Here is a 72,089-nt window from a genome sequence, read left to right as displayed (position 1 = left end):
GTTGGCAGCAGCTCCTCTGGTGGGTGCTGTTCACAGCTGTGGTGGCTCTTCTGGCTGGTGGGGCGCGGTTTCATGTACAGCTGCTGTTCCTCAGCAGAGGGTGTTGGTGCTCAGGAGGTTGCTGCTGCTTGGATCTGCTGTGTTGATTTAAAGGCACAAAATACAACACAACAAGGCACCACGTACCAGGCACTATACACAAATATATTCACGATATTAATAACCCCAAATAAAGGTGACCACCTGAATTAAGAGAATTAGGGGATAAGGAAGAAGGAAGAGAAAAAGATAAAAGAGAAAAAAGAAAAGAAATGTAGGGACCACAAAAAGGAGTGCTAAAATGATATTGGGAAAAAGGAGGGGGGAAAATAAAAGCGAGAAAAGAAAATAAAAGAAAAAAAAAAGAGCGAAAAGAGAGAATGAAGTGGAAGAGGGGAAGAGACTTTTTTATATGAGGAGAATACTCCTATAGAACAGCCATTAATCCCAACAAATTCCAGCAACAGCTCCCTGGAGATGAATGCAAACTAGAAACAACCAATAATATAACGATGAAAATAGAATGGAGAACACTAATCCCAAAATAAAATAAAGAGAAAATAAAATTGCACTTTAAAAAAAAAATGGTAAAATGGTAGCAGTAATAATACTGGTTAAAAATAAGAAGGTAGTAATTAAAAGGGTAAAATCAGGTGATGGAAAAAAGAAGAAAAGAAAAAAAAAAGAAGAAAAGAAAAAAAAAGAAAAAAAAATTGGTTTCTTAGTTAAAAGGTGAAAAAAGAAAAAAAAAATTGCAGTAGTGAAGGTCCTTCGGTTCTTCTGTTCTTCAGTGTGGCTTGCCTTAGACCTGCCAGGTATTCAGGAGAGTGTTGAGTTTCCCTGTGATACACTGTTCCTCTGTGTTGTAAACCACAGTCCTTATTTTAAAGCAAGCCGCATTTGTTTCCCAGACAGCCTTATTTTGTGTTTAGCAAAGAGTCAGTTTGTGGGTCAGCCTCTGGGTGGCAGTGTTCTGGGGTTGGCCTCTGAGGCTATAGGGCCTCTCTGTCCAGTGGAGGTTCACTGCCCAGAGCTGGCTGCGTAATAGTTAGTTACCGGCGCTGTGTTGTTGCTGGGATTGAAAACCCCTCTATAGGCCTGACCCTGTTAACTCCCAGGAACTGATCAGGTTATTTTAATCCTTGATCTCCTACAGGGTGGAATCTGGGTGTGGCTGTGCTCCTTGCCTGGGGGCTGGGGGGTGGAGTCTCACTCTCCAGAGAGAATGGCTGCCCCAGTCCTGGGCTCAGGAGTGTCTCAGCACTCAATTCGCTGCCACCTCTCCCGGCCCCCCTTCTCTCCTCAGTCTCTCCCCAGATTCCACTCCTCCGCACACTGTCCCTCTCTTCAGCACAGGTGAGTGTCTGTATCTGAAATGTCCCATGAACAGGATTCAGTAAAAACAAACAAACTGGCCGCGGAAACGGGAAAGGCTTGGTTTCTGTAAGCTTCTTCTCTTACTGGGACTGCATGGTCTGGTCAGCTCTTCAGGCTGCCCCCTTTAGGCTCAGTCCTCCGTGATCACAGAACCCAGCTCTCAATTCCCCTGGCGGCGCCAGGAATCCCGCGGTTCTCCTTTCCCCTGTCAGGGGCTGTGCCTGTCCCAAGGGACGCAGCTGTCTGCCACGCAGTCTCCCTCCGACTCTCTGGGCTCAGAGGTCTGGCAAACTTTCCTGCCCAAATCCCTGGTTTTTTTACCTTTCCAGGGGAGTTCTGCTCTTCCCGGCTGCAAACCGTCTCACCAGCTGAGCAATTTCGCCAATTCGGGGTGGATGTTACTAGTTTCAGCTGCTCACTCCATTTGCTCCGGGACACGACCTGGGACACGTCTGCCTATACCGCCGCCATCTTGCCAGATCAATACCAATTTTTAAAACCTTCATTAGCTGGAATTAATGAGTCCAAGGCCAGATGCACCAAAGCAGGGCACAAGCCCTTCCAGGAACAATGCCTTCTGCAACAGCAGCTTATGTAGCATTGAGGGCACACATCTGTTATTCTTTCTTTTCATTCACTTCAACATCACTTGTCCCACCAACCTTCAGCCCAGCTACTCCATCTGAGAGTTTTACCAGACATTCAAATAGGTTTTCCCTTTTCATATTCATTAGTTGTGATATTTAACTGGTCAATGATTTCTTGAGTATGTTTTCCCCTATTTGAGCCTTGTTACCTTTTCCTTTCAAGAGCATGGCATCACCTTTGATCACAATGACCTCTCCAACTTTTCCCAAGTCATGAAACTGAACATCTTTAAGATTTCGAGTCAATCCTTCTTCTCCAAACACTGCTCCACCAATATCAATAGACATGACTTTAAGCTGGTTCTTTCTATTGTCACCCAAACCTGGAGCTTTGACTGCTACAACGTGAAGGCCAACTCCTAGTCTATTCAAAATGAGTGTACGTAGAGCTTCTCCATCAACATCTTCAGCAATTATGACTAAGGGCTCATGGTGAGCATTGGGAGTTTCAAGAGCAGGTACAAATTGTCTGAATACTAGAAATTTTCTTTTCCCTAGATATAACATAGGCATCTTAGAATTCACTTTTTTGACTTTTTGGTGTATTAATAAAGTATGGAGAAATATAACCCACATCAAACTTCATGTCGTCAATAATTTCTAATTCATCATTCAGTGTTTTACCATCCTTTACTATGATGACACCCTTTCTTCCAACCTTTTTCATCACATCAGAAATGATGTTGCCAATTTCTTTGTCTCTGTTTGCAGAAAGTGTAGCAATCTGAGCTATTTCTTCAGGGATTGTCACAGGTTTAGACTGCTTTTTAAGTTTAGAAATCATAGCACCAACAGCTAACATCACATCTCTCCTGATCTCCACTGGATTAGCACAGTCACTGATATTCTCAGAGCCTTCCTTGGCAAGATAGTGTGCCAGTACAGTAGTAGTGGTAGTGCCATTCCCAGCATCTTCATTTGTATTATTGGCAACAGCTTGAACAAGTTTAGCACCAATATTTTTATATTTATCTCTTAAGGCAATGGACTTTGCAAATATCACACTTTCTTTTGTTACTTTGGGACTGCCCAAACTCTGTTTAATAATAACTGTTCTTCTCTTTGGCCCTATAGCAATGGTACAGCATCAGCTAAAAGGTCTATACCTTGAAACACTGAGGCTTGGGCACCTGTGCCAAAATTTACATCTTTGACATAAGCCTGAGTGAGATGAGAAGCCAGTGCCCTGGAAACTGGCCTAATCTGACAAAGGACTTTGTGTAATCAAGGCATTTATGTGGGGTAGCTGCAGTGCAGGTGAGCTGTGAGGCAGGCCATCAGTGGTGAGTGAGGGAACAGGATATTTATAATGCTGCAGTAGAGTTGAATTACTTAATTCTGCTCTCGTCTGATATATAAAATGTTTCATATTATTAACATACTAGTGGCCCGGTGCACAAAAATTTGTGCACTCGGGGGAAGGGGGAGTGTCCTTCAGCCCAGCCTGCACTCTCACCAATCTGGGACCCCTGGAAGGATGTCCTACTGCCAGTTTACAGCAATCGGGCCTAAACTGGCAGTCGGACATCCTTCTCACAATCTGGGACTGCTGGCTCCTAACCACTCACCTGCCTGTCTGCTTGCCCCTAACTTGCCCCCCCCCCCGCCAGCCTGATCACCCCCAACTGTCCCCTGTACCAGTGCGCTCACCCCAACTACCCCCCACCCCGCCGGCCTGCTTGCCCCTAACTGCCCCCCCCTGCTGGCCTGCTTGCCCCCAACTGCCCCCATGCTAGCCTGCTCACTCCAAATGGCTCCATCTTCTATTCCATTTGTGTCCTTTCCACCCCTAAGCTAATGTCGTGTCCTTAATATGTGGTTATGAGATGTCTCTGTGACTGAGCCGGGAAACCTTTCACGTTTCTCTTTCCTTTCCTTTCATCTCAGGATGACTGAACTCTGCGGTTTGTGTGGGACCAAAGGCTCTGGGAATACAATGCTGAGCCCTCTGAACTCATTTTATTCTTTATTGTATTATTTATTGAATTAAACATGAAAACAGAAGAAAATATACCCTTAGATATAGAATCTGAGTCATTACCCGGAGATTTCTGCGGGAGTTGACACTGAGGCATGAGACACATGTGTTTATTGGTCAGTTTCCTCAACTATGGAACAAAGGTTGATCCTGCCCCTCGGATCCTTTGGAGGCTGGATATGATGCATCCAGAGGGATTAACTGGCAGCTCTGAGAGTAAGATCAGAAGTCAACAGACACTTGTTTCCTTTACCCAGACAGTTAGAAAAACACAACTCCTTTTATCATCATAGCAGCAAGGGCCATGCCTGTGGGAGGAGGAGCAGGGAACCAGGGCTTCCCCCTTGCTCCTTCCCCGCCCTCCCTCCCTCCATCCCTGCACTGGTCCAGCTGCTATCACTATCGTGGAACCGCTCAACTCAGGCTCTGGCCCCGCCCATGTCACAGGGAGGAGCATGCGCAGTTTCTTGCAGACACAGAAGCAGCTGTGGAGTAGGGAGGTGGCGGTTATTCCCCTGAGCAGGCGCTGAAGTCCTTGTTGAAGTCTCCACTCCGAAGCCTGCGAGTCCGAGTCCTGGGAGGCTGCGCAGTGGAGGCGCCACATTCCTTTCAGTAGAAACTGAAGATTGATAGGAGCCTGCCGGCTGAGGGGAAGGACCAGGAGGTCTGCCTTGCGCCCATTCACCAATCCCCAGTCCTGCTTTGCTGATCGCAGCTCCTGAGCCCCGCGCCAGCCGGGGCTGCACACGGGGCTGGGCTCCCACGATTGCCGTGACCCGCCTGAGCCCTGCCTGGATGGCGGTTCCCACTGTCCTGCCCTGCCTACTGTATGCAAATTAGATTCCATCTTTGTTGGCGGTTAATTTGCATATTGCTCTGATTGGCTGGTGGGCGTAGCAAAGGTACAGTCAATTTGCATCTTTGTATTTTATTAGATAGGCTAGAAGGATTAAGGTAATATTTCCCCTTTTATATTTCTATATTTAAAATTACCTTTCCTCATCAGAAAATGACCAACTTTTTGTTGGCTTCCTACTTGTTTTCACATTCCCCCCCTTATTCTTCTTGGGTTAATGATAGTCCTTTTTCACTAGCATCATCACTACTATGTAATTCACAGCATAATTGTGCAAGCATATTTAATGCTAGGTTTGATTTAATATGTAATACAGTGGGGTAATACCACTAACAACTGAAGTTTCTTACTTGGCCAAGATATTTCATTTTCAATTGTTAGATTTCAACTTTGGTGAAATCATATCAATAGATGTCAGAAGGAGGACTTCCCTTTGATGTTTGATCTTCTACTTAGGGAATACCAATTAAATTGTCTTTGTATTTTGGAGGGTGTGGGGTTTGAATTAATTGAGATACATAGAGGGGAACCTAACTTCTGATAGAGCATGAATTATAAAATTGATGAGATACAAGGTTGTTCTTCATTGTGCAGTTGTTGTTGGCATTATGAAAGATTTATTGTTCTCTTATTCAGCTCTTAAATACTGCAACCATATTTCCAGCTCTCCTTTCTCTCCTTCCCTCTGCTCCAAGGATAAAGAAAATGATAATTTTTTCATTGTACATCCAATTCCTATATTAAATAAGACTAAGTGCAGGCACTGTACCAGGAATTTCTGATTTATACCTGTATTTCAATTAAAATGCTAGTGTTTAAAAACAAATTCAAGGAATGATATCATCTGCTTTGCTTATTTAAAGGATCAGTGGTAGAAGCAGTTAAGTAAATTCTACGGAGTACACTTTTGAAATAGCACATCTCTGAAGTCATAAATTGATTCAGATTCTAACCCTTTGCTGTACTCAAGCAGATGAAAATGCATCTATTATATAAATGAGAAATAGCTGTATGCAATTGAGCATGATTTTTAAACCCTTTAAAAAACACTCGCCATATTTTTTAAAAGATAAATTATGTAAAACCTCATTACAGTTCAACAGATGAACATATGCAATCAATTTTGATAGATATCACTAACTTTGAACCCCAATTAAGCAAAATGTTATTCTCCCAAAAGACTTACACTCTTCTTATTAATAGACCTTTATTATAAATATTGTATTCAATTAGCATTATATTTTTAGTTTCAAGAATAAAATAGTTGTGGACATTTGTTTTCTCTGTTGTTAAATGAGTATCTACATAGTGGTTTCAAATGTACCTCTGAGTTACCAAACCCAAAATTTTTACTCTCTGCCCTTTACAGCAGTGATTTTCAACCTTTTTCATCTCATGACACACATAAACTAATTATTTAAATTCTGTGGCACACCAAAAAACATATTTATTACTGATTTAAGAAAACTAGGTACAATATTGATTCATTCACAATAACAGCTAGTGTGTTGGCCAGGGGTCCTCAAACTACGGCCCGTGGGCCACATGCAAATACAAATATTGTATTTGTTCCGGTTTTGTTTTTTTACTTCAAAATAAGATATGAGCAGTGTGCATAGGAATTTGTTCATAGTTTTTTTTTAAACTATAGTTTGGCCCTACAACGGACTGAGGGACAGTGAACTGGCCCCCTGTTTAAAAAGTTTGGGGGCCCCTGGTGTTGGCTGTCATCAATTTTTTAAATATATTTTTATTGTTGATAGTATTACAGATATCTCCCATTGTCAATATTTTTATTATTTTTTAAAATGTATTTTATTGATTTTTTACAGAGAGGAAGGGAGAGAGATAGAGAGTTAGAAACATCGATGAGAGAGAAGCATCGATCAGCTGCCTCCTGCACACACCCCACTGGGGATGTGCCCGCAACCAAGGTACATGCCCTTGACCGGAACATGGGACCTTTCAGTCCGCAGGCCGACGCTCTATCCACTGAGCCAAACCGGTTACGGCTGTCAATTTTTTTTTAAATGGGAAAAGAGATCAGTGCCCCTAACTAGTCAGGTATTGCATGTTTTTAAAGTTCTTATGGCACTGTTGAAAATTGCTGCACTATAGATTTCAGACAATTGCAACATTGAAAGAACAGGACTTGTGTGGACTTGAAGGTAGCTCAGAACCCTCAGGCCTCGTAGAAAAGAGAGCTGATTGTGAGCCATCCTAGAAGCTAAGGGCCTTTGCCATTGGACACAGGGCATGTCAATCCTCGCTTCCCAGCCAATGAGCTTGGAGCTTGTAAGGCCCAGGCGCGGCCCTTTGTTGACGCTCGTGCCCCCCCCCCCCTCCCCGTGGTGTGGCGAAGCCTTGGTGGGTGGGTTGGCCGTCCGCACCTGCCCATCAGAGGCCGTTAGCCAGTGGACAGCCAGTTCCTCCTCCGCCCCGCCCCTTGTCGCGGGCCCTGTCAACGGCCTCCGCTCCCGGCCGCCATCTTGGCAGTCGACACCAGAGCCTTTCGCTGCCGGAGGAGGTACTGTTCGCTGTTATGTCCGATAGTGACGATGGGAGCCCGGCCCCAGGGGGCCGGGAGAGTCCCGTGCGAATGGCGGGGGCCTGGATAGGGGCAGATGGAGATCAAGATGCCCTGATCTTCAACTCCATGCCCCAGGGGGGCGGGGGGGACGCAGCCGCCGCCATGGTGGCAGCAGAAATCTCAGCGGCCATAGAGAGCCTGAGGGAGGAGGCCGGGGCAGTGGGAGACCCCGAGGGAGGTGCCCGTGAAGAGGATCCTGACATTGGCCCCGCTGAGGAGGAGGAGGAGGAGGAGGATAAAGAGGAGGAGGTGAAGGAGGAGGCGAAGGAGGAGGAGGACGAGGAGGATGAGGAGGACGAGGAGGACGAGGAGGACGAGGAGGAGGAGGACGAGGAGATCGTGGTGCGACCCCACAACCTACTGCTGGACCCCACCAACCTGTTACCCTTGGCGGGCTTCCACATGATGTTCCTGGACGTGGTGCGCGGAATGCTGCGCGATCTGTCCAACAACGACCACGTCCTCCTGCGCCCCAACGCCGTTCGCAGTGTCGTTCTGCCCAGACATCACCTGCCAGGTCAGGCGGCCCAGGTCCGCGTGCTCTCGGAGCCAGATGCCTCTGGGGAGGGGGCTGCAGCTGTGCTGCCCGAGGGCCTTGGCGACAGAGCCCTAGGCTCTAGAGAGGGCTTCCTGGCCCCAGAGCCCAAGGCCAAGGTGGAGGAGGAGTCTGCGGCTGGGGAGATGGCGGAGGAAGGGAAGGAGGAGCCCACGCAAGAGGCCGAAGCCCCCCAGGGTGAGAATCTGGGGAGCGGATAGGGGATAAGGTCCGGTTGGGTCGCGAGGTGGGGGGGACGGAGGGGCGGGGGGCGGGGCACGGCGGGGGCGGGGCACGGCGGGGGCGGGGCACGGCGGGGGCGGGGCACGGCGGGGGCGGGGCACGGCGGGGGCGGGGCACGGCGGGGGCGGGGCACGGCGGGGGCGGGGCACGGCGGGGGCGGGGCACGGCGGGGGCGGGGCACGGCGGGGGCGGGGCACGGCGGGGGCGGGGCACGGCGGGGGCGGGGCACGGCGGGGGCGGGGCACGGCGGGGGCGGGGCACGGCGGGGGCGGGGCACGGCGGGGGCGGGCCGCCTGTGAGCAGGTGGTGGGCACAGCTGGCGCAGCGGAGGTCATGCTCACTCGGGTGGGCCGGGCCCTCAACACACCGCAGGCCCAGGAGAAGCCCAACCCCATTATGGCCTCCCCCGCCCCCCCCCCCAAAAGTCCTTTGCTCTCTCCAGCCCTCCCTCCCTCCGCTGCGCCCTCTCCCGCCCGCCCTCCACTAAGACAGTGGAGCTCATCAGTGCAGTTCAGGCCCACAGACCCAGGTCCGACTTCCCAGGGGCAGGGGCTCAGGAGGGAGCCGGGAGGAAGGGGGGGGAGGGGAACGGAAGGAAGGGCACCAGCAAACCGCATGCCTGGTGCTGGCTCTTGGCTGCTGAAGGAGTCAACATTCTTACAGGCTTGGTCCCCACACTTTGAGAACTGATCCCTGGACTTTGTAAAAATGAAAGATTCGGGGGGGTGAGGGGCTAATGAGCTTCACACAGAATTTGTCGCGGAGGCAAAACTATTTCCCCAAGACAGTTCTGACTAGAACATACAGAATACCCTGGCTGTTCAGATCCCTTTTTCTCCGCAAGGCCAGAAGCCACCAGCAGCACAGGTTTACTCCAAAAAGGGAAGTACTGTCACCGTGCAAACAATTGAGCAGCAGAAACGTGCGGGCCACGGGGGTGTTGCCGCAACTAGCAGGAAGGTGCCCAGCTCGTCTTCTCCTAGTTACTTCCATCCTCCTGCTTCTCCTGAGGGTTTATGTGTGACCCGTTCATTATGAACTGGGATTTTCTTCTGGGAATGTCTGATCCCAAAGTCTGTCTTATTCTTCACTAAAGAAACAACCGAAGAAGGGGCTGAGGGTGCTGAAAGTAAGGAAGACAGCGAGGAGTTGAACCAAAAACAGGAAGGATCTGAAATGGTTGTGGATCCTGCAGAGAGCAGAGCCAGCAAATCCAGGTATCTGTGTGTCGCTTTGAATATCACCCAACCATTCCTGGCATTTACCTGTTACTGACAGCTTTATTTTTTTTTTAATTCTCCCAGTAAATTAATTTTAAAATGTTGTTTAAAATTAGTTTTGAAATTCAAATTTAACTACTTAGAATGTTAATAGACTACTCACACACCTAGTAATATAAAACACATTATGTACTGAACTATACTTCATGGCTACTCATTTGTTCTCGTGAGGTCTTCTGTCCTCTATGTGTAAAGACTAAGGAAATCGGTACATAAGCCCAATATTTGTTTAGAAAGCAGTTACTAGATGCAGCAGCTAAAGTAGCTGGGCTGTGTGGTTGGGCCTTCATTGCTTGGCCATAGAAATGCAGTCTGATTATTATACTAAGTGAAATAAGCCAGTTAGAGAAAGACAAATACCATATGATCTCACTTACATGTGGAATCTAATAAACAAAATAAACTGACAAAATAGAAGCAGAGGCATGGATACATGGAACAGACTGACAGCTGTCAGACAGGAGGGGGGGTGGAAAGGACTAGATGAAAGAAGGTGAAATGATTAGCCAAAGAACATATATGCCTAACCCACAGACACAGCAAACAGGTGGGGATGGCCAGAGGGAAGTGGGGGCAGGGACTGGGTGGAGGTGGGCAAAGGGGGGTGGTAAATGGTGGCATCTGTAATCATGTCAACAACAAAAATAAAGTTTAAAAAAAGAAATTCGTCTCCTTTAAGAACTAGGAGACAAGGACGACTTACAAATAGCAAAATGATAACAATTTCAAGTAGGACCACATTTAATGATTAATACCTAAACTTTTGGTTGTAGATTTTTGTATTTCATGTGACAGTCAAAAGAAAAGAAGCTTAGTCATAGTATGATTATTGTTAATCACTGAATTGGTAATTAAGTCTCAAGGTTTATCTTATCTTTGACTATATTTAAATGAATAACTTTCTCTCTTTTATGGCACTTTCATAGCTGCATGTTTTATAATAGCCTCTTACATGGGTGATATGGAAACTGAGGGTCTGGGAGTGTCACTTATAGAATGAGCACAGGCTTTTAAGGTGGAGAGATTTATTTAAATACCAGTGTGGGCTCTCAAGGGAAAGAAAAGGCATTTGGGGTGCTAGGCAAGAGGGAGACAAGTTGGCATGATCACAATTGAAGCCATGGGTTATAGAAGCATCCTATACCCAAAGGTGCAGGTAACAATTAGCAGATATGTGGTCCTGCCCAAAAGTCCACAGAGACATTTGGTCTATGTCAGAAGGTCCTTGATATTTAAATTATGCTTTTCTGCAAGATTGGAGCCCTGAGCTGTCTACCTAACCCCATGTGCCATTGCAAGCGAGGCTACTGAGGCAAGAAAGGTTACTATTGGCAATAAGGCCAGAATACAATTATTGGACCAATACAACTTTATATTTTTATGTATTAATCCTATAAATCAGAAGTGTATATAAACATTATGGGCTTTTTGAACCCAGGATGCTTCCTAAGCATGGGCGTTCTGGACAGAACCAAATATCAAGGCATTTTAGTGTGGACCAAATGTCACAATAGCTCTCTTGGACAGAATCAAATTATCTGCAAGGCAGGTTACAAGAGGGAAGCGTGGTGTTCTCTCCTCGTTGGGATATAGCGCACAAATGCAGCAGGTACACACAGGGCTATTTTCTTAGATTTAGAAAGTCATTGGAGCTGGTTAATGCCTTGTAAGTGTTACTTTTCTCTCATTTCATCTTGCAGTTTGGAGAAATAGAAGATAAAGAAGAAAGAATTTCTTGTTCACTCTTCTTAGGCTTTTCATTTTCATAAATCCATGTTAATTGTATTAAACACTCATATCATTTCAAACTTCATCACCCAAAAAGTGCTATCCAATGACATCTTTTATTTCTTATAGCTATATTTGACAGCATTTGTTTTAATTAAAATAAGTTTGTTTCAATTAATAAACTGAAATGCAGGCAGAGTTTAGTTAGATAAATAATCCCAAGTCATATCTCTTACCTCTTTGTTTTGAAAAGTATCACTCTCCACCATTTTGTACGCCTGCTTTAAATTATTTTATGGCAGTCCAAAATAAATTAAAAGGTCGAGTTGGAAACAATTTTTGATGTCAAGCCTTTAGAGCTGCTCTGTCTGATTTGAGATGTGCTTCACTATAAAAGGTGTCACCGCTCTCACTAATAAACTGTATACTGATTACCTGTTTAAATGATAACATATTGAATTAAAATATACTATTAAAATGAATTTTGCCAGTTTCTTTTTTGACGCAGCTGCTAGAAAAGTTAAAATTACACGTGACTTGCATTATATGTCTGCTAGACAGAGGGGCTCTAGAACAGTTTCGAAGGAAACCTCATAGGTGGCCCAGCATGCCTGGAGGCCAGATGGTGCTGCTGAGCCTGGGCCCAGACATTGATTTGGAACAGTGGTTCTCATAGTTCGATCCCCAAAACAGCATCATGAGCATCACCCAGGAATTCTGGGGCTCCACCCAAGACCTACTCAATCAGAAACTCTAAGGGTAGCCCAGCAGCCTGTGTTTAGCAGGCTCTGCAGGGGATTCTGATGCAGTGCAGGCTTGAGAAGCACTAGTTCAGGGGGCCAGTTCACTGTCCCTCAGACCGTTGGAGGGCCGGACTATAGTTTAAAAAAAAACTATGAACAAATTCCTATGCACACCGCACATATCTTATTTTGAAGTAAAAAAACAAAACGGGAACAAATACAATATTTGTATTTGCATGTGGCCCACGGGCTGTAGTTTGAGGACCCCTGCACTAGTTTAAAGGTATGAGAAGCACTATTAAAGCCACAGGGGAAGAGGCTGAGACTCACCCAAGGTAGGACCTGCCTTAACTCACTGGCTTGGAACTGTTGCAGGTAAACTGAACAGGATGGCAAGGGCTGGACTGCGGAGACCAGAACTCACGGGGGCTGAGAGGTAGGGGGGCTGAGAGTGGGTGATGGCAGCAGAAAAATGCATAAGGGGGGAAAGCTGGTTCCAGAAGGATACAAACATAATACCATGTACATGAAGTCTAAAACCATGCAAACTGATCACCATACATTGATTGTGGATACAAGTATCAGGAGTAAAAAGCATGCTCATGGGAGCTGTGTACCAATGTGGCAAGTGCAACAGCATGTGTGGGAAAGATAAAACACTTCATTTAGGATGATGGTTATGTCTTGGAGAAAGAAAGGGAAGGGGATCTTGCTGAGGAGGCTTCAACAGTGGGCTTCAACTTAAGAAATGTAATGTTACATATCTAAAGCTTGGCGGTACATACATAGGTGTTGATAGTATTATTCCCTATATCTTTGTGTAAGTCTGAGGTATTTCCTAATAAAAATGAGAAAAATAAAAAGAGGAAAGGGAGAGAATGTGTTTAATCTGTGGACTCTGTCTAAAGGGGGAAAAGGTGGAGTCCTATTTGACCAAAGCATCAGAGAAGGGGCAGGGCAGGGCTCTTGCAGTTGAAACTAGACAGCCTCATTTTTGCATTTAGTTAAGGTTTCCTAAGCGCTTTCTTGATTGCACTGATACCTTCTCTTATATTCTATGGTAGCACATCTCATATTCTAACTTATATTGTCATTCTTTAATTGAGGTGAAATTTACATAAAACTAACCATTTAAAAGTGAGCAATTCAGTGACAATCACAATTTTGTGCATCCATCAACTCTTTAGTTCCAAAATATTTTCATCACTCCAAAACCCTGTTCCCATTAGTCATTCTCCATCTCCCCATCTCCCCATCTCCCCATCCCCCCAGCCTCTGACAACCATCAATCTGTTTTCCACCTCTATGAATTTACCTATTATTGGACATATTATATAAATAAAATCATATAGCTGACCTTTTGTGTCTGGTTTCTTTCACTTAGCATAATGTTTTCAAGATTCATCCACATTGTAGCATATATTTGTACTTCATTCCTTTTTACAGCTTAATAATATTCTATTGTATGCATGAACCTCAATTTGTTTATCCATTCTTCTGTTAAAGCAAAGCAAACTTCACATGCCCACAATTACTTTTTGTGTGTGTCGATGTTTTAAAATGTATTATGTATTCCTTATGGCTGGAACCACATGGTGAAACAGTGAGGCACAAGCTCCTTGTCATCATTACCTAAAATGAAAGGGCAGGCCAGTAGACATTTTTTCCATATAGTGTGATTTGAGCACCTTCAAATTGTTTTTGATTTTTCAGTGCTTACATTGTATACTAGTGAGCTGATAGTATAGTCTTGCTCTTAGACCCAGGCAAGAGGCATTTCTGTCCTGAGCTCCGTGCTTTAGAGTCCCCACTTTTGTCCTCTTCCAACCATGCCCCTCCCTACAGGGCCAGGAGCCCAGCCCCTGGAACAAGGGGTGTGCCCCTGCTAGCCCATGTTTCAGGTACCTGGCACCCCTTTACCTCCCAAGTCTGCTGCCAGGGCCTGTGTACTTCTCCTGGAGCTGTCCTTGGAAGGGCTGACTACATTGCTGGGATTTGTGCTCCCAGGCCTAGGGGGTGGTAGTATATGCCCAGACCTGGGGATGGGTCTGGTCTAGGTGATTGGGAAGGGGGGCAGCTCTACCTACACCATTGGATAAGGTTCATATTATACGGAGCCTCCCCCAAACCATGCTACCAATTTCATAATGGATTTTGGAAAATCTTTATTATGGAAAAGTTCAAACATAAAAGTAGAGAGACTGTTACGGTGAATGACTGACCACATACCCATCATCCAGCTTCAACAATTATCAGTATGTTCAATCTTGTTTCAGTTATATCTCCACCCATTCTTTATCTCCCAATGAATGATTTTGAAGCAAATCCCAGATATCATTTTATCTGTAAATACTTCAATAAACATTTGTAAAAACTAAGGACTCCCTTTTATTAAAAAAACTAGAGGCCCGGTGCATGAAAATTCATGCACTGGAGGGGGGCCCAGCCTGCCCCCTCTCAGAGTTCGGGAGCCCTCAGGGGCAGGAGGTGACCTGGTGATCAGGGGAATGCAACACCTCATCGCACCTCTGCTGCTGCCACTGCCGGCAGGGCAAGCCTCAGCAGACCCTGGTTACCTGAGCCTCGGGCGGCCAGGCAGCCACCATCCGAGGTTTGTCTGTGCCTCAGGCTGGCCCTGGGTGGCTGCGGGGCTGAGGGAACTGGGAGGCTCTAGAGGCAGATGTGCAGAGTGGCCAGGCCTGGCTTTGCCGCACGCCTGACGCCCTGGCGGGGCTGAGGGGACTGGGCACCACCATCTTGTGGCTGTGGGCGCCGCCATCTTTGAGGGCATGGCAGTCAATTAGCATATTCCCACCTTATTGGCTGTGGGCACTGCCATCTTTGAGGGCAGGGCAGTCAATTAGCATATTCTCTCCTTATTGGCTCTTGCCATCTTTGCGACAGCATGAGGGTCAATTAGCATATTACCACTTTATTAGATAGGATACTAGATGTCCGGTGCATGAAGTTCGTGCACGGGTAGGGTCTCTAGGCCTGGCTGGCGATCAGGGCTGATCAGGACCTTCTGACTACTGGCCGGGGCCTTCCTTTGTTCTGCACCACCCCCTGGTGGTCAGCGCATGTCAAAGCAAGCAATTGAACTCCCTGTCTCCCAGTTGAACTCCCAGGGGCACAATTTGCATATTAAGCTTTTATATATATAGACTAGTGGCCTGGTGCACCAAATTCGTTCATGGGGGAGGGTATGTTCCTCAGCCTGGCCTGAACCCTCTCCAATTTGGGACCCCTCGAAGGATGTCCTACTGCCAGTTTACAGGGATCGGGCCTAAACCGGCAGTTGGACATCCCTCTTGCAATCCAGGACTGCTGGCTCCTAACCACTCACCTGCCTGCCTGATTGCCTCTAACCACTCTGCCTGGCGGTCTGCTCGCTCCCAACTGCCCCCCACCCGCTGCTGGCCTGCTTGCCCCCAAATGCCCCCCCACCAGCCTGACCACCCCAAACTGCCCCCCCTGCTGGCCTGCTTGCCCCTACCTTCCCTCCCCACTGGCCTGCTCATCCCCAACTGTCCCCCTGCTGGCCTGCTCACTCCAAACTGCCCCCCCCCGCTGTCCTGATCAGCTCCAACTGACCCCCACTGATGGCCTGCTTGTCCCCAACTGGCCCCCCTTCTGGTCTGCTTACCCCCAATGGCCCTGCACCCCACCAGCCTGATCACCCACAACTGCCCTCCCCTCTTGGCCTCTATCCGCCTCTACCTTGGCCCCGCCACCATGGCTTTGTCCAGAAGAACATCTGGAAGGCCTCCCAGTCTCATTAGCATATTACCCTTTTATTAGTATAGATGAATTATTTTATAGAATGGGCATTTTATTACAGATGGTTTCCCATGGCACTTTTTCTAAAGAAGTAAAAATTACTTTAAAAAATATCTCAGGAAGACTGGGAAATTTACAGTATCTGCTTTTCTTCCAAGAAAGTTGTCACTTTTATGCCAGAGTGAGAATTATTTGTATGCTTTGTATGTCAGCATTGGGCCACTGTGACTGGGGGGCACTTAGCTTGACTTGAGAGTAATTATCTTGCTCACTGGCTGGGAGGGAGGGTGTGTGGCAGAGGAGATAAATACTTGGTTCTGGATTATTCATAGATTGCTGACTTTCTGGGTTGATTGTGCAAGCCCCTCCTTTTATTGATGTCCACCTTCTGTTGACAGACATCTACCCTGGGAGAGAAATGAGATGAAACTCTCTTTCTTGTCATTGTAAAAAGCATTTGAATTCCTAAGGTGTGATAAGGCCACCCAGCCATCCACAGTCAAGGCACACATTTTCATGGAGGATGTTCCCACTCCTGAATAAATAAAAACAATTTTTTCCTTTAATTTAAACTTTCTTCTATAACCGTTTTCTTGTTACTTAAAAGCTAGTTTTCTTGGAGACACGGAATCTGCTGGTGCTCTGACCTGGACATCTCTGCCTTCAGATCGGGGAGGAACACAGGCTAATATTTATAAGCCACCAGTCCGTGGTGTATTTGTTGTAACAGCCTGAATGGACTCAACAGAAGAAAAGTCAAATGTAACTGATGTCAAGCAGATCCAAGCACAGCAACCTCCTGAGCACCACACCCTCTGCTGAGGAACAGCAGCTGTACGTGAAACCTCGCCCCACCAGCCAGAAGAGCCACCACAGCTGTGAACAGCACCCACCAGAGGAGCTGCTGCCAACTGAAGAGCAGCTGCTACCGAAACCGCCCGAAGAGCAACCACAGACCAAGGAGTCACTGCCACCAAGGGAGCAACCACTGAACGACTCAACGTCTAGATATGTCAGTGAGATCAAACATGGGTAGACAAAGAAACCCCCAAAGGAAAGAGAAGGAGGACTCTCCAGAAAAGAAGCTAAGTAATACAGAGGCATGCAATATGACAGGAAAAGAATTCAGAATAAGGGTCCTAGAGTGCATAAATCGGATGGAGGAAAAAATTGACAACCTCTGCAAGAAGCAAGAAGAAACAGATGAAAAAATCGACAACATATGGAAGAAGCTAGAAGAAACAAATGAAAAAATCAACAACTTAAGACCCAAGAAGAAATGAAGAGTGATATAGCTGCAATGAAAAACTCCATTGAAAGTATCAACAGTAGATAGGAGAAGCGGAGGACCGAGTTAGTGAATTAGAAGACAAGGAAGCAAAACACACCCAAAATGTACTGCAATTGGAGAAAAAAATTAAAAGACAGGAGGAGAGCCTAAGGGAGCTCTGGGACAACATGAAAGGAAACAACATACGAATAATAGGGGTACCAGAACAACAGAAGGATGAACAAGGATTAGAAAACCTATTAGAAGAAATAATTTCAGAAAACTTCCCTGAGGTGGGGAAGAAAAAAGTCACACAAGCCCAGAGAGTCCCAAACAAGGTGAACCCGAAAAGACCCACACCAAGACACATCATAATTACCATGGCAAATGTTCAGGACAAAGAGAGAATCTTACAGGCTGCAAGAGAGAGACGGAAAGTTACATACAAGGGATCTCCCATTAGATTGTCAAATGATTTCTCAACAGAAACACATCAGGCCAGAAAAGAATGGACAGAAATTTACAAAGTGATGCAAAGCAAAGGACTGAATCCAAGAATACTCTATCCAGCAAGGCTATCATTCAAACTTGAAGGGGAAATAAGAAGCTTCACAGACAAAAAAAGGCTAAGGGAGTTTATCACCACCAAGCCAGCAATGCAAGGAATGCTAAAGGGACTGGTATAAAAATAAGAAATAAAAAGCTCAGAAAGAAAACAGCCACACAAAAACAGAAATGGCTACAAACAAGTACCTTTCAATAATAACTTTAAACGTAAACGGACTAAATGCTGCAAACAAAAGACATCGAGTGGCTGAATGGATAAAAAAACATGACCCATACAACTGCTGTCTACAAGAAACCCACCTCATTAGAAGGGACTCACACAGACTGAAAGTGAAAGGATGGAAAAATATCTTTCAGGCAAATGGAAAGGAAAAGAAAGCTGGGGTAGCAATACTTATATCGGACAAAATAGACCTCAAAGTGAAGGCCATAACAAGAGATAAGGAAGGCCACTTCATAATACTAAAGGGATCAATACAACAAGAAGATATAACTCTGGTAAACATATATGCACCCAATGCAGGAGCACCCAAATTCATAAAAAAAACTCCTGGAAGATATCAAAGGAGAGATCAACAACAATACAATCATAGTAGGGGACTTTAATACACCACTGACAACACTGGATAAGCCCTCTAGACAAACAATCAGCAAAGATACAGCAATCCTAAATGACTCACTAGATCAGATGGACTTAATAGACATCTTCAGAACACTTCACCCCAAAGCCAGGGAATATACATTCTACTCAAATGCTCATAAGACATCTTCAAAAATAGACCATATATTGGGTCACAAGCAAAGTATCCCCAAATTCAAGAAGATTGAAATCATAAAAAGCGTCTTCGCAGACCACGATGGCATAATATTAGAAATAAACTACAATAAAAACAACCCCAAATACTCAAACACCTGGAAGCTGAATAGCATGCTATTAAATATTGATTGGGTTACCAATGAGATCAAAGAAGAAATTCAAAACATCCTGGAAACTAATGACAATGAAAACACAACAATCCAAAACCTATGGGACACAATGAAAGCAGTCCTGAGAGGGAAGTTTATAGCTCTACAGGCCTATCTCAAAAAACAAGAAAAAAATGGTAGTAAATCAGCTAACTCTACAACTCAAACAATTAGAAAGAGAGCAACAAGAAAAGCCCAGAGTGAGCAGAAGGAAGGAGATAATAAAGATTAGAGCAGAAATAAATGACATAGAGACCAAAAAAACAATACAGAAAATCAATGAAACCAAGAGCTGGTTCTTTGAAAGGATAAACAAGATTGACAAACCTCTAGCCAGACTCACCAAGAAGCAAAGAGAGAGGACCCAAATAAACAAAATCAGAAACAATAGAGGCGAAATAACAACAGACCCCACAGAAATACAAATGATTGTTAAAAAATACTATGGACAGCTCTACTCCAACAAACTAGACAACCTGGAGGAAATGGACAAATTCCTAGAAAAATACAACATTCCAAAACTCAATCAGGAAGAATCTAAAAATCTCAACAGGCCAATAACTATGGAAGAACTTGAAGCAGTCATCAAAAAGCTTCCAGCACACAAAAGCCCAGGACCAGACGGCTTCACAGGGGAGTTTTACCAAACATTCAAGGAAGAACTAAAACCTATCCTCCTCAGACTACTACAAAAAATTCAAGAGGAAGGAACACTTCCAAGCTCATTCTATGAAGCCAGCATCACCCTAATACCAAAACCAGGTAAAGACAACACAATGAAAGAGAATTACAGGCCAATATCCCTCATGAACATAGATGCCAAAATCCTCAAGAAAATCTTAGCAAATCGGATCCAGCAGTACATCAGAAAGATCATACACCATGACCAAGTAGGATTTATCCCAGGGATGCAAGGATGGTACAATATCCGCAAATCAATAAACATGATACATCACATAAACAAATTGAAAGAAAAAATCCACATGGTCATATCAATTGATGCAGAAAAAGCATTTGACAAAATTCAACACCCATTTTTGATAAAAGCTCTCAGCAAGGTGGCAGTAGAAGGATCATACCTCAACATAATAAAAGCCATATATGACAGGCCCACAGCCAACGTCATACTCAATGGACAAAAACTAACACCATTTCCCCTAAGAACAGGAACAAGACAGGGATGCCCCCTCTCACCACTCCTGTTCAACATAGTACTGGAAGTGTTAGCCATTGCAATTCGGCAAGAAGAAGAAATAAAAGGCATCCAAATTGGAAAAGAGGAAGTAAAACTGTCCTTATTTGCAGACGACATGATATTATACATACAAAACCCTAGAGACTCCATCAAAAAGCTACTAGACTTAATACATGAATTTGGCAATGTAGCAGGATACAAAATTAACCCCAAGAAATCTGAGGCATTTCTATACACCAATAGTGAACTTTCAGAAAGAGTGATTACAAAAACAATCCCTTTTACCATCGCACCAAAAAAATTAAGCTACCTAGGAATAAACTTAACTAAAGAGGTAAAAGACCTCTACTCAGAAAACTACAGGACGTTGAAAAAAGATATAGAGGAAGACATAAACAGATGGAAGAACATACCGTGTTCATGGATTGGTAGAATCAACATCATTAAAATGTCCATACTACCCAAAGCAATCTATAAATTCAACGCACTTCCCATTAAAATACCAACGGCATACTTCAGAGATCTAGAACGAACTCTCCAAAAATTCATCTGGAATAAAAAAAGACCCCGAATAGCTGCAGCAATCCTGAAAAAGACCAAAGTAGGTGGGATCTCAATACCAGATATCAAGTTGTAATACAAAGCCACTGTTCTCAAAACTGCCTGGTACTGGCACAAGAATAGGCATATAGATCAATGGAATAGAATAGAGAGCCCAGAAATCAGCCCGAACCAATATGCTCAATTAATATTTGACAAAGGAGGCAAGAACATACAATGGAGCCAAGATAGTCTCTTCAATAAATGGTGTTGGGAAAATTGGACAGATATATGCAAGAAAATGAAACTAGACCACCAGCTTACACCATACACAAAAATAAACTCAAAATGGATAAAGGACTTAAATGTACGACAGGAAACCATAAAAATTCTAGAAGAATCCAAAGGCAACAAAATCTCAGACATATGCCGAAGCAATTTCTTCACTGATACAGCTCCTAGGGCACTTGAAACTAAAGAGAAAATGAACAAATGGGACTACATCAAAATAAAAAACTTCTGCACAGCAAAAGAAACCATCAACAAAACAACAAGAAAACCCACTGTGTGGGAAAACATATTTGCCAATGTCATATCTGATAAGGGCCTAATCTCCAAAATTTATAGGGAACTCATACAACTTAACAAAAGGAAGATAAACAATCCAATCAAAAAATGGGCAAAGGACCTAAATAGACACCTTTCAAAAGAGGACATTCAGAAAGCCAACAGACATATGAAAACATGCTCAAAGTCACTAATCATCCGAGAGATGCAAATCAAACCAACAATGAGGTACCATCTCACACCTGTCAGACTGGCTATCATCAACAAATCAACAAATGACAAGTGCTGGAGAGGATGTGGAGAAAAAGGAACCCTTCTGCACTGCTGGTGGGAATGCAGACTGGTGCAGCCACTATGGAAGACAGTATGGAGTTTCCTTAAAAAACTGAAAATGGAACTCCCATTTGACCCTGTGATCCCACTTCTAGGAATATATCCCAAGAAACCAGAAACACCAATCAGAAAGGATATATGCACCCCTATGTTCATAGCAGCACAATTCACCATAGCTAAGATCTGGAATCAGCCTAAGTGCCCACCAGTAGATGAATGGATTAGAAAACAGTGGTACATCTACACGATGGAATACTATGCTGCTCTAAAAAGGAAGGAACTCTTACCATTTGCAACGTCATGGATGGAACTGGAGAGCATTATGCTAAGTGAAATAAGACAGTCAATGAAGGAAAAATACCACATGATCTCACTCATTCGTGGATAATAGAGACCATTATAAACTTTTGAACAATAATAGATACAGAGGCAGAGCTGCCTCAAACAGATTGTCAAACTGCAGCTGGGAGGCCAGGGAAGGTTGGGGGGCAGGAGGTAGGGGGGTAAGAGATCAACTAAAGGACTTGTACGCATGCATATAAGCATAACCAGTGGACATAAGACATTGGGGGATAGGGGAGGCTAGGGGACTGTCTAGGGCGGTGGGATAAAATGGACACATATGTAATACCCTTTGTAATACTGTAAGCAATAAAAAAAAAAACCTAGTTTTTTTGAAACTATTTCCAAAGCTTTTCAAGTTGTATATGTCCTTGGAATGAATTTATAAATTAGAATTGAGCCCGGCGGGTGTGACTCAGTGGTTTAGCATCGACCTATGAACCAGGAAGTCACAGTTTGATTCCAGGTCAGGCCACATGCCCGGGTTGTGGGCTTGATCCCCAGTACGGGGTGTGTAGGAGGCAGCCGATCAATGATTCTCTCTCATCATTGATGTTTCTTTCTTTTTTTAAAAAAATACATTTTATTGTTTTTTTTTCAGAGAGGAAGGGAGAGGGACAGAGAGTTAGAAACATTGATGAGAGAGAAACATCGATCAGCTGCCTCCTGCACTCCTCCTACTGGGGATGTGCCCGCAACCAAGGTACATGCCCTTGACCGGAATCGAACCTGGGACCCTTCAGTCCGCAGGCCGATGCTCCATCCACTGAGCCAAATCAGCCAGGGATCATCCTTGATGCTTCTATCTCTCTCCCTCTCCCTTCCTCTCTGAATCAATAAGAATATATTTGAGAGAGAGAGAGAGAGAGAGAGAGGAGTATATATGTTTGTAAATAGCAAAACATGTATTTGATGCTCTTAGAAAGTCTTATTTTCTTTCATTAATACTTGTGCAGTATAGGGAACTCCATAGATTCTCTTAATTTGAAGAAAGTTAGAGGGAAAGGTACTAATTCAGAGCTCCTTGGGAAAATGTGTCACTTATATATTTTTTATGTTTATTTTTTTAAATCAAAAACTGAAATATTTTCTATTCAGAAAATATATTTGGATCTAAATATCTTCTATAATTTTAACCCTAACATATCAATTTAAATATTTTAAAAATGGTTGGGATATTTGTTTTTTTTTTAAGTAAGTTAGGTTACTGAAGTTCTACATGTTACTGGATCACCTGGGGTAATTTTCTGATTGGAAAATTAAGAATTATAGTCAGAGGGGAGGACATGAGAATTTTTAAAGAACATATTCAATTTACTTTAGAAGCTGAACCTCTCTTATCATGTGACTTGTTTTGTATGTTTGTTAAACTATATTCTCACATAAGCATTGCTGCTATTGGGACAAACAGTGACAGCTGATTTGGGTCATTTGAAAGTCCGTCCACTGTCTGTTTTAATTTGTATGTTTGTTTTGACTCTGTCATATGCTCAATCTTCAGTGGAAGTCATGAGAACCTATTAATTTTTCATGCTCCCTCCTTTACATTGGAAATACTCTTTTTTACTCAGAGGGACCTTAACTTTAATGTAAGGGATTGTTTCCGTTGCCAACTGTTTTCTTCCTTGCCAAGTAAGACAGTTGTTGTGAACTCCTTAGTGATGCCTTCCCCAGGATATTTGCAGATGTTGTTGGGAAAAGTCATTTCATCCCCGACCTTTGCATGTCAGGTGCTGGGGTGCCTGGGGTGCTGCCATGCCTGCGCCCCCAGCCCTCCCTTAGTGATCGCAGATCAGGGGGCTGCAGGCATGGCTGCACCCTGGGGCTGCACCAGGTGCCCATGGTGCAGCCATGCCTGTGGCCCTCACGAAGGGAAGGGCAGGGCCACAGGCACAGCTGCACCTGGGGGACCGGGTGCGGCCGTGCCTGCACCCCTGGATCTGCAATCACGAAGGGAGGGGCCAGGCAGCACCTGGTGCCCTGGGTGCCGCCATGCCTGCGGCCCAGCCCCTCCTTTCGCGATTGCAGATCAGATGGCTGCAGGCACGGCTGCACCCGGTGCCCAGGGTGCTGCCATGCCTGCTGCTCAGCCCCTCCCTTCGAGATCGCATACCACGGGGCTCCAGGCACGGCTGCACCTGGTCCTCCCCGCCCCTCCCTTCGCCATGGCAGATCAGGGGGCCGCAGGGGGTCCTGCACCCTGGCTCTCTCGTCCTCCGATCGCCATGGCGATCACCAGCACCCCCGGCCGGGGGGTGTCGCCTGGCCTGCTGCCCCCCCCAGCTCTTGCCTGCCACCATTCTTCTGTCTTTTCCCCTTTGCCTCCCATCATTGAGCCTATGTATGCAAATTAGCCACCATCTTTGTTGGCAGTTAATTTACATATCACCCTGATTAGTCAATGGGAAGGGTAGCGAAGTTACGGTTAATTACCATGTTTGTCTATTATTAGAAAGGATAATTGCAATACCTTATCAAACTTTATTTATTTATTTATTTTTTTATGGCCCAGCCAGTGTGTCTCAGTGGTTAAGCATCAACAAATGAACCAGGAGCTTATGGTTTGATTCTTTTTTTTAAAAAATTTATTGCTTAAAGTATTACAAAGGGTATTACATATGTGTCCATTTTACCCCCCCGCCCTAGACAGTCCCCTAGCCTCCCCTATCCCCCAATGTCTTATGTCCATTGGTTATGCTGATATGCATGCATACAAGTCCTTTAGTTGATCTCTTACCCCCCTACCTCCTGCCCCCCAACCCTCCCCGGCATTCCTGCTGGAGTTTAACAATCTGTTTGAGGCAGCTCTGCCTCTGTATCTATTATTGTTCAAAAGTTTATAATGGTCTCTATTATCCATGAATGAGTGAGATCATGTGGTATTTTTCCTTCATTGACTGGCTAATTTCACTTAGCATAATGCTCTCCAGTTCCATCCATGACATTGCAAATGGTAAGAGCTCCAGGCAGTGATTGAGGCTGTCCTTGGGACCAAGACATGGATCTGTGACCCTACCAGGCGGGGGGCAGTGCTTGAGGCTGTCCACGGTCCGGGACCCGGATCTGTGACCCTGCCGGGCGGGGGGCAGCACTTGAGGCTGTCCGCGGTCCGGGACCCGGATCTGTGACCCTGCCGGGCGGGGGGCAGTGCTTCAGGCTGTCCACAGTCCGGGACCCGGATCTCTGACCCTGCCGGGTGGGGGCGCACCATTTGAGGCTGTCCTCGGTCCCAGGACCCGGATCTGTGGCCCTGCCGGGCGGGGGGCAGTGCTTGAGGCTGTCCGCCATCCTGGGAACCAGATCTGTGACCCTGCCGGGCAGGGGGGAACTTTTGAGGCTGTCCACGGTCCGGGACCCGGATCTGTGACCCTGCCGGGCGGGGGGCAGCCCTTGAGTCTGTCCACGGTATGGGACCCGGATCTGTGACCCTGCCGGGCAGGGGGCAACGCTTGAGGCTGTCCACGGTCCAGGCAACAGATCTGTGACCCTGTCAGGCGGAGGGCAGCGCTGGAGGCTGTCCACGGTCCGGGACGCGGATCTGTGACCCTGCCGGGCGGGGGGCAGCCCTTGAGGCTGTCCGCGGTCCGGGACCCGGATCTGTGACCCTGCCGGGCAGGGGGCAACGCTTGAGGCTGTCCACGGTCCAGGCAACAGATCTGTGACCCTGTCAGGCGGAGGGCAGCGCTGGAGGCTGTCCACGGTCCGGGACCCGGATCTGTGACCCTGCCGGGCGGGGGGCAGCCCTTGAGTCTGTCCACGGTATGGGACCCGGATCTGTGACCCTGCTGGGCGGGTCGGCAGCTCGCACATGGGTGGATTGGCCGGGGTTGGGCAGGGCAGGACGCCTGGCTTTGCCCAGCCCCAGTAACTCTGGGCAGGTGAGCAGCGCTGAAAGCCTCTGGACAGGGGAGGCAGGCCAGCGGAGGGCAGCCTGTACTCCCCACATAGCGGTGGTGACAGCTGTGAGCTCGCCAAGGGGAGCCTGCAGGCTGAGCTGAAGTAGCGCCTGCAGGCCATCAGAGCCCAGGAGTGGCTGCGCAAGATCCGCCTCCTGGCCCAGAAGGTGCAAGATCGCAAGGACAGCCACCATGGCTGGCCAGACTGACATCCTCCTGCCGCACCACGGGGGTTTGCGGATCTGCAAAGCCAGAGGACTCCGGTGTGCACATCCCCCCCTGGCATACGAACATCCCCCAGCACACTGTCACCCTCCCGTGGCTGCAACAGTTGCAAACCGAGGCGTGCACAAGTTCCCCCCACCTCTGCACCGCACTTCCATCAACCCGGGATGCCTAACACCCCCACAGGATGTGCACACATCCCCTCTGATGCGCTCACGTCCTTTGGAGAGTGTCTGGGTGTTCTGGGTGCTGAGGGTGGGCGCCTGTGAGATGACAGTGAGAGGGCGGAGTGGTGATGATTGTTCCCACGGAGGCCAATGCAGCTGTGTGATCTCCTCTGGGGGGTTAATGCAGGTGCTGAGGCGGGAGCAGGTGCAGACAGGCACACCTGGTGGGCATGGGCAGCCCTCTCTGAGGTGCCTTCGGTCAGCGTTCAAGATCAAGAACCCAGAGGCGGAGAGGAATTCCGTCCTCTCAGTGAAACAGTGGGATAGTCGGGGCGACTGTAGAGGAGGAATGTGCAGTTTGGGTGCCAGCACCCATGAGCGAAGGCTGCCCTAACTGAGCCTCACTTGCTTGGGGCCTAGGGCACTCCTGCAGGGCAGCCGGTGACAGGACGTGCTTGTCCAAAGTAATGAGAGAAAACGTTGATTCTCCTGCTGCCACGAAGGTGGAAAGTGAAGTGGGGAGACATGTGGGGAGTGAGCGAGGTTCCCTGTCTGGGGGTTCCAAATCTGCTGTTGGTTTCTTTCACTGCTGACTAGAGATATACAGGGTGTCCCCCCAAAATGTATACACACTTTGAATACCTACTAATTCCAATGGTTTTAAGCATAAGAAAGAAACAACAATGGAGCTGTTATCTGTTAAAAGTGTGGGCACAAACAGGCAGTTGGACATTCCCTGAGGGGTCTCAGATTGAAGAGGGTGAAGGCCAGACTGAGGGCCCCTCCCCCCCCCACCCCAGTGCACAAATTTCGTGCACCGGGCTACTAGTCCTATATAATAAAAGCCTAATATGCAAATTGTTCTACTGGGAATTTGACTGCTCGCTATGACAGGCACTGACCACCAGGGGGTGACAATGCAGCACTGGCAGTGGGCAGCAGTAGAGGCACTGCCTGCTCCAATGGGCCCCGAGGAGAGTGGGACCACGGAGGGGGGGGGGGATGGTGGAGCAGGTGAGCAGGCGGCACCTGGCTAAGACAAGTGCAAGCACGGCCCCATTTGCCCCTCCAATAGTGACCAGTGGTGGCAGTGGGGAGGTGGGGCTGCAGTCCAGCACCAACTGATCACCCCACAGATGGCGACCAGCAGCAGCAGCAGGGGTCAGGGCCACCACCCAGCTCCCAGGTGCTGAGGGAGCTGGGCGGGGGGCCCGGCCCTGACCAATCGTCCTGTAGACGGAGACCAGTGGCCGGCAGGCCCTGATCGCCCGATTGAGACTGGACCCTGGGCTGGGACAGGGAACTGGGGGTGGGTGGGTGGTGACCAACCTCCCACAGCTCCTGGGCAGGGGGCTGACACCTCTCGCCGGCTACCTGGGGGCAGGAATAACTGGGACAGATGTGCGGTGAGAATGTGAGATGTCCACTGAGATCACTCTCAATCTCCCTGCTACCCTCTCCCGGGAGGCCAGGGCTTGCATCAGAGAAGCCCCTGTGCTCAGGTGCTGGGTGCCTGCGAGGAGCCCACCCCACACCTGTGTGGCCTCTTCTGGGTGAGCCAGGCCACAGCTGCTGGGACCACAGGGGCTGGTCGGACTCCTGGTGGGTTTGCGCAGGAGCCAGTCTGCGAGGCTGGCCAAGAGAGAGTGAGCTGCCCGCCTGGCTTCTGTGCAGAGCCGCTGGGCGGCCCAGAGGCCCACGCTGCGCCCCAGCCCACAGCGTCCAGCTGTGTTCACTGCATCTCCATGTGGGGACTTGGGTGCCAGGACTCAGGCAAAGGGGGGCACGTGGGGGCCCAGGGGCCCAGGTGCTGCCCAGGGCCTAGAGGTCAGCTGAGACCTGCCCTTCCATACCAGACGCTCACGCTTCGATCACTGGCCAGGCCTAGGGACCACACCCATGCATGAATTTCGTGCACTAGGCCTCTAGTCTATAATATAATGACATGCTAAAAGGCAAATATTGAGAGAAAAATCTAACAGAATTCTATAAATTTTTTCCAAGATATAAATATGCTCAATTAAAATCACATGCTTGTGTTAAGTGAGATAAGTCAGTCAGTGAAAGATAAATATATGATTTCATTTACATGTTGAATCTAAAGTACAAAACAAACAAACAAACAAACAAACAGAACAGAAATAAACTCATAAATACAGAGAACAGACTCATAGTTGCCAGAAGGGGACTGGGTGAAATAGGAAAAAGGATTAAGAAGTGGAGATTGATAGTTACAAAATAGTCATGAGAATATAAAACACAGCATAGGGAATAGAGTCAAAATATTGTAATAACTATGTATGGTGTCAGGTGGGTAGTGGAAATATCAGGAGGAACACTTTGTAAAATATATTTTACATGATCTAACCACTATGCTGTGCACTTTAAACTAATAACAAATAATATTGAATGTAAACTGTAATTGAAAAATAAAATTTTAAAAAACATATGCTTGGAAATACCTAGCTCCTGGATTGATATCAATATTTGCCAACATCTGTGTGAAAAAGATATTTGCAAGATAAAGTATGTAAACCCCTTCTACATGGTCACATTGAGCTAGTGCTGCAGTCTGGAAATAGGCTGAAGCCTCAGCCTCACCTGTGGCCTTCCTCAGCTTCATGACCATAGACCTGTGCAAAGTGACGGAGCTTTGGGCCTGGGTGTAAATGTGTAAGCAGGATCCAAGCATTCTGCATACTGAGGAAATGCCTTCTTGGGGGAGTGGATGCGCAGCATGGGGAGGTGTAAAGTACTACCTGTTACTCATAAAACTAAATCAGAGGAAAATATTAAGAAGGAAAAAACAGATAGTAAGAAGGTAGCAGAAAATGTAAAATCAGAGGAAACATTAAGTGAGAAAAATGATCTCGGAAATGACCATGAAGGTGTGATTGAACCCAATTCTGATGCCTCTCAAGAAATGAGAGATGAAAGTGTAGAGATAACTGAAGGCCATGATGGATCAGGCAAATGATAAAAGTGTGGCTGCCATTGATGCCCTAAGTAATGGTGAACTACAGAAAGCCATTGACTTGTTCACAGATGCCATCAAGCTGAATCCTCACTTGGCCATTCTGTATGCCAAGACAGCCAGTGTCTTCATCAAATTACAGAAGCCAGCTGCTGCCGTTGGAGACTGACAGAGTTATTGAAATAAATCGTTATTTAGCTCAGCCTTGCAAATGGCGAGGCAGAGCACACAGACTTCTGGACCACTGGGAAGAAGCAGTCCATTATATTGACCTTGTGTGTAAATTGGATTATGAAGATGCTAGTGCAATGATGAAAGAAGTTCAACCAAGGGTCCAGAAAATTGCAGAACACTGGAGGAAATATGAGTGGAAACCTGAAGAGTGAGAGGTCAAAGAAAGAATGGAAAGGGTTAAGAAGACTCCTAACAAAATGAGAGAGCCAAGAGGGAGGAAGAAGCCAGAGGACAATCAGGAGCTCTGTATGGCTCATTTCCAGCTAGCTTTCCTTGAAGAATGCCTGGTAATTTTTTTTCTGGAGGAATGCCTGGATTGGGAAGAGGCATGCCTGAATAGTAGGAATGCCTGGGCTCAATGAAATTATTTGTGATCCAGAGGTTATTGAATCCATGCAGGATCCAGAAGTTATAGTGGCCTTTCAGGATGTGGCCCAGAACCTGGCAAATATGTCAAAATATCAGAGCAACCCAGAGGTTGTTAATCTCATCAGTAATTTGTCAGTCAAATTTGGCGGTCAAGTGTAATGCCCTTCTTACAAATAAAAGCCTTGCTGGAGGAAAAGCAACCTAAATCTCCCAAATGGATGTTGCAAAATACAAACCAGTGTACCTCTGAACTTCTCATGAAGAAAGCTTTGAAGAGAATCCTTACCTCTCTGCCCAACATAAAGCTGTAATATTTTATAGTGATTTTCCATTAGAATGTTCATTCAGATAATGTTCTCCTACTAGGAATTACAAACTTTAAACACTTTTAAACTTTAATATTTCAAAACAAATAAAAAGGGTGTGTTAGCCCGGTTGGTGTGGCTCAGTGGTTGAGCGTCAACCTATGAATCAAGAGGTCTCGATTCAATTCCCAAACAGGGCACATGCCCAGGTTGTGGGCTTGATCCCCAGTAGGGGGTGTGCAGGTGGCAGCTGATCAATGATACTCTCTCATCATTGATGTTTCTCTCTCTCTCCCTTTCTCTCTGAAAATCAGTAAAAAATATATTTTTAAAAACCCTACATTTTTGTTTACTAATTATTTTGGTGTTTTCCTTTGAATTAATTGGGCAAAGAAGATACTTCAGAATGGAAAATTTATTGCTCAGTTTGAGTAAAATAAAGGCCAATTAGTGGGAAGAAAAATGTAACATTTAAATAGATAAAATTTGATTTGAATACAAAGTTACTGAGGCATTTTGATTTGTCTTTTTAAATGCTTTATATTTAAAAATGATTTATTTTCATAAAACTACTGGAACCACCAGTATTGTAGTAGGAACTAGGTAGGGACGGAAATTACTTGGCAGGGCAGCAGCAATCTTACTACATTTTAAATCACGTATCCTTGTACAGAAGCATGTAAATCTTACACTGTGGTGAAGAGCTGGTTTGTATTTTATTTGTTTTTTAACTTTAAACAAATTTTATTACACAAAGTTTCACATAATTGGATATTTCTCTATTTTTTACACAAGTATTCTTACTCTCCACAGAAAGACTGCTTCTTAACTTCTCATCAGGTGATGGCAAGCACTAAAATCCTGATTTTAACAGAATAGTAGTAAAAATGACTCACTGATTTAAACTGAAAACAGTTCATTGGTATATGACTCTTGCATTTATTGGGAATGTACAAATGTATTTTTATTCAAAAATACAAACTAAGATTTCCAGTCAAGATGCTGGAATAGGTAAAAAATGCTTCCTCCCACAACCACATCAAAATTACAACTAAACTACAGAATAATCATAATTCAGAACCACCTGAAATAGAGCTGAATGGAAGGCCTGCAACTAGGGAATTAAAGGAGAAGCCACATCAAGACTGGTAGGAAGGGTGGAGGCATGGAACAGGTTGGTTCTACACTGACATGCGTTGGATAAGAATCAGGAAGGATATCTTGACTGTGGAGGTCCCCTCTGAGGAGTGAGGTGTTCCAGTCCCACACCAGGCCCCCCAGCCCAGGGTTCCAGTCCCAGGAAGAGAAGTCCCCATAACTTCTGACTGTAAAAACCAGTGGGAATTGAGGCTGAGGGAGGCTGAGGCTGCTGGAGTCCCAGACACTTCCTCTTAAAGGGCCCCTGTACAGATTTACTTGAACTCACTTGCTCTTAGCTCCAGTGTGGGGATAGCAGCTTGAAAGGCACCAGAGACATATGGGGAGAAACTGAATTGTTTGGCATCAGGGCGAGAGCTGGAGGGACAGCTTTCTCCCAGACAGAAGTTTAGGCAGAAGCCACTGTTCTTTGATGGGCCCTTCCCCTACAGAACCAGCAGGCGGGGGCCATATGAGACTCCATCAACCTGATCACACTGTCTGCCCCCACGTGATTATTCCCTGAGATCCTGCCTCACCCACCTTTGGAGCCCACCCAAGCTGTTTCCAGTGGCTTTACCATAGGAATGGCCTGTCTTGGCTCATGTTTCAGATTTTCCAAAAATCTCTCAAATAAGCATCATCTGGCCTCAGCAAGCCCCATACCTCTTGCTAAGTGGCTCCAGGCCCAGCACTGGCAGCAGCCAACCATGGTTCACAGCTTGGCCTCACCTGGCTACTTCCAAGCCCAACACAAGAAGCATCCATCTGCAGATCACTTTGTAGCTTATGCCTGGTGGTCCTGGGCAGAACACAGGCAGTGACTGACCTTGGCCTGGGTAAATCCTTCCCATTGACATCAAGTTGCTATAAGAGTGTATACAGACCACACAGGTATGCACCTTGAGTGTCCAGCTCTGGTGATTGGGGAGGCTGTGCCACTGGATCCTACAGGATGTCTACTATATTAGGCCACACTACCAAGCCTGGAAGATGCAGCAGCTCTACCTAGTACATAGAAACAAACACAGGGAGGTGGCCAAAATGAGGAGACAAAGAAACATGGCCCAAATGAAAGAACAGACCAAAACTTCAGGAAAAGAATGAAACAAAATTGAGACAATCAATCTAATAGATGCAGAGTTCAAACACTGGTTATAAGGATGCTCAAGGAACTTAGTGAGAACAACAGTATAAAAAAGAACCAGTCATAAATGGAGGGTACACTAACTGAAATAAAGAATAATTTACTGTGAATCAACAGAATAGGTGATGCTAAGAATCAAATCAGCAATTTGAAATATGAGGAAGCAAACAAACAAACAAAACACCTAATCAGACCAGCAAAAGAAAGAGGAATTTTTAAAAATGAAGATAGTGTAAGGAAACTCTGGTACAACTTCAAGCATACCAATATTTGCATCATGGGGGTGCCAGAAGGAGAAGAGAGAAAGCAAAAAATTGAAAACGTGTTTGAAAAAATAATGACAGAAAATTTCCCTAACTTAGTAAAGGAAACAGACATACACATCCAGGAAGCCCAGAGTCCCAAACAAGATGAACCCAAGGGGCCCACACCAAAACACTTCATAATTAAAATGCAAAAGGGAAAAAACAAACAGAGAATCTTAAAAGCAGCAAGAGAAAAGCAGTAAGTTACCTACAAGGGAACTACCATAAGACTGTTAGCTTATTTTTCAAAAGAAACTTTGCTGCCCAGAAGGGAATGGCAAGAGATATTCACAGTGATGAAAATCAAGGACCTACAATGAATATTACCCTACAAAGTATCATTTAGAATTGAAGGACAGATAAAGAGCTTTACATGCATGAAAAATCTAAAGTTCATCACCACCAAACCAGTATTATATGAAATGTTAAAGAGTCTTATTTAAGAAGATAACAAGATGAACAATAAGATGGCAATAAATACCTATCTGTCAACAGTTGAATCTACAAACAAAATGAACAAGCAGAACAGAAAGACTCATATATACAGAGGACTTTTTGTTGGTTGCTACATGGGAGGGGGATTGGGAGGATGGGTGAAAAAGGTGAAGAGATTACGAAGTACAAATTGGTTGTTACAGAATAGTCATGGGTATATATAGTACAGCATAGAAAATGTAGTCAATAATAGTCTAATAACTAGGTGTGGTGCTGGATGGTTTCAGGATTTATTGGGATGATTAAGTATTAAATTATATAATTTCTGGTCACTGGGGTGCATACCTAAAACTAATGTAATGATGTATATCAACTGTAATTGAAAATGAAAAATTAAATAAATAAAACAAAAATACAAAAATTATCGGGAGGCATGGACAATGACAGCAGTAGACCATTGTACATTGTCAACTGAAAGCAGTAGCTGATGGTTATAGTAATTTTCTTAAGCATCAGCCAGCCTTGTCTTCAGTCATTTCCTTCAACCTACTTCTCTGAAGTTATAGGTGAGGAGCACTGCCTTGAGCTTCCTTTCACAGTTCTCATTAATGATGGTAAAGCACTATTCTAGGATTAGAACATGCCATTTCTCATACCACCTCCCATTCTCATGCATTCCAGGGTCTTTCTCTTCTTTAGGAATTTCTGTGACTAAAGCTTCTGCTGTTGTTAACAGAGAGGCCACTCCAGCAGTGTCCAATAAAGCAGTTCTTATAGCCTTTGTTGGATCAATTATTCCTTTCCCACCAAATTCACAATCTCCAAGCATAGTATCATAACTAACTTCTGAGGAACCTTGCATAATTTTCTCAACTATCAGTGATCCCTTGACACCTGCATTCTTAGCAATAGTCATTGCAGAATTTTTGAATGCTTTATAAATAACTTCTATACCAATTTTTAAAACCTTCATTAGCTGGAATTAATGAGTCCAAGGCCAGATGCACCAAAGCAGGGCACAAGCCCTTCCAGGAACAATGCCTTCTGCAACAGCAGCTTATGTAGCATTGAGGGCACACATCTGTTATTCTTTCTTTTCATTCACTTCAACATCACTTGTCCCACCAACCTTCAGCCCAGCTACTCCATCTGAGAGTTTTACCAGACATTCATTTAGGTTTTCCCTTTTCATATTCATTAGTTGTGATATTTAACTGGTCAATGATTTCTTGAGTATGTTTTCCCCTATTTGAGCCTTGTTACCTTTTCCTTTCAAGAGCATGGCATCACCTTTGATCACAATGACCTCTCCAACTTTTCCCAAGTCATGAAACTGAACATCTTTAAGATTTCGAGTCAATCCTTCTTCTCCAAACACTGCTCCACCAATATCAATAGACATGACTTTAAGCTGGTTCTTTCTATTGTCACCCAAACCTGGAGCTTTGACTGCTACAACGTGAAGGCCAACTCCTAGTCTATTCAAAATGAGTGTACGTAGAGCTTCTCCATCAACATCTTCAGCAATTATGACTAAGGGCTCATGGTGAGCATTGGGAGTTTCAAGAGCAGGTACAAATTGTCTGAATACTAGAAATTTTCTTTTCCCTAGATATAACATAGGCATCTTAGAATTCACTTTTTTGACTTTTTGGTGTATTAATAAAGTATGGAGAAATATAACCCACATCAAACTTCATGTCGTCAATAATTTCTAATTCATCATTCAGTGTTTTACCATCCTTTACTGTGATGACACCCTTTCTTCCAACCTTTTTCATCACATCAGAAATGATGTTGCCAATTTCTTTGTCTCTGTTTGCAGAAAGTGTAGCAATCTGAGCTATTTCTTCAGGGATTGTCACAGGTTTAGACTGCTTTTTAAGTTTAGAAATCATAGCACCAACAGCTAACATCACATCTCTCCTGATCTCCACTGGATTAGCACAGTCACTGATATTCTCAGAGCCTTCCTTGGCAAGATAGTGTGCCAGTACAGTAGTAGTGGTAGTGCCATTCCCAGCATCTTCATTTGTGTTATTGGCAACAGCTTGAACAAGTTTAGCACCAATATTTTTATATTTATCTCTTAAGGCAATGGACTTTGCAAATATCACACTTTCTTTTGTTACTTTGGGACTGCCCAAACTCTGTTTAATAATAACTGTTCTTCTCTTTGGCCCTATAGCAATGGTACAGCATCAGCTAAAAGGTCTATACCTTGAAACACTGAGGCTTGGGCACCTGTGCCAAAATTTACATCTTTGACATAAGCCTGAGTGAGATGAGAAGCCAGTGCCCTGGAAACTGGCCTAATCTGACAAAGGACTTTGTGTAATCAAGGCATTTATGTGGGGTAGCTGCAGTGCAGGTGAGCTGTGAGGCAGGCCATCAGTGGTGAGTGAGGGAACAGGATATTTATAATGCTGCAGTAGAGTTGAATTACTTAATTCTGCTCTCGTCTGATATATAAAATGTTTCATATTATTAACATACTAGTGGCCCGGTGCACAAAAATTTGTGCACTCGGGGGAAGGGGGAGTGTCCTTCAGCCCAGCCTGCACTCTCACCAATCTGGGACCCCTGGAAGGATGTCCTACTGCCAGTTTACAGCAATCGGGCCTAAACTGGCAGTCGGACATCCTTCTCACAATCTGGGACTGCTGGCTCCTAACCACTCACCTACCTGTCTGCTTGCCCCTAACTTGCCCCCCCCCCCGCCAGCCTGATCACCCCCAACTGTCCCCTGTACCAGTGCGCTCACCCCAACTACCCCCCACCCCGCCGGCCTGCTTGCCCCTAACTGCCCCCCCTGCTGGCCTGCTTGCCCCCAACTGCCCCCATGCTAGCCTGCTCACTCCAAATGGCTCCATCTTCTATTCCATTTGTGTCCTTTCCACCCCTAAGCTAATGTCGTGTCCTTAATATGTGGTTATGAGATGTCTCTGTGACTGAGCCGGGAAACCTTTCACGTTTCTCTTTCCTTTCCTTTCATCTCAGGATGACTGAACTCTGCGGTTTGTGTGGGACCAAAGGCTCTGGGAATACAATGCTGAGCCCTCTGAACTCATTTTATTCTTTATTGTATTATTTATTGAATTAAACATGAAAACAGAAGAAAATATACCCTTAGATATAGAATCTGAGTCATTACCCGGAGATTTCTGCGGGAGTTGACACTGAGGCATGAGACACATGTGTTTATTGGTCAGTTTCCTCAACTATGGAACAAAGGTTGATCCTGCCCCTCGGATCCTTTGGAGGCTGGATATGATGCATCCAGAGGGATTAACTGGCAGCTCTGAGAGTAAGATCAGAAGTCAACAGACACTTGTTTCCTTTACCCAGACAGTTAGAAAAACACAACTCCTTTTATCATCATAGCAGCAAGGGCCATGCCTGTGGGAGGAGGAGCAGGGAACCAGGGCTTCCCCCTTGCTCCTTCCCCGCCCTCCCTCCCTCCATCCCTGCACTGGTCCAGCTGCTATCACTATCGTGGAACCGCTCAACTCAGGCTCTGGCCCCGCCCATGTCACAGGGAGGAGCATGCGCAGTTTCTTGCAGACACAGAAGCAGCTGTGGAGTAGGGAGGTGGCGGTTATTCCCCTGAGCAGGCGCTGAAGTCCTTGTTGAAGTCTCCACTCCGAAGCCTGCGAGTCCGAGTCCTGGGAGGCTGCGCAGTGGAGGCGCCACATTCCTTTCAGTAGAAACTGAAGATTGATAGGAGCCTGCCGGCTGAGGGGAAGGACCAGGAGGTCTGCCTTGCGCCCATTCACCAATCCCCAGTCCTGCTTTGCTGATCGCAGCTCCTGAGCCCCGCGCCAGCCGGGGCTGCACACGGGGCTGGGCTCCCACGATTGCCGTGACCCGCCTGAGCCCTGCCTGGATGGCGGTTCCCACTGTCCTGCCCTGCCTACTGTATGCAAATTAGATTCCATCTTTGTTGGCGGTTAATTTGCATATTGCTCTGATTGGCTGGTGGGCGTAGCAAAGGTACAGTCAATTTGCATCTTTGTATTTTATTAGATAGGCTAGAAGGATTAAGGTAATATTTCCCCTTTTATATTTCTATATTTAAAATTACCTTTCCTCATCAGAAAATGACCAACTTTTTGTTGGCTTCCTACTTGTTTTCACATTCCCCCCCTTATTCTTCTTGGGTTAATGATAGTCCTTTTTCACTAGCATCATCACTACTATGTAATTCACAGCATAATTGTGCAAGCATATTTAATGCTAGGTTTGATTTAATATGTAATACAGTGGCGTAATACCACTAACAACTGAAGTTTCTTACTTGGCCAAGATATTTCATTTTCAATTGTTAGATTTCAACTTTGGTGAAATCATATCAATAGATGTCAGAAGGAGGACTTCCCTTTGATGTTTGATCTTCTACTTAGGGAATACCAATTAAATTGTCTTTGTATTTTGGAGGGTGTGGGGTTTGAATTAATTGAGATACATAGAGGGGAACCTAACTTCTGATAGAGCATGAATTATAAAATTGATGAGATACAAGGTTGTTCTTCATTGTGCAGTTGTTGTTGGCATTATGAAAGATTTATTGTTCTCTTATTCAGCTCTTAAATACTGCAACCATATTTCCAGCTGTCCTTTCTCTCCTTCCCTCTGCTCCAAGGATAAAGAAAATGATAATTTTTTCATTGTACATCCAATTCCTATATTAAATAAGACTAAGTGCAGGCACTGTACCAGGAATTTCTGATTTATACCTGTATTTCAATTAAAATGCTAGTGTTTAAAAACAAATTCAAGGAATGATATCATCTGCTTTGCTTATTTAAAGGATCAGTGGTAGAAGCAGTTAAGTAAATTCTACGGAGTACACTTTTGAAATAGCACATCTCTGAAGTCATAAATTGATTCAGATTCTAACCCTTTGCTGTACTCAAGCAGATGAAAATGCATCTATTATATAAATGAGAAATAGCTGTATGCAATTGAGCATGATTTTTAAACCCTTTAAAAAACACTCGCCATATTTTTTAAAAGATAAATTATGTAAAACCTCATTACAGTTCAACAGATGAACATATGCAATCAATTTTGATAGATATCACTAACTTTGAACCCCAATTAAGCAAAATGTTATTCTCCCAAAAGACTTACACTCTTCTTATTAATAGACCTTTATTATAAATATTGTATTCAATTAGCATTATATTTTTAGTTTCAAGAATAAAATAGTTGTGGACATTTGTTTTCTCTGTTGTTAAATGAGTATCTACATAGTGGTTTCAAATGTACCTCTGAGTTACCAAACCCAAAATTTTTACTCTCTGCCCTTTACAGCAGTGATTTTCAACCTTTTTCATCTCATGACACACATAAACTAATTATTTAAATTCTGTGGCACACCAAAAAACATATTTATTACTGATTTAAGAAAACTAGGTACAATATTGATTCATTCACAATAACAGCTAGTGTGTTGGCCAGGGGTCCTCAAACTACGGCCCGTGGGCCACATGCAAATACAAATATTGTATTTGTTCCGGTTTTGTTTTTTTACTTCAAAATAAGATATGAGCAGTGTGCATAGGAATTTGTTCATAGTTTTTTTTTAAACTATAGTTTGGCCCTACAACGGACTGAGGGACAGTGAACTGGCCCCCTGTTTAAAAAGTTTGGGGGCCCCTGGTGTTGGCTGTCATCAATTTTTTAAATATATTTTTATTGTTGATAGTATTACAAATATCTCCCATTGTCAATATTTTTATTATTTTTTAAAATGTATTTTATTGATTTTTTACAGAGAGGAAGGGAGAGAGATAGAGAGTTAGAAACATCGATGAGAGAGAAGCATCGATCAGCTGCCTCCTGCACACACCCCACTGGGGATGTGCCCGCAACCAAGGTACATGCCCTTGACCGGAACATGGGACCTTTCAGTCCGCAGGCCGACGCTCTATCCACTGAGCCAAACCGGTTACGGCTGTCAATTTTTTTTTAAATGGGAAAAGAGATCAGTGCCCCTAACTAGTCAGGTATTGCATGTTTTTAAAGTTCTTATGGCACTGTTGAAAATTGCTGCACTATAGATTTCAGACAATTGCAACATTGAAAGAACAGGACTTGTGTGGACTTGAAGGTAGCTCAGAACCCTCAGGCCTCGTAGAAAAGAGAGCTGATTGTGAGCCATCCTAGAAGCTAAGGGCCTTTGCCATTGGACACAGGGCATGTCAATCCTCGCTTCCCAGCCAATGAGCTTGGAGCTTGTAAGGCCCAGGCGCGGCCCTTTGTTGACGCTCGTGCCCCCCCCCCCCTCCCCGTGGTGTGGCGAAGCCTTGGTGGGTGGGTTGGCCGTCCGCACCTGCCCATCAGAGGCCGTTAGCCAGTGGACAGCCAGTTCCTCCTCCGCCCCGCCCCTTGTCGCGGGCCCTGTCAACGGCCTCCGCTCCCGGCCGCCATCTTGGCAGTCGACACCAGAGCCTTTCGCTGCCGGAGGAGGTACTGTTCGCTGTTATGTCCGATAGTGACGATGGGAGCCCGGCCCCAGGGGGCCGGGAGAGTCCCGTGCGAATGGCGGGGGCCTGGATAGGGGCAGATGGAGATCAAGATGCCCTGATCTTCAACTCCATGCCCCAGGGGGGCGGGGGGGACGCAGCCGCCGCCATGGTGGCAGCAGAAATCTCAGCGGCCATAGAGAGCCTGAGGGAGGAGGCCGGGGCAGTGGGAGACCCCGAGGGAGGTGCCCGTGAAGAGGATCCTGACATTGGCCCCGCTGAGGAGGAGGAGGAGGAGGAGGATAAAGAGGAGGAGGTGAAGGAGGAGGCGAAGGAGGAGGAGGACGAGGAGGATGAGGAGGACGAGGAGGACGAGGAGGACGAGGAGGAGGAGGACGAGGAGATCGTGGTGCGACCCCACAACCTACTGCTGGACCCCACCAACCTGTTACCCTTGGCGGGCTTCCACATGATGTTCCTGGACGTGGTGCGCGGAATGCTGCGCGATCTGTCCAACAACGACCACGTCCTCCTGCGCCCCAACGCCGTTCGCAGTGTCGTTCTGCCCAGACATCACCTGCCAGGTCAGGCGGCCCAGGTCCGCGTGCTCTCGGAGCCAGATGCCTCTGGGGAGGGGGCTGCAGCTGTGCTGCCCGAGGGCCTTGGCGACAGAGCCCTAGGCTCTAGAGAGGGCTTCCTGGCCCCAGAGCCCAAGGCCAAGGTGGAGGAGGAGTCTGCGGCTGGGGAGATGGCGGAGGAAGGGAAGGAGGAGCCCACGCAAGAGGCCGAAGCCCCCCAGGGTGAGAATCTGGGGAGCGGATAGGGGATAAGGTCCGGTTGGGTCGCGAGGTGGGGGGGACGGAGGGGCGGGGGGCGGGGCACGGCGGGGGCGGGGCACGGCGGGGGCGGGGCACGGCGGGGGCGGGGCACGGCGGGGGCGGGGCACGGCGGGGGCGGGGCACGGCGGGGGCGGGGCACGGCGGGGGCGGGGCACGGCGGGGGCGGGGCACGGCGGGGGCGGGGCACGGCGGGGGCGGGGCACGGCGGGGGCGGGGCACGGCGGGGGCGGGGCACGGCGGGGGCGGGGCACGGCGGGGGCGGGGCACGGCGGGGGCGGGGCACGGCGGGGGCGGGGCACGGCGGGGGCGGGGCATGGCGGGGGCGGGGCACGGCGGGGGCGGGCCGCCTGTGAGCAGGTGGTGGGCACAGCTGGCGCAGCGGAGGTCATGCTCACTCGGGTGGGCCGGGCCCTCAACACACCGCAGGCCCAGGAGAAGCCCAACCCCATTATGGCCTCCCCCGCCCCCCGCCCCCCCCAAAAGTCCTTTGCTCTCTCCCGCCCTCCCTCCCTCCGCTGCGCCCTCTCCCGCCCGCCCTCCACAAAGACAGCGGAGCTCATCAGTGCAGTTCAGGCCCACAGACCCAGGTCCGACTTCCCAGGGGCAGGGGCTCAGGAGGGAGCCGGGAGGAAGCGGGGGGAGGGGAACGGAAGGAAGGGCACCAGCAAACCGCATGCCTGGTGCTGGCTCTTGGCTGCTGAAGGTGTCAACATTCTTACAGGCTTGGTCCCCACACTTTGAGAACTGATCCCTGGACTTTGTAAAAATGAAAGATTCGGGGGGGTGAGGGGCTAATGAGCTTCACACAGAATTTGTCGCGGAGGCAAAACTATTTCCCCAAGACAGTTCTGACTAGAACATACAGAATACCCTGGCTGTTCAGATCCCTTTTTCTCCGCAAGGCCAGAAGCCACCAGCAGCACAGGTTTACTACAAAAAGGGAAGTACTGTCACCGTGCAAACAATTGAGCAGCAGAAATGTGCGGGCCACGGGGGTGTTGCCGCAACTAGCAGGAAGGTGCCCAGCTCGTCTTCTCCTAGTTACTTCCATCCTCCTGCTTCTCCTGAGGGTTTATGTGTGACCCGTTCATTATGAACTGGGATTTTCTTCTGGGAATGTCTGATCCCAAAGTCTGTCTTATTCTTCACTAAAGAAACAACCGAAGAAGGGGCTGAGGGTGCTGAAAGTAAGGAAGACAGCGAGGAGTTGAACCAAAAACAGGAAGGATCTGAAATGGTTGTGGATCCTGCAGAGAGCAGAGCCAGCAAATCCAGGTATCTGTGTGTCGCTTTGAATATCACCCAACCATTCCTGGCATTTTCCTGTTACTGACAGCTTTATTTTTTTTTTAATTCTCCCAGTAAATTAATTTTAAAATGTTGTTTAAAATTAGTTTTGAAATTCAAATTTAACTACTTAGAATGTTAATAGACTACTCACACACCTAGTAATATAAAACACATTATGTACTGAACTATACTTCATGGCTACTCATTTGTTCTCGTGAGGTCTTCTGTCCTCTATGTGTAAAGACTAAGGAAATCGGTACATAAGCCCAATATTTGTTTAGAAAGCAGTTACTAGATGCAGCAGCTAAAGTAGCTGGGCTGTGTGGTTGGGCCTTCATTGCTTGGCCATAGAAATGCAGTCTGATTATTATACTAAGTGAAATAAGCCAGTTAGAGAAAGACAAATACCATATGATCTCACTTACATGTGGAATCTAATAAACAAAATAAACTGACAAAATAGAAGCAGAGGCATGGATACATGGAACAGACTGACAGCTGTCAGACAGGAGGGGGGGTGGAAAGGACTAGATGAAAGAAGGTGAAATGATTAGCCAAAGAACATATATGCCTAACCCACAGACACAGCAAACAGGTGGGGATGGCCAGAGGGAAGTGGGGGCAGGGACTGGGTGGAGGTGGGCAAAGGGGGGTGGTAAATGGTGGCATCTGTAATCATGTCAACAACAAAAATAAAGTTTAAAAAAAGAAATTCGTCTCCTTTAAGAACTAGGAGACAAGGACGACTTACAAATAGCAAAATGATAACAATTTCAAGTAGGACCACATTTAATGATTAATACCTAAACTTTTGGTTGTAGATTTTTGTATTTCATGTGACAGTCAAAAGAAAAGAAGCTTAGTCATAGTATGATTATTGTTAATCACTGAATTGGTAATTAAGTCTCAAGGTTTATCTTATCTTTGACTATATTTAAATGAATAACTTTCTCTCTTTTATGGCACTTTCATAGCTGCATGTTTTATAATAGCCTCTTACATGGGTGATATGGAAACTGAGGGTCTGGGAGTGTCACTTATAGAATGAGCACAGGCTTTTAAGGTGGAGAGATTTATTTAAATACCAGTGTGGGCTCTCAAGGGAAAGAAAAGGCATTTGGGGTGCTAGGCAAGAGGGAGACAAGTTGGCATGATCACAATTGAAGCCATGGGTTATAGAAGCATCCTATACCCAAAGGTGCAGGTAACAATTAGCAGATATGTGGTCCTGCCCAAAAGTCCACAGAGACATTTGGTCTATGTCAGAAGGTCCTTGATATTTAAATTATGCTTTTCTGCAAGATTGGAGCCCTGAGCTGTCTACCTAACCCCATGTGCCATTGCAAGCGAGGCTACTGAGGCAAGAAAGGTTACTATTGGCAATAAGGCCAGAATACAATTATTGGACCAATACAACTTTATATTTTTATGTATTAATCCTATAAATCAGAAGTGTATATAAACATTATGGGCTTTTTGAACCCAGGATGCTTCCTAAGCATGGGCGTTCTGGACAGAACCAAATATCAAGGCATTTTAGTGTGGACCAAATGTCACAATAGCTCTCTTGGACAGAATCAAATTATCTGCAAGGCAGGTTACAAGAGGGAAGCGTGGTGTTCTCTCCTCGTTGGGATATAGCGCACAAATGCAGCAGGTACACACAGGGCTATTTTCTTAGATTTAGAACGTCATTGGAGCTGGTTAATGCCTTGTAAGTGTTACTTTTCTCTCATTTCATCTTGCAGTTTGGAGAAATAGAAGATAAAGAAGAAAGAATTTCTTGTTCACTCTTCTTAGGCTTTTCATTTTCATAAATCCATGTTAATTGTATTAAACACTCATATCATTTCAAACTTCATCACCCAAAAAGTGCTATCCAATGACATCTTTTATTTCTTATAGCTATATTTGACAGCATTTGTTTTAATTAAAATAAGTTTGTTTCAATTAATAAACTGAAATGCAGGCAGAGTTTAGTTAGATAAATAATCCCAAGTCATATCTCTTACCTCTTTGTTTTGAAAAGTATCACTCTCCACCATTTTGTACGCCTGCTTTAAATTATTTTATGGCAGTCCAAAATAAATTAAAAGGTCGAGTTGGAAACAATTTTTGATGTCAAGCCTTTAGAGCTGCTCTGTCTGATTTGAGATGTGCTTCACTATAAAAGGTGTCACCGCTCTCACTAATAAACTGTATACTGATTACCTGTTTAAATGATAACATATTGAATTAAAATATACTATTAAAATGAATTTTGCCAGTTTCTTTTTTGACGCAGCTGCTAGAAAAGTTAAAATTACACGTGACTTGCATTATATGTCTGCTAGACAGAGGGGCTCTAGAACAGTTTCGAAGGAAACCTCATAGGTGGCCCAGCATGCCTGGAGGCCAGATGGTGCTACTGAGCCTGGGCCCAGACATTGATTTGGAAGAGTGGTTCTCATAGTTCGATCCCCAAAACAGCATCATGAGCATCACCCAGGAATTCTGGGGCTCCACCCAAGACCTACTCAATCAGAAACTCTAAGGGTAGCCCAGCAGCCTGTGTTTAGCAGGCTCTGCAGGGGATTCTGATGCAGTGCAGGCTTGAGAAGCACTAGTTCAGGGGGCCAGTTCACTGTCCCTCAGACCGTTGGAGGGCCGGACTATAGTTTAAAAAAAAACTATGAACAAATTCCTATGCACACCGCACATATCTTATTTTGAAGTAAAAAAACAAAACGGGAACAAATACAATATTTGTATTTGCATGTGGCCCACGGGCTGTAGTTTGAGGACCCCTGCACTAGTTTAAAGGTATGAGAAGCACTATTAAAGCCACAGGGGAAGAGGCTGAGACTCACCCAAGGTAGGACCTGCCTTAACTCACTGGCTTGGAACTGTTGCAGGTAAACTGAACAGGATGGCAAGGGCTGGACTGCGGAGACCAGAACTCACGGGGGCTGAGAGGTAGGGGGGCTGAGAGTGGGTGATGGCAGCAGAAAAATGCATAAGGGGGGAAAGCTGGTTCCAGAAGGATACAAACATAATACCATGTACATGAAGTCTAAAACCATGCAAACTGATCACCATACATTGATTGTGGATACAAGTATCAGGAGTAAAAAGCATGCTCATGGGAGCTGTGTACCAATGTGGCAAGTGCAACAGCATGTGTGGGAAAGATAAAACACTTCATTTAGGATGATGGTTATGTCTTGGAGAAAGAAAGGGAAGGGGATCTTGCTGAGGAGGCTTCAACAGTGGGCTTCAACTTAAGAAATGTAATGTTACATATCTAAAGCTTGGCGGTACATACATAGGTGTTGATAGTATTATTCCCTATATCTTTGTGTAAGTCTGAGGTATTTCCTAATAAAAATGAGAAAAATAAAAAGAGGAAAGGGAGAGAATGTGTTTAATCTGTGGACTCTGTCTAAAGGGGGAAAAGGTGGAGTCCTATTTGACCAAAGCATCAGAGAAGGGGCAGGGCAGGGCTCTTGCAGTTGAAACTAGACAGCCTCATTTTTGCATTTAGTTAAGGTTTCCTAAGCGCTTTCTTGATTGCACTGATACCTTCTCTTATATTCTATGGTAGCACATCTCATATTCTAACTTATATTGTCATTCTTTAATTGAGGTGAAATTTACATAAAACTAACCATTTAAAAGTGAGCAATTCAGTGACAATCACAATTTTGTGCATCCATCAACTCTTTAGTTCCAAAATATTTTCATCACTCCAAAACCCTGTTCCCATTAGTCATTCTCCATCTCCCCATCTCCCCATCTCCCCATCCCCCCAGCCTCTGACAACCATCAATCTGTTTTCCACCTCTATGAATTTACCTATTATTGGACATATTATATAAATAAAATCATATAGCTGACCTTTTGTGTCTGGTTTCTTTCACTTAGCATAATGTTTTCAAGATTCATCCACATTGTAGCATATATTTGTACTTCATTCCTTTTTACAGCTTAATAATATTCTATTGTATGCATGAACCTCAATTTGTTTATCCATTCTTCTGTTAAAGCAAAGCAAACTTCACATGCCCACAATTACTTTTTGTGTGTGTCGATGTTTTAAAATGTATTATGTATTCCTTATGGCTGGAACCACATGGTGAAACAGTGAGGCACAAGCTCCTTGTCATCATTACCTAAAATGAAAGGGCAGGCCAGTAGACATTTTTTCCATATAGTGTGATTTGAGCACCTTCAAATTGTTTTTGATTTTTCAGTGCTTACATTGTATACTAGTGAGCTGATAGTATAGTCTTGCTCTTAGACCCAGGCAAGAGGCATTTCTGTCCTGAGCTCCGTGCTTTAGAGTCCCCACTTTTGTCCTCTTCCAACCATGCCCCTCCCTACAGGGCCAGGAGCCCAGCCCCTGGAACAAGGGGTGTGCCCCTGCTAGCCCATGTTTCAGGTACCTGGCACCCCTTTACCTCCCAAGTCTGCTGCCAGGGCCTGTGTACTTCTCCTGGAGCTGTCCTTGGAAGGGCTGACTACATTGCTGGGATTTGTGCTCCCAGGCCTAGGGGGTGGTAGTATATGCCCAGACCTGGGGATGGGTCTGGTCTAGGTGATTGGGAAGGGGGGCAGCTCTACCTACACCATTGGATAAGGTTCATATTATACGGAGCCTCCCCCAAACCATGCTACCAATTTCATAATGGATTTTGGAAAATCTTTATTATGGAAAAGTTCAAACATAAAAGTAGAGAGACTGTTACGGTGAATGACTGACCACATACCCATCATCCAGCTTCAACAATTATCAGTATGTTCAATCTTGTTTCAGTTATATCTCCACCCATTCTTTATCTCCCAATGAATGATTTTGAAGCAAATCCCAGATATCATTTTATCTGTAAATACTTCAATAAACATTTGTAAAAACTAAGGACTCCCTTTTATTAAAAAAACTAGAGGCCCGGTGCATGAAAATTCATGCACTGGAGGGGGGCCCAGCCTGCCCCCTCTCAGAGTTCGGGAGCCCTCAGGGGCAGGAGGTGACCTGGTGATCAGGGGAATGCAACACCTCATCGCACCTCTGCTGCTGCCACTGCCGGCAGGGCAAGCCTCAGCAGACCCTGGTTACCTGAGCCTCGGGCGGCCAGGCAGCCACCATCCGAGGTTTGTCTGTGCCTCAGGCTGGCCCTGGGTGGCTGCGGGGCTGAGGGAACTGGGAGGCTCTAGAGGCAGATGTGCAGAGTGGCCAGGCCTGGCTTTGCCGCACGCCTGACGCCCTGGCGGGGCTGAGGGGACTGGGCACCACCATCTTGTGGCTGTGGGCGCCGCCATCTTTGAGGGCATGGCAGTCAATTAGCATATTCCCACCTTATTGGCTGTGGGCACTGCCATCTTTGAGGGCAGGGCAGTCAATTAGCATATTCTCTCCTTATTGGCTCTTGCCATCTTTGCGACAGCATGAGGGTCAATTAGCATATTACCACTTTATTAGATAGGATACTAGATGTCCGGTGCATGAAGTTCGTGCACGGGTAGGGTCTCTAGGCCTGGCTGGCGATCAGGGCTGATCAGGACCTTCTGACTACTGGCCGGGGCCTTCCTTTGTTCTGCACCACCCCCTGGTGGTCAGCGCATGTCAAAGCAAGCAATTGAACTCCCTGTCTCCCAGTTGAACTCCCAGGGGCACAATTTGCATATTAAGCTTTTATATATATAGACTAGTGGCCTGGTGCACCAAATTCGTTCATGGGGGAGGGTATGTTCCTCAGCCTGGCCTGAACCCTCTCCAATTTGGGACCCCTCGAAGGATGTCCTACTTCCAGTTTACAGGGATCGGACCTAAACCGGCAGTTGGACATCCCTCTTGCAATCCAGGACTGCTGGCTCCTAACCACTCACCTGCCTGCCTGATTGCCTCTAACCACTCTGCCTGGCGGTCTGCTCGCTCCCAACTGCCCCCCACCCGCTGCTGGCCTGCTTGCCCCCAAATGCCCCCCCACCAGCCTGACCACCCCAAACTGCCCCCCCTGCTGGCCTGCTTGCCCCTACCTTCCCTCCCCACTGGCCTGCTCATCCCCAACTGTCCCCCTGCTGGCCTGCTCACTCCAAACTGCCCCCCCCGCTGTCCTGATCAGCTCCAACTGACCCCCACTGATGGCCTGCTTGTCCCCAACTGGCCCCCCTTCTGGTCTGCTTACCCCCAATGGCCCTGCACCCCACCAGCCTGATCACCCACAACTGCCCTCCCCTCTTGGCCTCTATCCGCCTCTACCTTGGCCCCGCCACCATGGCTTTGTCCAGAAGAACATCTGGAAGGCCTCCCAGTCTCATTAGCATATTACCCTTTTATTAGTATAGATGAATTATTTTATAGAATGGGCATTTTATTACAGATGGTTTCCCATGGCACTTTTTCTAAAGAAGTAAAAATTACTTTAAAAAATATCTCAGGAAGACTGGGAAATTTACAGTATCTGCTTTTCTTCCAAGAAAGTTGTCACTTTTATGCCAGAGTGAGAATTATTTGTATGCTTTGTATGTCAGCATTGGGCCACTGTGACTGGGGGGCACTTAGCTTGACTTGAGAGTAATTATCTTGCTCACTGGCTGGGAGGGAGGGTGTGTGGCAGAGGAGATAAATACTTGGTTCTGGATTATTCATAGATTGCTGACTTTCTGGGTTGATTGTGCAAGCCCCTCCTTTTATTGATGTCCACCTTCTGTTGACAGACATCTACCCTGGGAGAGAAATGAGATGAAACTCTCTTTCTTGTCATTGTAAAAAGCATTTGAATTCCTAAGGTGTGATAAGGCCACCCAGCCATCCACAGTCAAGGCACACATTTTCATGGAGGATGTTCCCACTCCTGAATAAATAAAAACAATTTTTTCCTTTAATTTAAACTTTCTTCTATAACCGTTTTCTTGTTACTTAAAAGCTAGTTTTCTTGGAGACACGGAATCTGCTGGTGCTCTGACCTGGACATCTCTGCCTTCAGATCGGGGAGGAACACAGGCTAATATTTATAAGCCACCAGTCCGTGGTGTATTTGTTGTAACAGCCTGAATGGACTCAACAGAAGAAAAGTCAAATGTAACTGATGTCAAGCAGATCCAAGCACAGCAACCTCCTGAGCACCACACCCTCTGCTGAGGAACAGCAGCTGTACGTGAAACCTCGCCCCACCAGCCAGAAGAGCCACCACAGCTGTGAACAGCACCCACCAGAGGAGCTGCTGCCAACTGAAGAGCAGCTGCTACCGAAACCACCCGAAGAGCAACCACAGACCAAGGAGTCACTGCCACCAAGGGAGCAACCACTGAACGACTCAACGTCTAGATATGTCAGTGAGATCAAACATGGGTAGACAAAGAAACCCCCAAAGGAAAGAGAAGGAGGACTCTCCAGAAAAGAAGCTAAGTAATACAGAGGCATGCAACATGACAGGAAAAGAATTCAGAATAAGGGTCCTAGAGTGCATAAATCGGATGGAGGAAAAAATTGACAACCTCTGCAAGAAGCAAGAAGAAACAGATGAAAAAATCGACAACATATGGAAGAAGCTAGAAGAAACAAATGAAAAAATCAACAACTTAAGACCCAAGAAGAAATGAAGAGTGATATAGCTGCAATGAAAAACTCCATTGAAAGTATCAACAGTAGATAGGAGAAGCGGAGGACCGAGTTAGTGAATTAGAAGACAAGGAAGCAAAACACACCCAAAATGTACTGCAATTGGAGAAAAAAATTAAAAGACAGGAGGAGAGCCTAAGGGAGCTCTGGGACAACATGAAACGAAACAACATACGAATAATAGGGGTACCAGAACAACAGAAGGATGAACAAGGATTAGAAAACCTATTAGAAGAAATAATTTCAGAAAACTTCCCTGAGGTGGGGAAGAAAAAAGTCACACAAGCCCAGAGAGTCCCAAACAAGGTGAACCCGAAAAGACCCACACCAAGACACATCATAATTACCATGGCAAATGTTCAGGACAAAGAGAGAATCTTACAGGCTGCAAGAGAGAGACGGAAAGTTACATACAAGGGATCTCCCATTAGATTGTCAAATGATTTCTCAACAGAAACACATCAGGCCAGAAAAGAATGGACAGAAATTTACAAAGTGATGCAAAGCAAAGGACTGAATCCAAGAATACTCTATCCAGCAAGGCTATCATTCAAACTTGAAGGGGAAATAAGAAGCTTCACAGACAAAAAAAGGCTAAGGGAGTTTATCACCACCAAGCCAGCAATGCAAGGAATGCTAAAGGGACTGGTATAAAAATAAGAAATAAAAAGCTCAGAAAGAAAACAGCCACACAAAAACAGAAATGGCTACAAACAAGTACCTTTCAATAATAACTTTAAACGTAAACGGACTAAATGCTGCAAACAAAAGACATCGAGTGGCTGAATGGATAAAAAAACATGACCCATACAACTGCTGTCTACAAGAAACCCACCTCATTAGAAGGGACTCACACAGACTGAAAGTGAAAGGATGGAAAAATATCTTTCAGGCAAATGGAAAGGAAAAGAAAGCTGGGGTAGCAATACTTATATCGGACAAAATAGACCTCAAAGTGAAGGCCATAACAAGAGATAAGGAAGGCCACTTCATAATACTAAAGGGATCAATACAACAAGAAGATATAACTCTGGTAAACATATATGCACCCAATGCAGGAGCACCCAAATTCATAAAAAAAACTCCTGGAAGATATCAAAGGAGAGATCAACAACAATACAATCATAGTAGGGGACTTTAATACACCACTGACAACACTGGATAAGCCCTCTAGACAAACAATCAGCAAAGATACAGCAATCCTAAATGACTCACTAGATCAGATGGACTTAATAGACATCTTCAGAACACTTCACCCCAAAGCCAGGGAATATACATTCTACTCAAATGCTCATAAGACATCTTCAAAAATAGACCATATATTGGGTCACAAGCAAAGTATCCCCAAATTCAAGAAGATTGAAATCATAAAAAGCGTCTTCGCAGACCACGATGGCATAATATTAGAAATAAACTACAATAAAAACAACCCCAAATACTCAAACACCTGGAAGCTGAATAGCATGCTATTAAATATTGATTGGGTTACCAATGAGATCAAAGAAGAAATTCAAAACATCCTGGAAACTAATGACAATGAAAACACAACAATCCAAAACCTATGGGACACAATGAAAGCAGTCCTGAGAGGGAAGTTTATAGCTCTACAGGCCTATCTCAAAAAACAAGAAAAAAATGGTAGTAAATCAGCTAACTCTACAACTCAAACAATTAGAAAGAGAGCAACAAGAAAAGCCCAGAGTGAGCAGAAGGAAGGAGATAATAAAGATTAGAGCAGAAATAAATGACATAGAGACCAAAAAAACAATACAGAAAATCAATGAAACCAAGAGCTGGTTCTTTGAAAGGATAAACAAGATTGACAAACCTCTAGCCAGACTCACCAAGAAGCAAAGAGAGAGGACCCAAATAAACAAAATCAGAAACAATAGAGGCGAAATAACAACAGACCCCACAGAAATACAAATGATTGTTAAAAAATACTATGGACAGCTCTACTCCAACAAACTAGACAACCTGGAGGAAATGGACAAATTCCTAGAAAAATACAACATTCCAAAACTCAATCAGGAAGAATCTAAAAATCTCAACAGGCCAATAACTATGGAAGAACTTGAAGCAGTCATCAAAAAGCTTCCAGCACACAAAAGCCCAGGACCAGACGGCTTCACAGGGGAGTTTTACCAAACATTCAAGGAAGAACTAAAACCTATCCTCCTCAGACTACTACAAAAAATTCAAGAGGAAGGAACACTTCCAAGCTCATTCTATGAAGCCAGCATCACCCTAATACCAAAACCAGGTAAAGACAACACAATGAAAGAGAATTACAGGCCAATATCCCTCATGAACATAGATGCCAAAATCCTCAAGAAAATCTTAGCAAATCGGATCCAGCAGTACATCAGAAAGATCATACACCATGACCAAGTAGGATTTATCCCAGGGATGCAAGGATGGTACAATATCCGCAAATCAATAAACATGATACATCACATAAACAAATTGAAAGAAAAAATCCACATGGTCATATCAATTGATGCAGAAAAAGCATTTGACAAAATTCAACACCCATTTTTGATAAAAGCTCTCAGCAAGGTGGCAGTAGAAGGATCATACCTCAACATAATAAAAGCCATATATGACAGGCCCACAGCCAACGTCATACTCAATGGACAAAAACTAACACCATTTCCCCTAAGAACAGGAACAAGACAGGGATGCCCCCTCTCACCACTCCTGTTCAACATAGTACTGGAAGTGTTAGCCATTGCAATTCGGCAAGAAGAAGAAATAAAAGGCATCCAAATTGGAAAAGAGGAAGTAAAACTGTCCTTATTTGCAGACGACATGATATTATACATACAAAACCCTAGAGACTCCATCAAAAAGCTACTAGACTTAATACATGAATTTGGCAATGTAGCAGGATACAAAATTAACCCCAAGAAATCTGAGGCATTTCTATACACCAATAGTGAACTTTCAGAAAGAGTGATTACAAAAACAATCCCTTTTACCATCGCACCAAAAAAATTAAGCTACCTAGGAATAAACTTAACTAAAGAGGTAAAAGACCTCTACTCAGAAAACTACAGGACGTTGAAAAAAGATATAGAGGAAGACATAAACAGATGGAAGAACATACCGTGTTCATGGATTGGTAGAATCAACATCATTAAAATGTCCATACTACCCAAAGCAATCTATAAATTCAACGCACTTCCCATTAAAATACCAACGGCATACTTCAGAGATCTAGAACGAACTCTCCAAAAATTCATCTGGAATAAAAAAAGACCCCGAATAGCTGCAGCAATCCTGAAAAAGACCAAAGTAGGTGGGATCTCAATACCAGATATCAAGTTGTAATACAAAGCCACTGTTCTCAAAACTGCCTGGTACTGGCACAAGAATAGGCATATAGATCAATGGAATAGAATAGAGAGCCCAGAAATCAGCCCGAACCAATATGCTCAATTAATATTTGACAAAGGAGGCAAGAACATACAATGGAGCCAAGATAGTCTCTTCAATAAATGGTGTTGGGAAAATTGGACAGATATATGCAAGAAAATGAAACTAGACCACCAGCTTACACCATACACAAAAATAAACTCAAAATGGATAAAGGACTTAAATGTACGACAGGAAACCATAAAAATTCTAGAAGAATCCAAAGGCAACAAAATCTCAGACATATGCCGAAGCAATTTCTTCACTGATACAGCTCCTAGGGCACTTGAAACTAAAGAGAAAATGAACAAATGGGACTACATCAAAATAAAAAACTTCTGCACAGCAAAAGAAACCATCAACAAAACAACAAGAAAACCCACTGTGGGGGAAAACATATTTGCCAATGTCATATCTGATAAGGGCCTAACCTCCAAAATTTATAGGGAACTCATACAACTTAACAAAAGGAAGATAAACAATCCAATCAAAAAATGGGCAAAGGACCTAAATAGACACCTTTCAAAAGAGGACATTCAGAAAGCCAACAGACATATGAAAACATGCTCAAAGTCACTAATCATCCGAGAGATGCAAATCAAAACAACAATGAGGTACCATCTCACACCTGTCAGACTGGCTATCATCAACAAATCAACAAATGACAAGTGCTGGAGAGGATGTGGAGAAAAAGGAACCCTTCTGCACTGCTGGTGGGAATGCAGACTGGTGCAGCCACTATGGAAGACAGTATGGAGTTTCCTTAAAAAACTGAAAATGGAACTCCCATTTGACCCTGTGATCCCACTTCTAGGAATATATCCCAAGAAACCAGAAACACCAATCAGAAAGGATATATGCACCCCTATGTTCATAGCAGCACAATTCACCATAGCTAAGATCTGGAATCAGCCTAAGTGCCCATGAGTAGATGAATGGATTAGAAAACAGTGGTACATCTACACGATGGAATACTATGCTGCTCTAAAAAGGAAGGAACTCTTACCATTTGCAACGTCATGGATGGAACTGGAGAGCATTATGCTAAGTGAAATAAGACAGTCAATGAAGGAAAAATACCACATGATCTCACTCATTCGTGGATAATAGAGACCATTATAAACTTTTGAACAATAATAGATACAGAGGCAGAGCTGCCTCAAACAGATTGTCAAACTGCAGCGGGGAGGCCAGGGAAGGTTGGGGGGCAGGAGGTAGGGGGGTAAGAGATCAACTAAAGGACTTGTACGCATGCATATAAGCATAACCAGTGGACATAAGACATTGGGGGATAGGGGAGGCTAGGGGACTGTCTAGGGCGGGGGGATAAAATGGACACATATGTAATACCCTTTGTAATACTGTAAGCAATAAAAAAAAAACAAACCTAGTTTTTTTGAAACTATTTCCAAAGCTTTTCAAGTTGTATATGTCCTTGGAATGAATTTATAAATTAGAATTGAGCCCGGCGGGTGTGACTCAGTGGTTTAGCATCGACCTATGAACCAGGAAGTCACAGTTTGATTCCAGGTCAGGCCACATGCCCGGGTTGTGGGCTTGATCCCCAGTACGGGGTGTGTAGGAGGCAGCCGATCAATGATTCTCTCTCATCATTGATGTTTCTTTCTTTTTTTAAAAAAATACATTTTATTGTTTTTTTTTCAGAGAGGAAGGGAGAGGGACAGAGAGTTAGAAACATTGATGAGAGAGAAACATCGATCAGCTGCCTCCTGCACTCCTCCTACTGGGGATGTGCCCGCAACCAAGGTACATGCCCTTGACCGGAATCGAACCTGGGACCCTTCAGTCCGCAGGCCGATGCTCCATCCACTGAGCCAAATCAGCCAGGGATCATCCTTGATGCTTCTATCTCTCTCCCTCTCCCTTCCTCTCTGAATCAATAAGAATATATTTGAGAGCGAGAGAGAGAGAGAGGAGTATATATGTTTGTAAATAGCAAAACATGTATTTGATGCTCTTAGAAAGTCTTATTTTCTTTCATTAATACTTGTGCAGTATAGGGAACTCCATAGATTCTCTTAATTTGAAGAAAGTTAGAGGGAAAGGTACTAATTCAGAGCTCCTTGGGAAAATGTGTCACTTATATATTTTTTATGTTTATTTTTTTAAATCAAAAACTGAAATATTTTCTATTCAGAAAATATATTTGGATCTAAATATCTTCTATAATTTTAACCCTAACATATCAATTTAAATATTTTAAAAATGGTTGGGATATTTGTTTTTTTTTTTAAGTAAGTTAGGTTACTGAAGTTCTACATGTTACTGGATCACCTGGGGTAATTTTCTGATTGGAAAATTAAGAATTATAGTCAGAGGGGAGGACATGAGAATTTTTAAAGAACATATTCAATTTACTTTAGAAGCTGAACCTCTCTTATCATGTGACTTGTTTTGTATGTTTGTTAAACTATATTCTCACATAAGCATTGCTGCTATTGGGACAAACAGTGACAGCTGATTTGGGTCATTTGAAAGTCCGTCCACTGTCTGTTTTAATTTGTATGTTTGTTTTGACTCTGTCATATGCTCAATCTTCAGTGGAAGTCATGAGAAACTATTATTTTTTCATGCTCCCTCCTTTACATTGGAAATACTCTTTTTTACTCAGAGGGACCTTAACTTTAATGTAAGGGATTGTTTCCGTTGCCAACTGTTTTCTTCCTTGCCAAGTAAGACAGTTGTTGTGAACTCTTTAGTGATGCCTTCCCCAGGATATTTGCAGATGTTGTTGGGAAAAGTCATTTCATCCCCGACCTTTGCATGTCAGGTGCTGGGGTGCCTGGGGTGCTGCCATGCCTGCGCCCCCAGCCCTCCCTTAGTGATCGCAGATCAGGGGGCTGCAGGCATGGCTGCACCCTGGGGCTGCACCAGGTGCCCATGGTGCAGCCATGCCTGTGGCCCTCACGAAGGGAAGAGCAGGGCCACAGGCACAGCTGCACCTGGGGGACCGGGTGCGGCCGTGCCTGCACCCCCGGATCTGCAATCACGAAGGGAGGGGCCAGGCAGCACCCGGTGCCCTGGGTGCCACCATGCCTGCGGCCCAGCCCCTCCTTTCGCTATTGCAGATCAGATGGCCGCAGGCACGGCTGCACCCGGTGCCCAGGGTGCTGCCATGCCTGCTGCTCAGCCCCTCCCTTCGAGATCGCATACCACGGGGCTCCAGGCACGGCTGCACCTGGTCCTCCCCGCCCCTCCCTTCGCCATGGCAGATCAGGGGGCCGCAGGGGGTCCTGCACCCTGGCTCTCTCGTCCTCCGATCGCCATGGCGATCACCAGCACCCCCGGCCGGGGGGTGTCGCCTGGCCTGCTGCCCCCCCCAGCTCTTGCCTGCCACCATTCTTCTGTCTTTTCCCCTTTGCCTCCCATCATTGAGCCTATGTATGCAAATTAGCCACCATCTTTGTTGGCAGTTAATTTACATATCACCCTGATTAGTCAATGGGAAGGGTAGCGAAGTTACGGTTAATTACCATGTTTGTCTATTATTAGAAAGGATAATTGCAATACCTTATCAAACTTTATTTATTTATTTATTTTTTTATGGCCCAGCCAGTGTGTCTCAGTGGTTAAGCATCAACAAATGAACCAGGAGCTTATGGTTTGATTCTTTTTTTTTTTTTAATTTATTGCTTAAAGTATTACAAAGGGTATTACATATGTGTCCATTTTACCCCCCCGCCCTAGACAGTCCCCTAGCCTCCCCTATCCCCCAATGTCTTATGTCCATTGGTTATGCTGATATGCATGCATACAAGTCCTTTAGTTGATCTCTTACCCCCCTACCTCCTGCCCCCCAACCCTCCCCGGCATTCCCGCTGGAGTTTAACAATCTGTTTGAGGCAGCTCTGCCTCTGTATCTATTATTGTTCAAAAGTTTATACTGGTCTCTATTATCCATGAATGAGTGAGATCACGGGGAGGGGGGGGGGCCAGGAGCGTCAACAAAGGGCCGCGCCTGGGCCTTACAAGCTCCAAGCTCATTGGCTGGGAAGCGAGGATTGACATGCTCTGTGTCCAATGGCAAAGGCCCTTAGTTTCTAGGATGGCTCACAATCAGCTCTCTTTTCTACGAGGCCTGAGGGTTCTGAGCTACCTTCAAGTCCACACAAGTCCTGTTCTTTCAATGTTGCAATTGTCTGAAATCTATAGTGCAGCAATTTTCAACAGTGCCATAAGAACTTTAAAAACATGCAATACCTGACTAGTTAGGGGCACTGATCTCTTTTCCCATTTAAAAAAAAATTGACAGCCGTAACCGGTTTGGCTCAGTGGATAGAGCGTCGGCCTGCGGACTGAAAGGTCCCATGTTCCGGTCAAGGGCATGTACCTTGGTTGCGGGCACATCCCCAGTGGGGTGTGTGCAGGAGGCAGCTGATCGATGCTTCTCTCTCATCGATGTTTCTAACTCTCTATCTCTCTCCCTTCCTCTCTGTAAAAAATCAATAAAATACATTTTAAAAAATAATAAAAATATTGACAATGGGAGATATTTGTAATACTATCAACAATAAAAATATATTTAAAAAATTGATGACAGCCAACACCAGGGGCCCCCAAACTTTTTAAACAGGGGGCCAGTTCACTGTCCCTCAGTCCGTTGTAGGGCCAAACTATAGTTTAAAAAACTATGAACAAATTCCTATGCACACTGCTCATATCTTATTTTGAAGTAAAAAAACAAAACGGGAACAAATACAATATTTGTATTTGCATGTGGCCCACGGGCCGTAGTTTGAGGACCCCTGGCCAACACACTAGCTGTTATTGTGAATGAATCAATATTGTACCTAGTTTTCTTAAATCAGTAATAAATATGTTTTTTGGTGTGCCACAGAATTTAAATAATTAGTTTATGTGTGTCATGAGATGAAAAAGGTTGAAAATCACTGCTGTAAAGGGCAGAGAGTAAAAATTTTGGGTTTGGTAACTCAGAGGTACATTTGAAACCACTATGTAGATACTCATTTAACAACAGAGAAAACAAATGTCCACAACTATTTTATTCTTGAAACTAAAAATATAATGCTAATTGAATACAATATTTATAATAAAGGTCTATTAATAAGAAGAGTGTAAGTCTTTTGGGAGAATAACATTTTGCTTAATTGGGGTTCAAAGTTAGTGATATCTATCAAAATTGATTGCATATGTTCATCTGTTGAACTGTAATGAGGTTTTACATAATTTATCTTTTAAAAAATATGGCGAGTGTTTTTTAAAGGGTTTAAAAATCATGCTCAATTGCATACAGCTATTTCTCATTTATATAATAGATGCATTTTCATCTGCTTGAGTACAGCAAAGGGTTAGAATCTGAATCAATTTATGACTTCAGAGATGTGCTATTTCAAAAGTGTACTCCGTAGAATTTACTTAACTGCTTCTACCACTGATCCTTTAAATAAGCAAAGCAGATGATATCATTCCTTGAATTTGTTTTTAAACACTAGCATTTTAATTGAAATACAGGTATAAATCAGAAATTCCTGGTACAGTGCCTGCACTTAGTCTTATTTAATATAGGAATTGGATGTACAATGAAAAAATTATCATTTTCTTTATCCTTGGAGCAGAGGGAAGGAGAGAAAGGACAGCTGGAAATATGGTTGCAGTATTTAAGAGCTGAATAAGAGAACAATAAATCTTTCATAATGCCAACAACAACTGCACAATGAAGAACAACCTTGTATCTCATCAATTTTATAATTCATGCTCTATCAGAAGTTAGGTTCCCCTCTATGTATCTCAATTAATTCAAACCCCACACCCTCCAAAATACAAAGACAATTTAATTGGTATTCCCTAAGTAGAAGATCAAACATCAAAGGGAAGTCCTCCTTCTGACATCTATTGATATGATTTCACCAAAGTTGAAATCTAACAATTGAAAATGAAATATCTTGGCCAAGTAAGAAACTTCAGTTGTTAGTGGTATTACCCCACTGTATTACATATTAAATCAAACCTAGCATTAAATATGCTTGCACAATTATGCTGTGAATTACATAGTAGTGATGATGCTAGTGAAAAAGGACTATCATTAACCCAAGAAGAATAAGGGGGGGAATGTGAAAACAAGTAGGAAGCCAACAAAAAGTTGGTCATTTTCTGATGAGGAAAGGTAATTTTAAATATAGAAATATAAAAGGGGAAATATTACCTTAATCCTTCTAGCCTATCTAATAAAATACAAAGATGCAAATTGACTGTACCTTTGCTACGCCCACCAGCCAATCAGAGCAATATGCAAATTAACCGCCAACAAAGATGGAATCTAATTTGCATACAGTAGGCAGGGCAGGACAGTGGGAACCGCCATCCAGGCAGGGCTCAGGCGGGTCACGGCAATCGTGGGAGCCCAGCCCCGTGTGCAGCCCCGGCTGGCGCGGGGCTCAGGAGCTGCGATCAGCAAAGCAGGACTGGGGATTGGTGAATGGGCGCAAGGCAGACCTCCTGGTCCTTCCCCTCAGCCGGCAGGCTCCTATCAATCTTCAGTTTCTACTGAAAGGAATGTGGCGCCTCCACTGCGCAGCCTCCCAGGACTCGGACTCGCAGGCTTCGGAGTGGAGACTTCAACAAGGACTTCAGCGCCTGCTCAGGGGAATAACCGCCACCTCCCTACTCCACAGCTGCTTCTGTGTCTGCAAGAAACTGCGCATGCTCCTCCCTGTGACATGGGCGGGGCCAGAGCCTGAGTTGAGCGGTTCCACGATAGTGATAGCAGCTGGACCAGTGCAGGGATGGAGGGAGGGAGGGCGGGGAAGGAGCAAGGGGGAAGCCCTGGTTCCCTGCTCCTCCTCCCACAGGCATGGCCCTTGCTGCTATGATGATAAAAGGAGTTGTGTTTTTCTAACTGTCTGGGTAAAGGAAACAAGTGTCTGTTGACTTCTGATCTTACTCTCAGAGCTGCCAGTTAATCCCTCTGGATGCATCATATCCAGCCTCCAAAGGATCCGAGGGGCAGGATCAACCTTTGTTCCATAGTTGAGGAAACTGACCAATAAACACATGTGTCTCATGCCTCAGTGTCAACTCCCGCAGAAATCTCCGGGTAATGACTCAGATTCTATATCTAAGGGTATATTTTCTTCTGTTTTCATGTTTAATTCAATAAATAATACAATAAAGAATAAAATGAGTTCAGAGGGCTCAGCATTGTATTCCCAGAGCCTTTGGTCCCACACAAACCGCAGAGTTCAGTCATCCTGAGATGAAAGGAAAGGAAAGAGAAACGTGAAAGGTTTCCCGGCTCAGTCACAGAGACATCTCATAACCACATATTAAGGACACGACATTAGCTTAGGGGTGGAAAGGACACAAATGGAATAGAAGATGGAGCCATTTGGAGTGAGCAGGCTAGCATGGGGGCAGTTGGGGGCAAGCAGGCCAGCAGGGGGGGCAGTTAGGGGCAAGCAGGCCGGCGGGGTGGGGGGTAGTTGGGGTGAGCGCACTGGTACAGGGGACAGTTGGGGGTGATCAGGCTGGCGGGGGGGGGGGCAAGTTAGGGGCAAGCAGACAGGTAGGTGAGTGGTTAGGAGCCAGCAGTCCCAGATTGTGAGAAGGATGTCCGACTGCCAGTTTAGGCCCGATTGCTGTAAACTGGCAGTAGGACATCCTTCCAGGGGTCCCAGATTGGTGAGAGTGCAGGCTGGGCTGAAGGACACTCCCCCTTCCCCCGAGTGCACAAATTTTTGTGCACCGGGCCACTAGTATGTTAATAATATGAAACATTTTATATATCAGACGAGAGCAGAATTAAGTAATTCAACTCTACTGCAGCATTATAAATATCCTGTTCCCTCACTCACCACTGATGGCCTGCCTCACAGCTCACCTGCACTGCAGCTACCCCACATAAATGCCTTGATTACACAAAGTCCTTTGTCAGATTAGGCCAGTTTCCAGGGCACTGGCTTCTCATCTCACTCAGGCTTATGTCAAAGATGTAAATTTTGGCACAGGTGCCCAAGCCTCAGTGTTTCAAGGTATAGACCTTTTAGCTGATGCTGTACCATTGCTATAGGGCCAAAGAGAAGAACAGTTATTATTAAACAGAGTTTGGGCAGTCCCAAAGTAACAAAAGAAAGTGTGATATTTGCAAAGTCCATTGCCTTAAGAGATAAATATAAAAATATTGGTGCTAAACTTGTTCAAGCTGTTGCCAATAACACAAATGAAGATGCTGGGAATGGCACTACCACTACTACTGTACTGGCACACTATCTTGCCAAGGAAGGCTCTGAGAATATCAGTGACTGTGCTAATCCAGTGGAGATCAGGAGAGATGTGATGTTAGCTGTTGGTGCTATGATTTCTAAACTTAAAAAGCAGTCTAAACCTGTGACAATCCCTGAAGAAATAGCTCAGATTGCTACACTTTCTGCAAACAGAGACAAAGAAATTGGCAACATCATTTCTGATGTGATGAAAAAGGTTGGAAGAAAGGGTGTCATCACAGTAAAGGATGGTAAAACACTGAATGATGAATTAGAAATTATTGACGACATGAAGTTTGATGTGGGTTATATTTCTCCATACTTTATTAATACACCAAAAAGTCAAAAAAGTGAATTCTAAGATGCCTATGTTATATCTAGGGAAAAGAAAATTTCTAGTATTCAGACAATTTGTACCTGCTCTTGAAACTCCCAATGCTCACCATGAGCCCTTAGTCATAATTGCTGAAGATGTTGATGGAGAAGCTCTACGTACACTCATTTTGAATAGACTAGGAGTTGGCCTTCACGTTGTAGCAGTCAAAGCTCCAGGTTTGGGTGACAATAGAAAGAACCAGCTTAAAGTCATGTCTATTGATATTGGTGGAGCAGTGTTTGGAGAAGAAGGATTGACTCGAAATCTTAAAGATGTTCAGTTTCATGACTTGGGAAAAGTTGGAGAGGTCATTGTGATCAAAGGTGATGCCATGCTCTTGAAAGGAAAAGGTAACAAGGCTCAAATAGGGGAAAACATACTCAAGAAATCATTGACCAGTTAAATATCACAACTAATGAATATGAAAAGGGAAAACCTAAATGAATGTCTGGTAAAACTCTCAGATGGAGTAGCTGGGCTGAAGGTTGGTGGGACAAGTGATGTTGAAGTGAATGAAAAGAAAGAATAACAGATGTGTGCCCTCAATGCTACATAAGCTGCTGTTGCAGAAGGCATTGTTCCTGGAAGGGCTTGTGCCCTGCTTTGGTGCATCTGGCCTTGGACTCATTAATTCCAGCTAATGAAGGTTTTAAAAATTGGTATAGAAGTTATTTATAAAGCATTCAAAAATTCTGCAATGACTATTGCTAAGAATGCAGGTGTCAAGGGATCACTGATAGTTGAGAAAATTATGCAAGGTTCCTCAGAAGTTAGTTATGATACTATGCTTGGAGATTGTGAATTTGGTGGGAAAGGAATAATTGATCCAACAAAGGCTATAAGAACTGCTTTATTGGACACTGCTGGAGTGGCCTCTCTGTTAACAACAGCAGAAGCTTTAGTCACAGAAATTCCTAAAGAAGAGAAAGACCCTGGAATGCATGAGAATGGGAGGTGGTATGAGAAATGGCATGTTCTAATCCTAGAATAGTGCTTTACCATCATTAATGAGAACTGTGAAAGGAAGCTCAAGGCAGTGCTCCTCACCTATAACTTCAGAGAAGTAGGTTGAAGGAAATGACTGAAGACAAGGCTGGCTGATGCTTAAGAAAATTACTATAACCATCAGCTACTGCTTTCAGTTGACAATGTACAATGGTCTACTGCTGTCATTGTCCATGCCTCCCGATAATTTTTGTATTTTTGTTTTATTTATTTAATTTTTCATTTTCAATTACAGTTGATATACATCATTACATTAGTTTTAGGTATGCACCCCAGTGACCAGAAATTATATAATTTAATACTTAATCATCCCAATAAATCCTGAAACCATCCAGCACCACACCTAGTTATTAGACTATTATTGACTACATTTTCTATGCTGTACTATATATACCCATGACTATTCTGTAACAACCAATTTGTACTTCGTAATCTCTTCACCTTTTTCACCCATCCTCCCAATCCCCCTCCCATGTAGCAACCAACAAAAAGTCCTCTGTATATATGAGTCTTTCTGTTCTGCTTGTTCATTTTGTTTGTAGATTCAACTGTTGACAGATAGGTATTTATTGCCATCTTATTGTTCATCTTGTTATCTTCTTAAATAAGACTCTTTAACATTTCATATAATACTGGTTTGGTGGTGATGAACTTTAGATTTTTCATGCATGTAAAGCTCTTTATCTGTCCTTCAATTCTAAATGATACTTTGTAGGGTAATATTCATTGTAGGTCCTTGATTTTCATCACTGTGAATATCTCTTGCCATTCCCTTCTGGGCAGCAAAGTTTCTTTTGAAAAATAAGCTAACAGTCTTATGGTAGTTCCCTTGTAGGTAACTTACTGCTTTTCTCTTGCTGCTTTTAAGATTCTCTGTTTGTTTTTTCCCTTTTGCATTTTAATTATGAAGTGTTTTGGTGTGGGCCCCTTGGGTTCATCTTGTTTGGGACTCTGGGCTTCCTGGATGTGTATGTCTGTTTCCTTTACTAAGTTAGGGAAATTTTCTGTCATTATTTTTTCAAACACGTTTTCAATTTTTTGCTTTCTCTCTTCTCCTTCTGGCACCCCCATGATGCAAATATTGGTATGCTTGAAGTTGTACCAGAGTTTCCTTACACTATCTTCATTTTTAAAAATTCCTCTTTCTTTTGCTGGTCTGATTAGGTGTTTTGTTTGTTTGTTTGCTTCCTCATATTTCAAATTGCTGATTTGATTCTTAGCATCACCTATTCTGTTGATTCACAGTAAATTATTCTTTATTTCAGTTAGTGTACCCTCCATTTATGACTGGTTCTTTTTTATACTGTTGTTCTCACTAAGTTCCTTGAGCATCCTTATAACCAGTGTTTGAACTCTGCATCTATTAGATTGATTGTCTCAATTTTGTTTCATTCTTTTCCTGAAGTTTTGGTCTGTTCTTTCATTTGGGCCATGTTTCTTTGTCTCCTCATTTTGGCCACCTCCCTGTGTTTGTTTCTATGTACTAGGTAGAGCTGCTGCATCTTCCAGGCTTGGTAGTGTGGCCTAATATAGTAGACATCCTGTAGGATCCAGTGGCACAGCCTCCCCAATCACCAGAGCTGGACACTCAAGGTGCATACCTGTGTGGTCTGTATACACTCTTATAGCAACTTGATGTCAATGGGAAGGATTTACCCAGGCCAAGGTCAGTCACTGCCTGTGTTCTGCCCAGGACCACCAGGCATAAGCTACAAAGTGATCTGCAGATGGATGCTTCTTGTGTTGGGCTTGGAAGTAGCCAGGTGAGGCCAAGCTGTGAACCATGGTTGGCTGCTGCCAGTGCTGGGCCTGGAGCCACTTAGCAAGAGGTATGGGGCTTGCTGAGGCCAGATGATGCTTATTTGAGAGATTTTTGGAAAATCTGAAACATGAGCCAAGACAGGCCATTCCTATGGTAAAGCCACTGGAAACAGCTTGGGTGGGCTCCAAAGGTGGGTGAGGCAGGATCTCAGGGAATAATCACGTGGGGGCAGACAGTGTGATCAGGTTGATGGAGTCTCATATGGCCCCCGCCTGCTGGTTCTGTAGGGGAAGGGCCCATCAAAGAACAGTGGCTTCTGCCTAAACTTCTGTCTGGGAGAAAGCTGTCCCTCCAGCTCTCGCCCTGATGCCAAACAATTCAGTTTCTCCCCATATGTCTCTGGTGCCTTTCAAGCTGCTATCCCCACACTGGAGCTAAGAGCAAGTGAGTTCAAGTAAATCTGTACAGGGGCCCTTTAAGAGGAAGTGTCTGGGACTCCAGCAGCCTCAGCCTCCCTCAGCCTCAATTCCCACTGGTTTTTACAGTCAGAAGTTATGGGGACTTCTCTTCCTGGGACTGGAACCCTGGGCTGGGGGGCCTGGTGTGGGACTGGAACACCTCACTCCTCAGAGGGGACCTCCACAGTCAAGATATCCTTCCTGATTCTTATCCAACGCATGTCAGTGTAGAACCAACCTGTTCCATGCCTCCACCCTTCCTACCAGTCTTGATGTGGCTTCTCCTTTAATTCCCTAGTTGCAGGCCTTCCATTCAGCTCTATTTCAGGTGGTTCTGAATTATGATTATTCTGTAGTTTAGTTGTAATTTTGATGTGGTTGTGGGAGGAAGCATTTTTTACCTATTCCAGCATCTTGACTGGAAATCTTAGTTTGTATTTTTGAATAAAAATACATTTGTACATTCCCAATAAATGCAAGAGTCATATACCAATGAACTGTTTTCAGTTTAAATCAGTGAGTCATTTTTACTACTATTCTGTTAAAATCAGGATTTTAGTGCTTGCCATCACCTGATGAGAAGTTAAGAAGCAGTCTTTCTGTGGAGAGTAAGAATACTTGTGTAAAAAATAGAGAAATATCCAATTATGTGAAACTTTGTGTAATAAAATTTGTTTAAAGTTAAAAAACAAATAAAATACAAACCAGCTCTTCACCACAGTGTAAGATTTACATGCTTCTGTACAAGGATACGTGATTTAAAATGTAGTAAGATTGCTGCTGCCCTGCCAAGTAATTTCCGTCCCTACCTAGTTCCTACTACAATACTGGTGGTTCCAGTAGTTTTATGAAAATAAATCATTTTTAAATATAAAGCATTTAAAAAGACAAATCAAAATGCCTCAGTAACTTTGTATTCAAATCAAATTTTATCTATTTAAATGTTACATTTTTCTTCCCACTAATTGGCCTTTATTTTACTCAAACTGAGCAATAAATTTTCCATTCTGAAGTATCTTCTTTGCCCAATTAATTCAAAGGAAAACACCAAAATAATTAGTAAACAAAAATGTAGGGTTTTTAAAAATATATTTTTTACTGATTTTCAGAGAGAAAGGGAGAGAGAGAGAAACATCAATGATGAGAGAGTATCATTGATCAGCTGCCACCTGCACACCCCCTACTGGGGATCAAGCCCACAACCTGGGCATGTGCCCTGTTTGGGAATTGAATCGAGACCTCTTGATTCATAGGTTGACGCTCAACCACTGAGCCACACCAACCGGGCTAACACACCCTTTTTATTTGTTTTGAAATATTAAAGTTTAAAAGTGTTTAAAGTTTGTAATTCCTAGTAGGAGAACATTATCTGAATGAACATTCTAATGGAAAATCACTATAAAATATTACAGCTTTATGTTGGGCAGAGAGGTAAGGATTCTCTTCAAAGCTTTCTTCATGAGAAGTTCAGAGGTACACTGGTTTGTATTTTGCAACATCCATTTGGGAGATTTAGGTTGCTTTTCCTCCAGCAAGGCTTTTATTTGTAAGAAGGGCATTACACTTGACCGCCAAATTTGACTGACAAATTACTGATGAGATTAACAACCTCTGGGTTGCTCTGATATTTTGACATATTTGCCAGGTTCTGGGCCACATCCTGAAAGGCCACTATAACTTCTGGATCCTGCATGGATTCAATAACCTCTGGATCACAAATAATTTCATTGAGCCCAGGCATTCCTACTATTCAGGCATGCCTCTTCCCAATCCAGGCATTCCTCCAGAAAAAAAATTACCAGGCATTCTTCAAGGAAAGCTAGCTGGAAATGAGCCATACAGAGCTCCTGATTGTCCTCTGGCTTCTTCCTCCCTCTTGGCTCTCTCATTTTGTTAGGAGTCTTCTTAACCCTTTCCATTCTTTCTTTGACCTCTCACTCTTCAGGTTTCCACTCATATTTCCTCCAGTGTTCTGCAATTTTCTGGACCCTTGGTTGAACTTCTTTCATCATTGCACTAGCATCTTCATAATCCAATTTACACACAAGGTCAATATAATGGACTGCTTCTTCCCAGTGGTCCAGAAGTCTGTGTGCTCTGCCTCGCCATTTGCAAGGCTGAGCTAAATAACGATTTATTTCAATAACTCTGTCAGTCTCCAACGGCAGCAGCTGGCTTCTGTAATTTGATGAAGACACTGGCTGTCTTGGCATACAGAATGGCCAAGTGAGGATTCAGCTTGATGGCATCTGTGAACAAGTCAATGGCTTTCTGTAGTTCACCATTACTTAGGGCATCAATGGCAGCCACACTTTTATCATTTGCCTGATCCATCATGGCCTTCAGTTATCTCTACACTTTCATCTCTCATTTCTTGAGAGGCATCAGAATTGGGTTCAATCACACCTTCATGGTCATTTCCGAGATCATTTTTCTCACTTAATGTTTCCTCTGATTTTACATTTTCTGCTACCTTCTTACTATCTGTTTTTTCCTTCTTAATATTTTCCTCTGATTTAGTTTTATGAGTAACAGGTAGTACTTTACACCTCCCCATGCTGCGCATCCACTCCCCCAAGAAGGCATTTCCTCAGTATGCAGAATGCTTGGATCCTGCTTACACATTTACACCCAGGCCCAAAGCTCCGTCACTTTGCACAGGTCTATGGTCATGAAGCTGAGGAAGGCCACAGGTGAGGCTGAGGCTTCAGCCTATTTCCAGACTGCAGCACTAGCTCAATGTGACCATGTAGAAGGGGTTTACATACTTTATCTTGCAAATATCTTTTTCACACAGATGTTGGCAAATATTGATATCAATCCAGGAGCTAGGTATTTCCAAGCATATGTTTTTTAAAATTTTATTTTTCAATTACAGTTTACATTCAATATTATTTGTTATTAGTTTAAAGTGCACAGCATAGTGGTTAGATCATGTAAAATATATTTTACAAAGTGTTCCTCCTGATATTTCCACTACCCACCTGACACCATACATAGTTATTACAATATTTTGACTCTATTCCCTATGCTGTGTTTTATATTCTCATGACTATTTTGTAACTATCAATCTCCACTTCTTAATCCTTTTTCCTATTTCACCCAGTCCCCTTCTGGCAACTATGAGTCTGTTCTCTGTATTTATGAGTTTATTTCTGTTCTGTTTGTTTGTTTGTTTGTTTTGTACTTTAGATTCAACATGTAAATGAAATCATATATTTATCTTTCACTGACTGACTTATCTCACTTAACACAAGCATGTGATTTTAATTGAGCATATTTATATCTTGGAAAAAATTTATAGAATTCTGTTAGATTTTTCTCTCAATATTTGCCTTTTAGCATGTCATTATATTATAGACTAGAGGCCTAGTGCACGAAATTCATGCATGGGTGTGGTCCCTAGGCCTGGCCAGTGATCGAAGCGTGAGCGTCTGGTATGGAAGGGCAGGTCTCAGCTGACCTCTAGGCCCTGGGCAGCACCTGGGCCCCTGGGCCCCCACGTGCCCCCCTTTGCCTGAGTCCTGGCACCCAAGTCCCCACATGGAGATGCAGTGAACACAGCTGGACGCTGTGGGCTGGGGCGCAGCGTGGGCCTCTGGGCCGCCCAGCGGCTCTGCACAGAAGCCAGGCGGGCAGCTCACTCTCTCTTGGCCAGCCTCGCAGACTGGCTCCTGCGCAAACCCACCAGGAGTCCGACCAGCCCCTGTGGTCCCAGCAGCTGTGGCCTGGCTCACCCAGAAGAGGCCACACAGGTGTGGGGTGGGCTCCTCGCAGGCACCCAGCACCTGAGCACAGGGGCTTCTCTGATGCAAGCCCTGGCCTCCCGGGAGAGGGTAGCAGGGAGATTGAGAGTGATCTCAGTGGACATCTCACATTCTCACCGCACATCTGTCCCAGTTATTCCTGCCCCCAGGTAGCCGGCGAGAGGTGTCAGCCCCCTGCCCAGGAGCTGTGGGAGGTTGGTCACCACCCACCCACCCCCAGTTCCCTGTCCCAGCCCAGGGTCCAGTCTCAATCGGGCGATCAGGGCCTGCCGGCCACTGGTCTCCGTCTACAGGACGATTGGTCAGGGCCGGGCCCCCCGCCCAGCTCCCTCAGCACCTGGGAGCTGGGTGGTGGCCCTGACCCCTGCTGCTGCTGCTGGTCGCCATCTGTGGGGTGATCAGTTGGTGCTGGACTGCAGCCCCACCTCCCCACTGCCACCACTGGTCACTATTGGAGGGGCAAATGGGGCCGTGCTTGCACTTGTCTTAGCCAGGTGCCGCCTGCTCACCTGCTCCACCATCCCCCCCCCCTCCGTGGTCCCACTCTCCTCGGAGCCCATTGGAGCAGGCAGTGCCTCTACTGCTGCCCACTGCCAGTGCTGCATTGTCACCCCCTGGTGGTCAGTGCCTGTCATAGCGAGCAGTCAAATTCCCAGTAGAACAATTTGCATATTAGGCTTTTATTATATAGGACTAGTAGCCCGGTGCACGAAATTTGTGCACTGGGGTGGGGGGGGAGGGGCCCTCAGTCTGGCCTTCACCCTCTTCAATCTGAGACCCCTCAGGGAATGTCCAACTGCCTGTTTGTGCCCACACTTTTAACAGATAACAGCTCCATTGTTGTTTCTTTCTTATGCTTAAAACCATTGGAATTAGTAGGTATTCAAAGTGTGTATACATTTTGGGGGGACACCCTGTATATCTCTAGTCAGCAGTGAAAGAAACCAACAGCAGATTTGGAACCCCCAGACAGGGAACCTCGCTCACTCCCCACATGTCTCCCCACTTCACTTTCCACCTTCGTGGCAGCAGGAGAATCAACGTTTTCTCTCATTACTTTGGACAAGCACGTCCTGTCACCGGCTGCCCTGCAGGAGTGCCCTAGGCCCCAAGCAAGTGAGGCTCAGTTAGGGCAGCCTTCGCTCATGGGTGCTGGCACCCAAACTGCACATTCCTCCTCTACAGTCGCCCCGACTATCCCACTGTTTCACTGAGAGGACGGAATTCCTCTCCGCCTCTGGGTTCTTGATCTTGAACGCGGACCGAAGGCACCTCAGAGAGGGCTGCCCATGCCCACCAGGTGTGCCTGTCTGCACCTGCTCCCGCCTCAGTACCTGCATTAACCCCCCAGAGGAGATCACACAGCTGCACTGGCCTCCGTGGGAACAATCATCACCACTCCGCCCTCTCACTGTCATCTCACAGGCGCCCACCCTCAGCACCCAGAACACCCAGACACTCTCCAAAGGACGTGAGCGCATCAGAGGGGATGTGTGCACATCCTGTGGGGGTGTTAGGCATCCCGGGTTGATGGAAGTGCGGTGCAGAGGTGGGGGGAACTTGTGCACGCCTCGGTTTGCAACTGTTGCAGCCACGGGAGGGTGACAGTGTGCTGGGGGATGTTCGTATGCCAGGGGGGGGATGTGCACACCGGAGTCCTCTGGCTTTGCAGATCCGCAAACCCCCGTGGTGCGGTAGGAGGATGTCAGTCTGGCCAGCCATGGTGGCTGTCCTTGCGATCTTGCACCTTCTGGGCCAGGAGGCGGATCTTGCGCAGCCACTCCTGGGCTCTGATGGCCTGCAGGCGCTACTTCAGCTCAGCCTGCAGGCTCCCCTTGGCGAGCTCACAGCTGTCACCACCGCTATGTGGGGAGTACAGGCTGCCCTCCGCTGGCCTGCCTCCCCTGTCCAGAGGCTTTCAGCACTGCTCACCTGCCCAGAGTTACTGGGGCTGGGCAAAGCCAGGCGTCCTGCCCTGCCCAGCCCCGGCCAATCCACCCATGTGCGAGCTGCCGACCCGCCCAGCAGGGTCACAGATCCGGGTCCCATACCGTGGACAGACTCAAGGGCTGCCCCCCGCCCGGCAGGGTCACAGATCCGGGTCCCGGACCGTGGACAGCCTCCAGCGCTGCCCTCCGCCTGACAGGGTCACAGATCTGTTGCCTGGACCGTGGACAGCCTCAAGCGTTGCCCCCTGCCCGGCAGGGTCACAGATCCGGGTCCCATACCGTGGACAGACTCAAGGGCTGCCCCCCGCCCGGCAGGGTCACAGATCCGCGTCCCGGACCGTGGACAGCCTCCAGCGCTGCCCTCCGCCTGACAGGGTCACAGATCTGTTGCCTGGACCGTGGACAGCCTCAAGCGTTGCCCCCTGCCCGGCAGGGTCACAGATCCGCGTCCCGGACCGTGGACAGCCTCAAAAGTTCCCCCCTGCCCGGCAGGGTCACAGATCTGGTTCCCAGGATGGCGGACAGCCTCAAGCACTGCCCCCCGCCCGGCAGGGCCACAGATCCGGGTCCTGGGACCGAGGACAGCCTCAAATGGTGCGCCCCCACCCGGCAGGGTCAGAGATCCGGGTCCCGGACTGTGGACAGCCTGAAGCACTGCCCCCCGCCCGGCAGGGTCACAGATCCGGGTCCCGGACCGCGGACAGCCTCAAGTGCTGCCCCCCGCCCGGCAGGGTCACAGATCCGGGTCCCGGACCGTGGACAGCCTCAAGCACTGCCCCCCGCCTGGTAGGGTCACAGATCCATGTCTTGGTCCCAAGGACAGCCTCAATCACTGCCTGGAGCTCTTACCATTTGCAATGTCATGGATGGAACTGGAGAGCATTATGCTAAGTGAAATTAGCCAGTCAATGAAGGAAAAATACCACATGATCTCACTCATTCATGGATAATAGAGACCATTATAAACTTTTGAACAATAATAGATACAGAGGCAGAGCTGCCTCAAACAGATTGTTAAACTCCAGCGGGAATGCCGGGGAGGGTTGGGGGGCAGGAGGTAGGGGGGTAAGAGATCAACTAAAGGACTTGTATGCATGCATATCAGCATAACCAATGGACATAAGACATTGGGGGATAGGGGAGGCTAGGGGACTGTCTAGGGCGGGGGGGTAAAATGGACACATATGTAATACCCTTTGTAATACTTTAAGCAATAAATTTAAAAAAAAAAAGAATCAAACCATAAGCTCCTGGTTCATTTGTTGATGCTTAACCACTGAGACACACTGGCTGGGCCATAAAAAAATAAATAAATAAATAAAGTTTGATAAGGTATTGCAATTATCCTTTCTAATAATAGACAAACATGGTAATTAACCGTAACTTCGCTACCCTTCCCATTGACTAATCAGGGTGATATGTAAATTAACTGCCAACAAAGATGGTGGCTAATTTGCATACATAGGCTCAATGATGGGAGGCAAAGGGGAAAAGACAGAAGAATGGTGGCAGGCAAGAGCTGGGGGGGGCAGCAGGCCAGGCGACACCCCCCGGCCGGGGGTGCTGGTGATCGCCATGGCGATCGGAGGACGAGAGAGCCAGGGTGCAGGACCCCCTGCGGCCCCCTGATCTGCCATGGCGAAGGGAGGGGCGGGGAGGACCAGGTGCAGCCGTGCCTGGAGCCCCGTGGTATGCGATCTCGAAGGGAGGGGCTGAGCAGCAGGCATGGCAGCACCCTGGGCACCGGGTGCAGCCGTGCCTGCAGCCATCTGATCTGCAATCGCGAAAGGAGGGGCTGGGCCGCAGGCATGGCGGCACCCAGGGCACCGGGTGCTGCCTGGCCCCTCCCTTCGTGATTGCAGATCCGGGGGTGCAGGCACGGCCGCACCCGGTCCCCCAGGTGCAGCTGTGCCTGTGGCCCTGCCCTTCCCTTCGTGAGGGCCACAGGCATGGCTGCACCATGGGCACCTGGTGCAGCCCCAGGGTGCAGCCATGCCTGCAGCCCCCTGATCTGCGATCACTAAGGGAGGGCTGGGGGCGCAGGCATGGCAGCACCCCAGGCACCCCAGCACCTGACATGCAAAGGTCGGGGATGAAATGACTTTTCCCAACAACATCTGCAAATATCCTGGGGAAGGCATCACTA

At 45.4% G+C, this 72,089-nt stretch overlaps 5 pseudogenes across 5 annotated transcripts; 2 read left to right on the top strand and 3 right to left on the bottom strand.

Moving 5' to 3' along the window:
* Window positions 1-1,896: 1,896 nt before the first annotated feature.
* LOC308510984 (60 kDa heat shock protein, mitochondrial-like) lies at window positions 1,897-7,891 on the bottom strand (annotated as a pseudogene). The gene is made up of 2 exons: window positions 7,866-7,891; window positions 1,897-3,261 (listed from the first exon to the last, which is right to left on the bottom strand). The product of its transcript is annotated as a 60 kDa heat shock protein, mitochondrial-like (transcript).
* Window positions 7,892-28,509: 20,618 nt separating this feature from the next.
* On the top strand, window positions 28,510-29,600 carry LOC308536124 (hsc70-interacting protein-like; annotated as a pseudogene). Its single transcript has one exon. The product of its transcript is annotated as a hsc70-interacting protein-like (transcript).
* A 3,803-nt stretch (window positions 29,601-33,403) lies between these two features.
* LOC308510983 (60 kDa heat shock protein, mitochondrial-like) lies at window positions 33,404-39,711 on the bottom strand (annotated as a pseudogene). Its single transcript has 2 exons — window positions 39,686-39,711; window positions 33,404-35,082 (listed from the first exon to the last, which is right to left on the bottom strand). The product of its transcript is annotated as a 60 kDa heat shock protein, mitochondrial-like (transcript).
* Window positions 39,710-61,982, top strand: LOC308510982 (60 kDa heat shock protein, mitochondrial-like; annotated as a pseudogene). Its single transcript has 2 exons — window positions 39,710-40,040; window positions 60,288-61,982. The product of its transcript is annotated as a 60 kDa heat shock protein, mitochondrial-like (transcript).
* Window positions 61,983-65,785: 3,803 nt separating this feature from the next.
* Window positions 65,786-66,876, bottom strand: LOC308511377 (hsc70-interacting protein-like; annotated as a pseudogene). Its single transcript has one exon. The product of its transcript is annotated as a hsc70-interacting protein-like (transcript).
* Window positions 66,877-72,089: the final 5,213 nt, after the last annotated feature.

This window comes from Myotis nattereri, assembly GCF_964212035.1.
Source record: "Myotis nattereri genome assembly, chromosome: X".
Classification (NCBI taxonomy): domain Eukaryota; kingdom Metazoa; phylum Chordata; class Mammalia; order Chiroptera; family Vespertilionidae; genus Myotis; species Myotis nattereri.
This window is presented reverse-complemented; position numbering and strand designations above follow the sequence as displayed.